This window comes from Pyrgilauda ruficollis, unplaced genomic scaffold, assembly GCF_017590135.1.
Source record: "Pyrgilauda ruficollis isolate IOZ18807 unplaced genomic scaffold, ASM1759013v1 scaffold37, whole genome shotgun sequence".
NCBI classification, from domain to species: domain Eukaryota; kingdom Metazoa; phylum Chordata; class Aves; order Passeriformes; family Passeridae; genus Pyrgilauda; species Pyrgilauda ruficollis.
This window is the reverse complement of record NW_024525156.1, coordinates 3,640,847-3,712,935: the sequence shown is the minus strand read 5'-3', so window position 1 is coordinate 3,712,935 and position 72,089 is coordinate 3,640,847. Positions and strand designations below refer to the sequence as shown.

Here is a 72,089-nt window from a genome sequence, read left to right as displayed (position 1 = left end):
GACACATATTTACCTCTGTAGTCCATATTTGTGCTTGAAAAAACAAATACCTGCAAACCTCATTTTTCAGATATGACAAAGCGGTGAAAGTGGTGTCATGGTTCACCCCGGCCAACAGCCAAAGTTTGTGCAGCCGCTTGCTCACTGCCCCACCAGCAGGATCAGGGAGAGAATCGGAAGCGTAAAAGCTGGAAAACACATGGTTGAGATAAAGACAGTTTAACAGGGAAAGCAAAAGCCACACACAGAAACAAAGTGAAACAAGGAATTAATTCACTGCTTCCCATGGCCAGGCAGGTGTTCAGCCACCTCCAGGAGAGCAGAGCCCCATCACACAGAAAGGCTACTTGGGGTGACAAACACCCTTACTCCAGATGTTCCCGCTTTTTCCTTCTTTCCCCCATCTTTATATACTGAGTGTGATGTCAGATGATCTGGAATATCCATTTGGTCAGCTGGGGTCACCTGTCCTGCCTGTGTCTCCTCCCAGCCTCCCAAGCATCCCCAACTTTCTCACCAGCATGGCGGTGTGAGAAGCAGAAAAGTCCTTGGCTCTGTGTGAGTCCTGCTCAGCAATAACAAAAACATCTCTTTATTATCAACCCTTCAGCACAAATCTAAAACAGGCCCACAACAGCCAGTGTGAAGAAAATAAATTCTACCCCAGCCGAAAGCAGCACAAATGATTTTCACATCTAGCTGATTTTTATACATTAATTACATGGAAAAGAAGTGGAAGAAGATTATAAACTCTATAATACTTATTAAAAACTAAGCAATTTGCAAATACAAAACAAATAGGATTTTAAACAGGAGTCCACTAGTGAATACCAACTTAAACAAGGCACTTGGTGAATGATGATGACAAGCAATGCATTGAGTCAACCACTTAGTAACTCTGAGCATTCTTACAAAAGTAAAGAAGATCAGTGTCAGGAAAAGTATCATGGTACTTCATGTAGCTGTTTGTTTTCTTCGGGTAAGAGCAAAAGTCTTCTGCTCAACATGGTCTCCTAAAGCTGGACAAATAACTGAACCACGTGGATATGTTACATCCTTTGGGAAGAAGTTACCAATGGGTCAGAAGTGGTGGTGTAATTAACCCTGAAAGAAAGACTTCAGGATGTTTTTGCATCAGAGGCTAGATGGCATCATTCGTGACCTTTCACGTACACTAAGAGCTGCTGACTCTAATCCTCTTAACCAACGACCGAATGGGCAGGGAGCTGAAAACTACAGTACAGACTCCTTACATCAGCCCATCTTTATTTGAAATAGGCTTCTTGAGCATTCTGAGTTGATGATGAAAAATTTGTATATATTTTCTACATCATCTATTTCTTAAACCATACTTTTATTCACCTTTTGCACCATTTACATATGGGGGATATGCCCATCAATTGCATTTTAACATGGCCTATATGCAGTAATGTTTTAAATACACTTCTGTAGCTCCTTGTATAAGTCCTACAAGAGAAAATAAAGCTGAAATTTACACTCTGGTAATTATTAAGAAGTAGTGCAAAAATAATACATCAAATTAGAAATCAATGTATGATGCAGAACAAGTGTTCTGAATGAAATATTTTTCTCCTTTTGGCTCATGTTATGCCATTTGACAAAGTCTGCACAGTCACCTGCAGAATGACTTCACTGCAGAATACAAACTCAGCATTGTGCTCTTGGCAGAAAAAAGCAGGATTTGAGCTACTTGGTTATGACTGTCCTGAATCATACCTTGATTTGGCAATGGTAGCCTTTCTTTGGGATGGACCTTTAATTGACAGCATTTGCATTTAGTATGTAAAGATAATTAAGGCCTTCTTCCCTTTTGCAGAGTTAGCGTTTCCCTTGTTACTGTGTTCTGCCTGTCTCAATGTTGACATCACAGTCACTGCTGCACAAACCTCCAGCAGGATTTTCAGTATTTGGTTTGGTTTATCTTTGTTTGTTGAGACTGGCAGGATTCCCTGGATCCCCAGTGGCTGTTACCAGCTCACCAAACATTTTTTGCCCTTGCTATTGATGGAAGGGGCTTTAGAGGTTATGAAATGTGAGAGAGAAGGAGTCCTCTTCAGGTGATTTCAGACCATTGCTGTGCATTAGTACAGGCAGACCAAGATGGCTTCATTAGAAAGAGAAAGCTTTGCAGTTAACTAAATATATTTTCCAACTTTTCTGCCTAGAAAATCCATCATCTTGTGTACCAGAGGAATAATTCTTCTCTTTTTATTGAAGATTATAGGCACATATCTAGCAAATCCTTCAGAATTTTCAGTTTCTTTAAATGTAGGAAGGTGGACTTTTCTTACAAGGGGATAAAAACTTTATTTCTCAGAAGTGCCATCTGCTTGTTATCTATCAGAAAGCATGAAAAACCGAAAGGAATCAGAAGTAAGAACCAGTAGCATGCTTACCCAGCTAATGGAAACTTTCTCTAACTGTTAAATTGTTTTAATCTTTTCACTAATGGAAAACCCCTGTTTCTCTATATTTACTTTGAAAGCATAAAAAACTTAACAAAATACTCCTTACAGTATATTTTACATACCTGCCACATCACAAACCAAAATGGACACATCCTAATCTGTTCTTGTATTCTATAAACTAAATTGTATCTTGCACTTCCTTCTGATTTTTTGGACTGTTTCAGTGTTCTTTGAATAATGCTTTTCCTTTTGAACTTTCAAGTTACTATATGTCTGTAATATAAATAATCACCATACTGTGAGCAAGAGCTGAAGAAAACCAAATTAGAACTGACTATTCAGTATCTAGTCTACTAAAAATAACATGGAAATCAAGCTCTGCAGAATAAAAATATTTCAATAAATTACTACAGCATCTCATATCAAATTTTCTCGTCAGTGAAGACCTAAGAAACATATGACATTTTGTACTGTATTAATCTCACAGCTGCATATTATTTATATATATATATATATATATTTATAAAGCATACAAATTATATTTGAAAGTTTTGATGACATGAAAGTGACTCCATTGCTTATGTTAAGTAAAATTTAAAGGTGGATCACATGGTTATCAAAATATTTAATTAACTCATTCTGAAATAACATTCTTTATTTAACATAAAACAGGATTTTTAAAGTAGAAAAGCATTAAAATTAATACAAAATTATATTAAATAATTTCTCAGATGTTTGTGCTTATCAATTCTGTTTATTCAAGGCTGCTTTATAGAAGCAGAGCACTAAATGGAATTACTAATCAGTCATTAACTCTATGTCTTTAAGACATTGCCTCTACAAAACTGCTCAGTAAAGGGTTGGCCTGAGGCTTATCTAGTACTGGATGAACAAAACTTTGATATGTTTTACCACCTGTGTTTTCTGCCAGAAAGATTTCTCAGTGGATAGGTATAGCATGCAATGACTAATCTGTGTAACACATTTAACTAATTCAGAAAGAGATTTAGACTAGAAAACAGGAGTAGAAGTTGAGACAATAGCCCAATGTTTCCTGCCATGCTAGTAGAAAAGTAGAGGTGGAAAAACAAATCAGGATATTGTTTGATACTGAAGAGCATGAGGCTGATGCATGCAGAAGAAGATGAATGTAAGTTCTGATACAAAGGTTTGGATTGGCAGATGATGCAGTAAGTGAAAGGGGTTTATGCTTTGGGCACAGATTGTGTGATGGCAGTGTGAAATAAATGATGCATTGCACAACAGAGCACTGCAAAACAGTATGCAGGAGCAGAACTACTGAAACACCACGTGAAAAGAGATATTCTAAAAATAATAGAGGAAAGAGAGCAGGTGTAACTGAACATCAAGCTATTTTGCTGTATTAAGAAGTAAAAATAGAACAGCCTTGGTTATGAAACCTGCAGAGGCTATGGATAGGTTTTTTAATTTTTCCATGCTCTTGGGCCTACTCCATAACCTGTTTCATTCTGTCAGATCCTTATGAAGACATGGAAAGAGAAACAGATGCAGTACTCAAAGCTAAATGTACTTTAGAAAGTGTGAGTGACATCTGTTTGCATGTTCCAAAATGGGACTGACCCACAGATGGTAATAGGAGGTTTTCAGTGTGTCTGTGGTGATAGCCTGTGACTGGTAAGAAATGTACTATAAACTTTTCTGAAAAGGGAAAAATAAGAAAATAAGAAATCACAGACCAGCTGATCAGACTTATGTAATATGTAAAGACTTCATGAATTAATGCTGAGAAACATGCAGGTAAGTGTAAAGCAATACAATCTGATGTGGTTTTTAAATTAAGATAAATATGTAATTAATTTGAAGGTGCCCGATACGGCATCACATACAAAAGTAATTAACCAAAGAAAGACAATGTTTAGAATGAAATTTAAAAAAGATTACTGAATGATCCTAAAAGGGAAATGAGAGAGAAATTGCTAGAGGGGTTACTCAGGAGCTTGCATTTAGAGAGGCATGCTAAATATTTCCACTAACAAGATTATCAGAAAAGGTCCCAATTGACAATGCTGACAATAAAAGTGTGAGAAGCCATGAATAAAGACAGTGTGTAAATAGGCAGGAAGGAACAGAAGAATGAGAGTGGCCTGTATATTTGTTTGATTAAAGATGACTGTGGGCACAAAGTCACAATGGAAAGGGGAAGCATGTGCTGTGACATCTTTGGCGAAAGAGGTTCTGTGGACCAAGAGAAAAGAACTAATGATGTACAAGGCACTGGTAAGAGCTCATATGAAATACCACATTACATTCTAGTGACCCCTGTGTAAAGGAATTAAAATCAAACATGGCATGTAGGATACAGGTTTGCATTCCAGTGGTGAGGATGTGCAGTACAGAGTTTTATTTCCCTGGGAGTCCATGCAGCCTTCTGGGGTTTTTAAAGCTTACGGCGAATACACCTCTCAGGTATAACTGAAGCTCATGTCTTGCCTTGAGGTAGAATGATAAGCAGAGGATGATAAAGAATGTGATTTGGATTCTGGGGAAGCAAATTCCTGATTTTACCAAGACACCAACCTAGGAAACAGGTGTATTTTTCAGCATGCTGACACTCAAACTGTGGGACATCCTCAGCCACGAGAAGCAGTAGCAGTCAGGTTTCAGGACTGGCAGTTTCAGATTCTTGGGTTCTTCACATGGGAAATCTTGCCAAAGCCTCTGCCAAAGACGTGTCTGTTGCAGTCCCTGCTGAACAGGAATCAGCTCCTTGGGTTGACGCTGGGCTAGGGCTGTGTAATGTTTCTGTCTAGTGCAGGAGGTAATGGAGCATGGAAGCTAAGAAAACAGTGTTATTTTTTGCTACTTATGTTAAACAGCCACCAGAGCTAATATGCAAGTTGTGTTTTGAAGAAAAAAGAAATGCAAATTAGCTTAGACTCGAGTAAAATATTCTGAGGGAAAACCCAAAACAAAACTGCAGTCCATGCAAGCAAGTGATCCTAAAAAAACCCTGCTTTTCTAGACTTGATTTCAAATTCAGATTTATTTTTCAAATTTATACAGAGCAATTATCGTACCTATTATCCTTATTATACTTAGATTTGGAATGGGGCATTTGAATTTGTAATTAGATGAAAGCATTGCATTATCTTTTAATGCAAGAATAAATTTATTTATTCTTTATAAATTCAAGAATAAAAATAATTATCTTGTTTGTCTCACTGTAAAAGAACCCTTGAAACATACCTTGTCACATTACAGATTTTGTATCCTAATTACAAAAAAACAAATACCATTGCTACTTAGGTTTGAACTCAATCTGATTGCTTTTAATTTGAATCAGGCCATAGAAATTTAGGGTCTGGCATGAAATCTAAATCAACACAGCCAAGTTCTAGCTAAGTATTAACCTGATCTAGTGCTTGTTACCTTGACAGGCTTGTCCCAAAACAGTCTGGCATAATAATCTTATGAAGTTAAATATCAAAGTACTGAGTCCAATCAGAGAGAAAAAAAAAAAAGCATTGCAACATTTAGTACTTCAAATGATAAATTAATTTGGCACTTAAGACAACAGTATGGATGTATTAGATCATTCATTCCATGGATATCCCCTGGATACTCCTGGGACAGTAGCCATCAGCTCCTGCCATTTGCAGAGTGTCTTCAGTGTGGTGTATTACAGGGAATAAATCAGGACTCTCCCTTCTGACTTCAAGCAGTTCCACAATGAAAACATCCCTATACAGTGTTTTGCCTAAATTGAAGCAAAGTTTTTTTCAAAATCTTTGATTTAAAGAGGTCAGAATACAAGAAAAGAAAAAAACATCTAGGTATGAGTTAAGATTAAGAGGTAAAAAGGATGTACCACTGAATCATTGGGCTGTGGCTAAATGGAAACAGGACAAGGAATATTCTTGGATGTGTTTGGTTTAGTTTAGACAAACCTTGATCAATTAGTTCAATGTCTTTGAAAGTGTTCTGGATTATACAAATAGAACTTTCAAAGCTCATCTGTGGCAACCTTGCCCACATTAGAGAGCTGGAGCTCACCCTCAGTAGACTTGGAGCTTTCCATCTGCATAAATGCTATTGTTTATGTCCACTTATATTTCAGAAATACTTTCCATCTTTACTAGCTATTTCGGTTCAATAAAGAAAAATTCCAGAAGTCTCTTGAAGCCAAGTTAAATGAAGATGGTGATGATGTTGATGATGATGATGAAAATGATTAATCAAATATAATCATGGAAGATGAATGCCCTTACTAAAAAATATTTGTACAAATACAGTCTTAGATAGGAAAAACATTAATTTCAATCAGAGTAGGATCTACAGCACAGAATCACAGAAATGTTAGAATGCAAAGGAGCTCTATTCCATCACACTAATTCTGTCTCCCTAGCCAAAGACAATATTTGTTTTTAAAAATGCTTTATTTTCTTTTGAATTTTGGACTATTTTTATACACTATTTTCCATTTAAATATTAAAGGTTTTAAGTCATAGCAGTTATATTTGAAGATGTGACTTTTAACTGGCTAAAATACATGGAATACAGAACAAAAAAAATAATACAACAATATGACAAAAAGTAACATTAAAAGCTGTCAGTGCTTCGTATCCACACAGTGCTTTATTTCTATAAAGGGTCTAGTTATATAGAGAGAAAGCTAAGAGGAAAAATAATTAAAAAAAAAGTCTTTATAATGCTTACAAGGTTCAGTACACCCACAAATTGGCAAAAACAAATTTATTCATGCTCTCTTAACTTCATTCCTTTGTATTGAAAAGTTTCACTTTGGTCCTGAGCTTTCCCTACAGATTTAGACTTTTTTCAGTGGGCAAGATGGAAGCTGCTTAATGACTACAATGTTATTTTAGACTCCCCCACACCTCTGTTGGAATCCCAAAGCACAACAGGTATACAAAAGTATACTTCTTTCTTGCTATTCCCCCATACTTCCCTTCCCCTTTGTACTTTCCCCTCTAAGAATCTTTGAATTATCACTTAACTTGGTAAGCAGGACTCTGGCTTCTGGTTCTTCAGTGCAACAGCCAAATGCCCTCAAGCAGATAAAATTCTGCCCAATCAATAATAAAATCACTTTGAAGTGATGGAAAGGCACTCCCACTGCAGAACAGCATGTTGGTTATTTATAAGATAGTACATGTTCAAAGTTTCCTGGTTGGCTTGCCACTTTTTATGCTCTTAATATAGATTGATAGTGTGATCTGCCTTACCCATAATGGCAATGGAATAGTAGCAATTGTAACTAATAAAATTCTCTATCCACTAGGACTTTTGTATCGATTTATTAATTTACTAAACAAAGGCAGTTTCATTTTTTTAGTGCTGTTATTCTTTATTGTTAGAGTAGCTTATTATGTTAGGTGCTGTTTTATGCTTCCATCTACAGTACCTTGCTTAGCCTCTGAGGTACATCACAAGCGCTCTGCTGACAAAGGCTGATTTTTTTCTCTGTCTAAGGAAGCAACTGTAACAAAACATAATCTGATTATAGAAGAACAAAGTCAATGAAATAATTTTTTTTAATTTACTTGTTTAAGATTTTAGTCAGCTTTGATGAAAGTATTTAGGAAATTTATCCCTCTAATAAATATCAGACATCTACACCTAATTTTCAGTATTCTTAAATATTTCATGGGAACTGTCATTTATTTGCAAATTCTAATGGCAAGGAACTGTATAAGTCTGGACTCTCCCCAGATTTATATAATCAGAATTGCTTAAATAAAATAAATTACTTTCTCTCAACTTCCTTGCTGTTGTGGTTTTATGAAGATTCAGCTTTATAAAACAGTCATACAGGAACAATAACAATTCCAGCTCCTGTCTGTTTCTGTTATGGACTCAAGTTTTCCCTCAAGAACAATCACTCAGGTTAACATCTAGTACATTTAAAGACTTTCACTGCTCCAGTCCCCTACAGAAACATATCAGTTCTTGAGCCTCCTGCACTCAACCCTTTATATTCCCCTGGAATGTCTCTGACACAGGAACAAAGAGAGATTTCAAGTACAGGCTGAAGAAGAAGCATAATTACATTTTAGTAATCCATTTGCGTGGCTCCATGCTCCTTATCAGCTGGCTAGTACCAACATGTTGTGGTCAAGACCTGGGGAATTATTAACTGAGCTGCTGGAGTGCTCTCCAGGACTGACATTAGAGGAAGCTGCCATATTAAGAATGAAATAAACTGTTAGCATTTGAATTTAACTCTTTATATTACAAGCTTTACCTACCTCTGTCACAGAAGTTATTCCAAAATACCAAATGCTATGTGGAAATCAAAAAGTATTTTCTAAGACTTGAAGCTACTGAAGACCATATAGTTTATGACTGGTTCGTATCAAAGTTTACATTAATCGAAATCTCTCACTGAAGAATTTCTCCTACTAACATTCCAATTTTCTATAAAGCCTGCACATTGGCCAAATCTCATTTTGTAGTCTCACAAACCTTAAAATTAACCCTAACTAACTACTCATGAGAGGAAGCAGATTTTTCAGGTGCATCGCCACAAGTGCAGTTTTCAGAGAAACACAACAGACTGAAGATTTCAATGCGTTAATGAAAAAAAGAAAATTAAGCATAATTGGTGCACTGTGTTCAGAAAGACATATTTTCAAATTTTATGTCTTGATACATAGTAACTAATCTAATACAACATAGGGAAACAATGGCCCTTTTAGAACAAAAATAATTAGAAACAGTAGTCCAAGAAACTACTGCAGAAGTTCTAATGTACATTCAGCTCAATGATTGAAAGTAGCACCTCCTTGGGGTTTAGATATCTATTTTCATAACAAAGCACATCAATGAACTGATTGCACATTAGAGCTCTGTTATAGGTGCCTTCAGAACTCAAAGCATAAATGAAACTTTTTTTTCATGTGGCTTCAGTGTTTGGAATGAAGGGTTTAAGAGCAAATCTCAGGGAAAAAAATCTCTTTTGGATTGACATGGCACTGAGATTTCTGACTTCCACACTTAATGCCTTTAGTGAAAATATGGTAATGAAAGTTTTTTATAAAAGCTAATTCATGTTGAAGCAAAAATGTATTTTGAACAACTTTATCAAAGGAGAATAAAAAACTAAGACACTGAAGGGTCTTCATTTATGTATAAACTCATTCATATTCAAACATATAAGTACCTAGATATCAAATATAAAATTTTATAATTATTAAAATATACAATCACACTCAATAAGAGTCCTTAAATATCCTGTAATTTGGTGACATATTCCCAAGACACCTACTCGCTTGCCATAAATCAAGCCAACTCAATATTTCTGGCTAATATTTCTCAATTTTATCCATGTCTCCTTTAGGCTCCTTTTTTTAAAGGAATGCAAAATTATAACATCTCTCTCTTTGACTGGTGCTACTTCAAGAAGGGAAAGTATTTAGGTTCATCTCATTCAACTTAATTCTTGAAAATCAGACATCCAGCCTTAGTCTGTCATTGGGCAGCTGTTTACAAAGACCAAGGTGCATCCATGGAGTGATTTGTGCCCCTGCTGTCCGTGGCCGGATGAAGGCTCTCGGGGCAGTTAAAGAATGTACTGTGTCACTTCCCTTCCTGTGTTACTGTGCAACCAGGGACATTATAATGGTTTATGATAGAAAATTAGAAACATCTTCATCTATCCACAGCTATAAGAAGTTGTAAAGCTATTTGAAATAATGTCAAATATGCACTTTTGAGTAGATCAACTATCCTTTTGCTGTTGACATGAAATTTACATTCAATACTGGGAGGTATTTTACAATCGCGAAACTTTATTATTAAATCTTTACAATATTTTCTGCATGTAAGCAGTAAATACTGTTAAAAATAAAAATTCTAATCATGCTTTTAAAGCGAGGAATATTTTTACCTGAAGATGTAAGATTCTGTAGACCTCCTCTCTGCATTTTTACATGATGGCAAGTTGACTTAATTATGGCCACTCACAAAGTTCAGAAATTACTTTCCTCAGTATCAGAAGCAATACTTCCTCAGAAGTGTTATGGGAATTGTTGCAGGGGGCTGTTTGATACCAGGCTATGAACTCGTGTTAATTTTTATAATCAGAATAAGCTTCAACAAAAAATGTGGAAGATGATGAGGAACAAATATAAAATCAAAAGAAGAAAAGAATTTGCATATTTGAAAATAAAATTTCCAGTTTAAACCCTCAGTGTATAAACAAAACTTATTTTGCATCCATACAGAATTTTAAATTATAAAATAGCATATGCTGGGCCAATTGGAAACATTAAAGAGATTTTTACAATTCAACATTCTTGTTTGCATCCATAAGTAAGTCTTAATCTTTATTATTGTAATTTTTTTTTTTTTTTTTTTTAGTTTTTAAACTAACAGAACATTACAGCAAGAGAATCAGGAATATGAACTCTAAGGTTAAGAAGCACAGAAAATACACTTTATTTAAATATTGTGGCACGATATTTCATCTCATATATTTTGGCCGTTTATACTACATATTTTTAGTCAAGTATCACAAAAGTATTTTCAGGGGCATAAAAACTGAATCCTCTTCCCCAGAGAGCAAGAAGATGAACTAATAGATGAACAGGAAATATGCAGCTGCATATTTCAGATTTTTTTTTGTATATATGTAAACTGTAATTTTTCTGTCAAAACTGTTTCAAAGAAACCTTTTCCTATCCTGTTCTGTCAAGGAAGCCAGGTGCTAAAGTCATGATTTTTCTGTATGAAGGCTACATGACCAAATTTTAAACTTCCTCACAGGTTTACTGAAGTTATTGGGCTGTACTGTGTTTCTAAATGAGCGCTGGTATGCATTGTAAATTAAAGAACAGGTGTAGTTCCTGCTGAAGGCAATAGGAGCTCTTTCCTATATCTCCCCAAGAACAAAATAGCCTTTAAAGAAGAAAATAAGAGCTAGTAATTAATAAATAATGTTGCCTTTACAGTATTTCCTTTTCCTTTATCAAAGACTTTTTTCAATCTGACAGAAGAAAATGTAATCAGAACAGGAAAAAATAAGCTACAAGTATTACATCATTAAATTATATGTTCTTTAAAAACACAATCAGATAATAATCAAGGCATTAACATGTGTGAAATAAATTCATATGTCTGTGCTAAAATTAATCTCCTAAAGAGTAACTGTTAAAATTATAGTACTTTAATGTCATTAAGGATTACTGCCTGTTCAATTTGTTACATTTAATGTTTTATTTTTCTTTTTTTAGTCAAGAGCTGTATCATAAGTTTCTCAGTCAGCCACTGAGCTTCACTTAAGGCTGTGTAAATGGCATTAAATGAACTGCCTGCTAGTGACTAATATTAAAAACTATTTCCCAGGGAAACACAATGTTCCTATCTCTGCATATTAAATTCTTAATAAGCCCATTTATTTTAAATTAGCAAGATATATTTTAAAAAGTAAAACTTCTTCAAGGCAAGACCACCCCACTTACCTGGACTGATAACTCAATATAAGCAAAGTAGTTTATTATGAGGGTTATATCAGGCTTCACTGTTGTTAGTTTATAAATAATGGAAAATGTAAAAATGCAGACTCCACTAAAAAAAAAATTACTGGAAAAAAGGACAAAATGTGTAAATAATCTCTTTATACCTCTGTATAGTCAAACAGACTATCAACCTTGCAGTCTCCAGAACTGCTTTATGAGCTAGCTGCTGGTGATGTTGAACATGCAGTAAACCTCAAAGTTAGCAAGACAGGAAGTTTATGTTAAGCAAGTACTGCACAATGGACCTTCAAAAATTGTGTTTCTATGCCAAAATAATAAATGTATTTAATATTGTAAAATAAGGGGAAGCGATGCATTGCCATGGAGGCCAAAGTCTTAGCACATGTTCTTAGCTCAAGGCAGAGTGGAAGTAGGCTCCACTTCAAAGGACAGATGATGAGTATGGTTCTTAAACTGAGTTTTTCATTTGAAAGAGAAGCACTGTTAAAGGTCTGGGTTGAGCACTGACCATATATGTGGGTCACTTGATGATGGTTGTTGGGTTCTTTCCTCAAAAGTCTTCAGGCAGTAACAATAAAGGGCTTAATAATAATGATATGCAGCCCATCTTGCTGTTGAAAAAGGCCTATATTAGATTATATTGGAGTAAGTTGTAATAGATTTTAAGGTAAAATTATCACTTTCATAAAATATTTTGAGAAAAAATATTTTGTTTCCATTTTCAGACCAACCCCCCACCCCCCCTCAAGACTTTAACAACCTAAATAATTCAGACCTTTTATGTAGACAACACAAGCTCAGACAGTTAGTGTGGTGCAAAAGCAGTGTATTTTTAGACTAAAAAAAAAAATCAATGAAATATCTGTATTACACATATCTTAGGGCTTTTACTTCAGACCAGTCCTAATCTGGTTTTACAGGCTGAGCACATGTTTTTTGAAGCAAGCCCCTTCAATAAGCTTCATCCAAAATTATTCCAGTTTGTGCACTGAAGAAACCAGACAATGATCCAAACAAAATGTGGTTAAGTGGGTAAAATCAAGCAATTCACTTCCAAGTCACACTCCTATTCAAAACAATGTGTTACTGTAGACACATGCTGGTTTTCTTGGTTTGTGATTTTAAGAAAGATATTGAGGAATAAAAATAACACAATTGAAGTACATCTCTTAGAGTACTTTGCAGGAGGATATAGGACAACTTTGTTCCAAAAGAAACTAAGGTTTTAATTCATTTTCTTATACAGAATACAGTGTTTAAAAAAGTTGAAGTTCTAGTTAAAAGGGGCACTATTAAAAAGAAAATGCAAGTTCTTTGGCAAGAATGGTTTGAGATTCCATATTTGCTTAGGTTCTTACAATAATGGTGCACTGTCCTTCATTTTTTGGACGATGGTTTGGTTTTCAGCCTGTGAAATAGACATCATTTTCTCCTGTGTGCTGCAACAGCTAAGAGATAGATTCATATTGTCAGAAAAACTGCACAGTTTTAAGAACTACATGTAGTTCTGGTCTTTGACATACGGAACTGCCCCATGTGGGCCAAAAGCAAGAACACTGTTAGCTGGCTGATGGCTGGAACACCTTTAGGATGTATCAAGGACAGCTTTGCTATGCTTATAACATGTCACTGAACTGCAAAAATGGCAAGAAGTCTGCAAAAGACAAAGCTTGGAAATCCAGTGAAGGGATCAGAAATATTTTTTCAAAGTACATCAGCAGCAAAGGAAAAGTAAAGTGTTCTTCTGATGGACTGAGTCCCTGACTTTATTGTAGAATTTTTATCCTACCTAGAACAGTGAATGCTTCATATACCAAAAAAAGAACAGTATTTCTACATGGGAACCATTAATTATTTTAATGGTATGTCTGAATGTAAGGAATCTCCTTTTGGATCATGTAATTATGAGCCTGTTATATTGTTGGTTTATGTGTTTTTTTCCCCCCCAGTTCTATAAAAGAAAACAGACCTAAAATACCTTACTCCATGGGATTATCCAAATGAATACTACCTACTCAGATGAATTTGTTTCACATACAAACAGTTACTTTTAAAGCAAAATTTTTTAAGTGACTAAGGTATCCATCCTTCCCTGAAATCTAGCATTTTTTTCATGTTACTTCTCTGTAATAGGTTCAGTAAGGTGAGCAGGTTTGTGATGTGAATATTGATTAAATATTAATCAATATGTTTGATGGCAAGTTGACCATAAGTCAGCAGTGCCCTGGCAGCCAGGAGGGCCAGAAGGGTCCTGGGGTGCATCAGGCACAGCATCACAGCCGGGCAAGGGAGGGGATTGTCCTGCTCTGCTCTGCACTGGAGAGGCTTCACCTCAGGTCCTGTGTGCAGTTTTGGGTGCCACAATATAAAAAAGACATTGAGGTATTAGACAGTGTCCAAAGGAGAGGAGCAAAGGTGGTGAAAGGTCTGGAGGCAAAGACATATGAGGAGCAGCTGAGGTCACTTGGTCTGTTCAGTCTGAGTCTGAAGGGAGACCTCATTGCAGTTACAGCTTCCTCATGAGAGGAAGAGGAAGGGCAGACACTGATCTCTGCTCTGTGGTGAATGGCCTGAAGTTGAGTCTGGGGAGATTTAGGCTGGATGCTGGAGAAGAGTTCTTCACCCAGAGGGTGGCTGGGCACAGGAACAGGCTCCCCAGGTAAGTGGTCACAGCCCCAGCCTGAGAGAGTTCAAGAAGCATTTGGGCAATGCTCTCAGGCACAGGGTGTGACTCTTGGGGATGGTGCTGTGCAGAACCAGGAGTCGGACTTGATGACCCTTGAGGGTCAGTTCCAAGTGAGCTTATTCTGTGATCCTGTGATGCTGTTAACTGTAAAACTAAATGAGGGAGTTAAGGAAACAATTTTTCAGCACTTGTTGTGCTACAGAAAAGAGGGGTATACATTGAAAAGTAAACTAGTTTAAAGCAAACCAAACCCCCTGATTTTTAATATTATACATACTTGAATGGTGGGAGGTTTGATTTGTTAATTTGGTTTGTTTGGGTTTTATTGTTTGGTTGTTTTTTTGTTGTTTTGTTTTTGTTAGAGTTTTGTTTTTAAAGAACAGTTAAAAATTATAAAAGTAATGTCAGAGACTATTGTCACAGACTTTGGTTCAGGGTGTCTCTAAACTGCAGACTGCCAAGAGCAAGAGTCAACACCATGAGAACTTTATTCCTTTTTTGGTCTGTTATTATTATATTTTCCCCCTAGCAATCCTGTATATGCCACTGTAAGAGACAGAAAAGCAAAACTAGAAACAGACCTCTGGCAGTTTTCTTAGGTAAACCTGTCTTGCGGATTTTGGGATTACATGTAGCCTCTCATTTGCTGTAGATGTCAGGAAAAGGTTCTTCACCTGGAGAATGGTCAGACACTGGAACAGGCTCCCCTGGGAAGTGGTCACAGCACCAGGCATGACAGAGTGCCAGAAATGTTCAGATAATGCTCTCAGGCACACTGTGTGATTCTTGGGGATGGTTCTGTGCAGGGCCAGAAGCTGGACTTGGTGATCCTTGTGGGTCCCTTCCAACTCAGATTATTCTGTGATTCTGTGATTGTGTGAATATGGCTCTATTACACAGAATGCTTTTCACATGCACCATGGACCAAAAGTAAATACAGAGATTCCCTGGAGTCGGTGGAAATTGGCATGTTTTAAAACTGAAATTCTTTTTAAATAAATGATAAGAGAGGGAGCTACATCATTTCCCAGGACCCTTTGGAATTAGAAGGATGCAAAGCAGAGCTGTTTCTGTGAGAACTCTGTTATGGATTCTAAATCCCACTGAAAATGTATGAATGATGTATCGAGCAAGGTTTATGAATCCCTTAACTGTGTATAATTTTATTTGAAGCAAATGTTCCTATTTTTTAGTTTCTCTGTTTACTTAATTTAAAACCAACAGATTAATTCTTCTTCAGTTCTTTCAGATAAAAAATGAAGTTACTCCCAATCCTTTCACCCCATCTCTTATTCAGACCAGTTTTACAGTAGATCAACTTCTGTATTTTGAAATTATACTATAAGAACAAAATTAAATGATAACAGAATCATGCTGATGGGCTTTTCAGAGTTAGAATTTTCAGACATTTAGAAACAGCTATCAATCCAAACCATAAATTCAGATTAAACTACTGTGCATGCTCCAATTTAAATGATCAATATATAAAGATGTCCGAATTCAGTGATTAATTATTCATATACAGAAACAAAAGGTAACATATATAGTAATACAGGTACATATAAAACTCATATGTGTGTATATATTTATATATGTACTTATGTACATATATATAAACTTGAGTGAACAGAAAAGCTGCTTAGGAATGAAATACACTCTGTTTTGTAGGACTCTGACAGTCTTATCAGGAAATAGCTCATGTACCATTTATTAGGATAAAATGAGTATAGAGACAGACCTATGTACTATAAGCTGCTTCATATTTTTTCTGATTCTCTTTTGTTTCCTATCCACAGAATAACTGTTTTATTTACCAATAGAAGGTTTTAGAATGTCTGGGGTTTAGCTTGTACTTGAGGCTAACTGCAGGTGTTTGATTTCTCAGTTATTCATTTGCTTTCTTTTACAAAATTCTAGGATGCTCTTTTTTTCAGTTCATTCACAATCTTGCCACACATATATTCCTTCTATGCATATATTAGGGGGTGATGTGTATGAAAAGCAGTTACTTTCCTGTAAATCTAAATTCCTAGGTTCATTTTCACCCAATTGGAACAGGCCTATTCCAATGTTTGCATTTGGAAATAAAAATTGAAACATTATCTTTTTCTTTGTTCTATTTCGGCTGCTTAGAACATCAAAAATTCTGGTTAATGCAGTAAAACTCTAAGATCCTGAACCTAAGAAGCAATTATTTTGAAGAGTTTTTTTCCTCCATTCAAAGTGTATTTTAAAAACCTCTTATTCTCAGCCAGCCCAACAGCTGCTCAAAAACTTCAAAGTACGATTTCCAGATCTCAGTACAAAAGAGTCACTATGCCAGCTGAAGAAAAATGGTTTGCTAATTTTAAAGTTTTAGTGATTTTAAATTAAATTTCGTGCAGTATTCAATTTTTCATAACGCTATACGTGGATTGGAACAATCTGTGAACAAAGCTGCTTGTTCAAAAAACAACTGAGTTTTAATGCTACGGAAAGGAAAGTGCTCATTGCACTTTGTGGGCTTTTATTGTAGTCATGATGTTTGAATGCATGTAGCTAGACAGACTTTTGGGGCACAAAACACCTTCTTAGGGAGTGTATGTGTCAAGAGCTAATGTGTCTGAAAGAGAATTTTTCTAACTCTGACAGATAGTGCAATGAAAGATAGGCTCTCTTCCTGCAGACTTTATGCTTAAACAATTGCATTTATTTATTTCAAAGCATCCCAAAAAGAGGTATTTTATTAGTCTTTCCTAAAACTTGATTCATAATTCATAATTTCCATTTTTTCTTTCCTACAACCACAATGAAAATGGAATGATGTATCAAGCAAAGTTTATGAATCCTAATTTCTCACTGTAGTGGAGACTTGCTATGACAGGTATTAGAAGACTCAGTAGCCACACAAAAACCCAGATATTTTCCACTATGTAGAGAGGATTACACCCATTGTTACAGGAGCCCAAATGATCAAATTCTTCTTTTTACACAGCAAACATTTAATGAGCTAGAAAGTTTAAATAGCTTTTTGTCTGCTTATATTTTCTTTGAATAATAATAAAAAAAATGTATCAAAGCTCTAAAATAAGGAGTTGTCTCCATGGTATTTACCATGGTGGTGGCTGAAGTCATTTGATTAACATTTAAAAAAAAATACTTTTTCCCAAACCTAACTCATCCCTATACAAAGTTAAATCAGGGAATCATAAGTTTTCTTCTCTTACAGAAATGGTTTTTGCCCTCCTCCTGCTGACTGCAGTATACCTGAAGTTGCCACAGAGCCAAGGATCCCTGCCACCATAAGTTTTTTTTTTTTGCTGCTGAACCAAGGTTGGCATAGCAACGTGGGATGCTACTCAAGCAATCTGCCCTAAGGGATTTAACCCTGTCATCTGGAAGAAGTCTGAGGTCTCCATGGTTTTCTGTTCTACACAGATGAAACTGCAGTTTGAATAAACAGAAGTCAGAGGAGTGAAACGGGCAAATTTTGTTAATTGTGAATCAGAGATTTTCTTCTGTCAGATCAGATTAGGTTCAGTACTTAGATACATGACAACACTCCTGACTGTGTCTGTCATGCTTCACAGACTGGGCATCAAAATATATCAGTTACAGTGCAGGGCACTCAGATAACCAGAATATATGCATCCAAAGGGAGATTAGCAGCTCAAACTACGAGGACATTGCCCACAGCCTTAAATATAAACAAAACCATTTTGAGGCAAAGAGTGCTAAAAATTCAGAGGGCAAAGTCCATCATCAGATTGAGAGCAAAAACACAGGGCAGTGTTAGATAAAAGTCACATAAATGAGAGATGCTCTACCATGAAGGTTGGCTTGTAGAGGATTAAGAATGAAGAACCACTACGATATAAATGGTGTTTCAGATTGTGTAAGAGGAAAATATCAGACCAAGGACAGAGTTCTGATAGATGCTAGTATGGACTAAGAAGAAAGCAAATAGGATAGGGTTTGCCCTGTAAAAGGATTAATGGTTCACAGTCTAAATTGTAACATTAATAAGAGATTAAACAGGTTTATAATTTAATCACAACATTTTTCTTATTCTTTGTAAAAAATGAAATTACACTAAAGGCTAATTGAGACATACATAGAAGGAAACAAAAAAGAAGAACTTGGGTTCCCTGCCCAGACTTCAAAAGATATTGTTGATGAGCCAGTCATGATCTCTAAGCAATCCTTATTGTTTGAGAAAAATAACAAATATACAAGTAACACAACATACTCCATGTAGAAACAGTGATGTGGGAGGTTTTGTGCCATACTAGATTATTCAGACAATGACATCATTAGAGGCATCTTTCTGAAAAAGAATTTTAATATTGTTATGATCAGGAGGCCATCCTAGCTAATACTCAGATGTTTCACTGTACCATATAATGGTACCACTGTACCATATAATGCAGAAAACAGCATACTACACATTTCCAATTGTACAATACCATGTCACGGAAATAAATGCCACTTACAGGTCCGTTTTTAACCTTGAAGCATGAAAACTACTAGTAATTCTACATGTTAATGCATTTGCCAGTCTGATTATTCATTTTCCAATGCAAATCTTTAATACCTTTTCTCAAAGTTTACTAACCAGCAGGTTTACTAGCAGTTTTTTGGGGCAAAGTTTTGTATGTTGCGCATGTTTCCCTCTTCACATTTTTTTTTATTTCCTCAAAGTCACTTTGTTCTCTCTTGGAGCAATGGAAAAAAAAGCCCTGTGTATCCATAAGTAACAAAATGATTGTGTCATTATCATCATAACCTGCCAAGGTGGTAAATTCTATCATACCACTGTAAATTTCCATGACAGTTTTGTAAGCATGTATCATAGGATACAGAAGGGCATCTGATAGAAAATGAAGGCTGAAAAAAATAACTGCAACATTTTCTTTTTTCCTTTCAAAATAGAGTCTTACTCTTTAATTAAAAAGTTCTTTGCTATAGTTCTTATTTGTTCATATTTTCTCCATCATAAAACTATTTATCTTAGATTACATAGTGTTCCAGAAAAAGAACATTGATGTCAGGTATTTTAAAACTGCAGGATTTAAAAAGTGCAGGATTGTATTTAACCAAATTTTTGTGGGGAAAAAAAAGAAAAAAACACTGTAAAATAAAGATGTTGCCCTTCATCTTAAAAGAACACTGGAGCCAAGCCTAGAATACTCACAGTGGTCTGTCCAGATATAGTGAAAATATTATTTCTTAGTACTAAATTGTTTAGAAAGAGAGTTGGGATAAAACATTTAAATCTCACCTTTTAACTTTCAAATTTCACAAGTAGTAGTCATGTTTACAGTTGTTAAAGTCAGAAGAGAGAAAAAATACACTAATAGGATAAACCTTTATAACACTCAGAGCCATTACTGAACACTAAATAATATTACAAACTTATAAAAGAAATCTTTAAATTATTTCCCAGAATTGTTTCACCTCTAGAGAAAAATTTAACTCTCAGATTTTCCAGTAATTGTTTGGTTTAATGAGAAAATAAAGTGGTAACTTTGTATTCTGAAGTTAGATACATACAACTTAGAAAGCAATACATTCTTAACTCTTCCTTTTTTTTTTTTTTTTTTTTTTTTTAAGATTATAACATAAAATTCAAGCTTCAGGTTCTGTGAACATAACAAGTTAGATGAAGTTGGAATACCTACTGTAGAAGAAAGCAATATTTTGAAGTAAACAGTCCTACAGACAAGTGGAAGAGTAGGGAGAAGGTTGTAATTGTTACAACAATCACAGAAAATCATTATCCTGGTTTCCTGAAAATTATTAACAAAAATCCAAAGAAATATTAAAAAATATTTAAATTCTGCAGGATGACCTAATAAGCATGTATCAGTGAGTCCAGAACTGTAATTAATCAAAACACTTGAAATCATTTAAACCACTCAGTAACAAGGAATTTGATAAAGAAGAGCCTTTTCTTTTAAAAATATTTTCACTGAATTTGTTACTTTATATTTAAAGAAAAACAGTGGAAATAAAACATATCCCACTATTTTTAACCTGTTTTGTCTTGGTGTCACACTTAGAAATCTTTAAGAGTTGAATTTGGAAGACAGAACAACATTAATACAACTACTTAATTTATAGGAAAAAAAGATCAGCATAATTTAGGTTAATCTACACTCTTTAATAGTTTTTTTCTTCAATGGGTATTCAGTTAATAGCTGCTTAATATCTTTACAACCGCGACTCATTGCAGCAACAAAAAACAATGCCAAAGGCCTAGTATCAGAAAAGCACCCTTATTCTAAATATATTTTAAACTAAAGTTTAAATTTAGTTTTAAATATATTCATGTTTTAAGAAAGACTTGTCACATTTTAATTTAAGGCTGTCCATAATGAGGAAAAGGGGAAAAAGCACTGTCCAAATCATGGATAAAATTCAGCTGCCTTGTTACAATACCCTCAGTCAGCAGGTCAATCCATACATACATCAACCCTCAATGAAGCAATGAGCTTGGATTCTGTCATGACTGTGACCTTCTTAATTTCTTCATGAGATGAAATATAAGGTATTTTATTTCTGCTGTAATTTGTGTTCATTTTAAACAAAAATTAAAAAGATCCATAAAGATTGCAGATATTTGCAATATTCTCATGGCTTCTGGAAGAAAGCTGACATTTTGTTCAGGTGGTAAGTCAGATCTGAGGTTATCTGACGGAGTTTTCTGAGGTACAGAACTGAAGCCAGCAGGAAGATAAGGACAGCTTTCAGCGTCCCAGCATTTTGTGTTCTTTGTCTCCACCTTCTGCTTGGAAAGGATGTGAGTAACAGGGAGTTAAGGCATTGTGATTTCTAATTAATTTGGAAAAATCTGGGAAACAAATAACAATGGAGGAGAATCTCTCAAATACAAAAAGGCAACAATAAAATACTGAACATATTAGCAATTATTTTAAGAAGGCAGGCCAAATAGTTATGTGACACCAGATTGGTGCTTGTTGCTGACTTGGATTGAGTAGTCAAAAACTAATAGCAACAATACACAGTCACACGAACTGATTACAGATTGAGATATTTGCTGGGGACAAGAAGAAATATGGGGTCAAATCACAACTTGGGTTTGATTTATCTTGATTTAAACAATAATTTAAGCAATAATGGGTTACCATCAACTCACCCCTTCTATTACAAAAATTGCCATTGCACTTCTCTACGGTGTTGTTATGGAAAACAGAAGCAAGGTAAATTCTCCGGTTCTAAGGACAAGACAATCAGGTTAAGTTAAAAGAACTGCCTGTACTTGTCATGTCAGAATGTCAGCAGAGTATGCCACTGAAGATACCTAGAAAGTAGGAAGATATCAAACTTCACTTGAGAAGGAAAGAAAAAAAAAGACAGAAGATACTGATAAGAGTATCTCGTAGGCGGTGGATTTCTGTGATTAACAGTTTAATTTACTTCACAATATTTTTTTTTTGTTATGTACAACTTTCATAACTTTGAGGAGCAAAATTTTTCTAATAACTTTATTTTCCCCAAAGACTTCATGGAATATTAGAGGCTTTTTATTGAAAAATAAAATGGATTAAATTTTTTCACTGTAATATTTAAGCCTTTTAGAACTGTGCTGCACTGGCAGAAACAAAATTAATGTTTCATTAAAATTCTGCTCCCGAAAGAACTTGAACAGATTCCCCATTGACAAAAATCAGCATATGTTCTCATTTTAATAAAAGCATACTAATTCCTAACAAATAACAAAGCCTACCTGAAAAACAGCCTGTTTTAAAATTCCATCTGCCATTATTTTCTGTCATGGTCCATAAATATTTTATGAACTGTCAAATTGATTTATGTATCATAATTGAAAGCAAAAAACATAATCCACCAAAACCAAGTGAGCTAATGAAAGAAAAACTGAAAACAATTATATTAAAAAGAGAGTGTTCAAAGTTTATCAAAATGCAATGGAGTAACTGTATCTAGCAATGTAAAGCACTGCAAACTGAGAAGATATGAGAAGATGTACATTACATAACTCATAGGAAGTTTTAGTGGTAGTAATTAATGCAAAAAAATTATTTTTTTTTTACAATAACACCTTAAACCCGAAGATGGAGCTCTTGAACTGTTTATTTAAAAAGAACCAGAAAAAGTAAAAGCAATACAGTTACGAAAGGAAGATACTGTAGAACTTCTGGATTTACTTTCTTAGTATCTGCAATGGCATTGCATGCTATGTTGTGAGAAAGTCAGTTTAAATTCTCTTTCATGTGCATACACATTTCACTCGCATAGCACCCATTTTGCTCTGCAAATCTTTCTGTCCACAAATGAATTCCAACTCTCAAACACTCTTTTCCTCACATTTGAGACAGTCTTCCAAAATTTTTTCAAAACTTTTTGTTAAATTTCTTACTGGAATTCCTTTGGAATTGATATGGTACTTGCTGCAGCAGTGTCTAGTACAAATGATTTTTCCCGTTCCTTCTCTCTGTTTAAAGAGTGCATGTGACCAGGTTAAAGACTCCCATTCCACAGGGAAAAAATAAAGTATGAAAAAGTCAGTAAGTCCCACAGAAAGAGCAACAGAAAATGAAGTACAAGGGAACTGCTTTAATCACATTTTAAAGTCATTAAATATATTATTCCATCTCTTCTGTCTGAACCCATCCTTAATAAGCAGTGGGAAAAATCCTTTGTTTCAGTACTCTCATAAAAAATTAATGCATTTCTGAATTAACTCCCTAATAAAGTTTTTTAATCAGACAAATACACTAGAAATACATAGGGTCTGATTCCTCATTGGCTTGTGCTTTTTACAGGCACTATTCAAAGTATGAAAAACAGTTCCTTTTGCAGAAAAATACAAATGAAGAAAAACAGTTTGCATAGTGATCAGACACATAGAAGTTTGGGGCAATTCACTCCCAAGCCCAGGCTAGTTCAAACCTCCCAGCTTTATATGACCATGCCCTCAAAAGGTACATTTGACATATAAAATATCTGTTGTTTGAGGATTCCTTGCTTTAAAATTGGACTGAGTTAATTCAACAGCTTTGCTACTAATTTCTGACATGGAAACAGGCCAAAAGAGCCTGCAGTGAGTTAAATTCAAGTGTAAAATGCTAACATCTTGTTCAATGCATTTAAATTCTACTTGTACAGCAGTACAGACACTATTGAAACACAGGAAATTGAGCTCTTATATTTCTAAGTGGTTCTGCATATTGCAGGAGTCTCAATTCAAGATGAGAAATAGTAGGTGGACCACACAGGAAAACAAACCTTCGTGCTCCACCCTGAGGAGAAAGTTACAACAGCCTCAGGTGAAGAGCGGTCTCTTTCCACTTCTTGCCCAAAGGAGGAACCAGGATATATTAGGCCAAATTAACATTATTCCTATGCCCACTGAGTTGAAAGGAAATGCCGTTCACCCCCTTAAAGTTTCACATCAAGCACTACAGTCAAGTATTGTCAAGTATGAAATACATCAAGTATTTAATAAAATATTTTTTCTGAATCTTTCAGCCTCAGTGTTGGAGTTGCAAAATCAAGTATATTCACAATATTTTATCAGAAAATTAAATTTAGTCTGAATCTTGCATTGGCAGGAAACAGTTTAGAATAAGGCTTAAATAATTAGTCAATTCATTAATTAACAAAGTGTTGTATTATTATAGTGTTCAGTTGGCATTGTTTCAATTCATTTATTTAGAACTCAAAATTCTATAAAGTGATAGGAAAATATTTAAGTCATGGTAACTGCTAAAATTTTATTGAAGTAATTATATTTTGAGATAGTTTTTGTAAAGAGATTTCTGTATTAAAAGATTATATAAATAGCAATTCTACTTACTTAAATTATTTTTCTCAATCATGCTAATAGTCAAGATTGGTTCTCTAGATCCAAGTATTTTAATGACAGCTGGCATTTCTAAACTGTCTGTTCACGGTAAGTGCAGAAACATTACCATTTCTATTACTTATCATTTTAAAGTCATACAGGAGAAATAATTTCAGTTTCTAATCTATCTCATTTAAGTGTAACCCTTTAGACAAAAAGCCCGCAAGATATAAACTGTATTATGTTTTGCAAGTGGGTCTTTATATTTTCTTTCTGACAACTACACCACTCATGTGTTTCCTAAGCTCAAAAAGAAACCTCTTTATCATAGAGCATGCCAAAGTTAAAAATGCAGCATCTTTCCAGTAAGACCAAAACTTCCTTTAGATGGCTCAGAAAACTCAAATTTAACTAAGAAACTTCAATAAACATGCTCTACATTGTCCTCAAAAAGTTTAATTAATCAGTTAGGGTAAAACATAGTGCCAAAACTGTCATTATTAAAAAAAAAAAAAAAAAAAAAAAAAAAAAAAAAAAAAACCACACCAAAATTAAAAGTCTCATGTTCTTTACATCAGTCTGAAGCTCAGCTCAGATTGTACAAATAACATTCCAGGGCAATAAAATGGAAGTGTCTTTTCTGGAGCAGACAATGTCTATGATGCCTACTCAAACCAAAGACAAAATAGAGACTCTGATGTGACTATGGACTGAAATACTGCATGTGGGTTTTCCTTTTTTGTCAGAGAGTAGAACTTTTAATGTCATCTTTGATCACAAGCAGGCCATAGAATAAGATCCAGCACATACATACACTAATTAAATAACCTGGTTAAATGCTACCAGCCAGCTTAAGCAATTTACTGTGTTTGCATTGCAAAGCCTCACTAGGAAGCAGACACTGTTACCCTCACCCTGGCATGCAACTTTGGCACATGGGAAGGCTAAATACCCCTCTCTCCAGCACTCTGCCCATTTCTGTGCGGGAAAGGAATCAAAGTAGATAATCCTTGAGCTTTCCTGCATCCATCTGCAAATTCATACAGGGAAAAGAAGCTCAATCCCACGGGGTGAGTGTAAGTGGGTAAAGCGCTGGCAGGTGTAAAACAAAACCCACAGGAGAAAGCTCCTGCATCATGGAACAGCATGTCCCAGACGGAAACACCAACATAAAACCGGCAGGCTGCGAAGAGGGCGGGCCAGAGGAAGAGGAAAAGGTGGAAGAGGAGAGGGTGGGCCGGGAGGTGGCCGCAGCCCTGCCCGGCCCGGCCCCTCAGGGCGGGCCTTCCCTCCTTCCCTCCTTCCCTCCTTCCCTCCTTCCCTCCTTCCCTGCCCGGGAGCTGCCCGGGCGGAGGTGGCCGTGGGGCTTTCCTGGCCGCAGGGCCCAGCTGTGCCCTCTCCTCTGGCGAAAGCAGGGAAGGGAGGGGAGGGAGCAGAGCAGAGGCTTTCACATCCTCAAACCCCAGGGAAACATCTGCTGCTGCCGCCGCAGGTTTAGCTAACTTATCCCAGCCCGTCCCCGCTCCGGGGCAGCTCCTCTGGAGCAGCAGCCGACTGCGCCCGGCCAGAGGGAAGTCCTGGCTGCTAAAGAACTAAAGAGCTAAAGAACTGAAGTGCTAAACTGGACATTGTCATGGGCATCCACAGCTCTGCTGCTCCGTCTTCTTTGCACTACTACTAAAAGACAATTAAAGTGTCTGGAATTCGAGGGCATTTGCATGCTCCTGAGGCATTCGAGTATTTAGAATCTGTGCTGCAGTAGAGAAGGGATTTTTCTGAAAGATGGAGGCAAGGAAAAGAGGGGAGAAACATGAGGAATTATCTGGGGAGCAAATAATGTCTGAAAGAAAAATATCATTTTAGTGGAATATTTGGTATATTGTTACTTTTCCAGAGAATTAAAGCAGTTCTTTATGTCAAAAAATCAAGAATGATCCACAGGAATCCTGAAGCAAAGTAACAAGGAGATGTAGCAGAGAGGACTTAAGCCTGGACACAAAACCAGTTCATCCATATGCTTCTTTAGGCATGGATCACTTCATAATGTTGACAGTAGAAATAATTCAGCCTTCCTTGGCAAATTCACTTACCAGGATAAACAGAATAGAATCCCTGACAATAAAATCCAAGACAGCTTAAATTGCATTTCATTCTACAAGATGAATGCAACAAAACAAGAGCCACCCTTTGTGATGTCTTACATCCTGTGCCTTACCTGGGTCCCATGTCTTTACCTCTCCTGTCATCTCTTTCTAAATCTTTCCAGGAGGAGGTAAGAAGGTAGGGAGGAAAAAGTCAATCTGCACCACTGAATGTAATTTCTAGTGTGAAACTGATAATATTTGATATGGAAATTACTGATAGTCAGTAAATATAGACACCAGTATGACATTTTAAAGGCTCGTTACTGGTAGAAGTCAAATTTTGGAAGTTTCTTTTCACTCAGGTAACTGTAGAGTTATGATAGAAAGTGGACACAGGATGTACCAGACAGAGTTCTATGTTTTCAGTGTGTTGGCTTAGCCTTACAGTGCCCACACTGCATATAAAACATTCTCAGCTGTCACTACAACTTGTTATGTGTGTCCCCTTGAAGGGCACGCATGCCAGTGGTAGGCATGAACTGTCACACCAGGAGAAATTTCATTAAGAGGTGTTTTCCATCATTACCAAGTAACAGAAAAAATCTAAGCATGCAATGGCCCTTTTCTTTCCTTACCATACTTGATAATCTCTTTTCAGGAAAGAATTCAGTAGTTGAACACTGCCATGCTCTTCTATGCACTGCTTTTTCTGGAGAATGACTTCTGCTTTTACTGTGATTTATTGTCTGGGACTTCAGAATCTTGGAGAAACAGGATCAAATTGCATCTTTTAGGTTTACTGCACACAAGGAAAATAGAAGAGAATAACTGTTTTCTGATGGACCTGAAAGGCAGGAAAATGCCTTTGGAAAGTCCTCAACTGCCTCGCCAGCTGAACCAGTTTACAAGATGATCACCAAGGGTATCCGAGTCAGTTGAAGAAGATGTGTATGTCTGGTATGAGGGGTCTTGAGAGCAATCACGGTTTTGCCAGCTTTGAAGAGAGAACAGTAATTATTTCCTTAAAATCTATCTTTTCACCCCTCCAGCAGGGGCAAATTACCCTTTATTTCCACACCAGGATGTTGTGCCTTTAACAGATCTCTGCTCAGGTTTTGTGAGTCCAGCAGCAGGAGCTGAACAGCAGCCCAGTGTTGGAAGAGCTATTGAATCCCTGGCAGGCTACAGCAATAGGGAACCTCACCAGCATCCCCATCACAGCCTGACCACAGAGACCTCCTGGAGGAAACCAGCCAGGACAGAAGGGGGAAGTCCAGGGTATGACTCAGGCGTAAAGTAAACTACTTTTTTAATCACTGAAGGAACTGGTGGGGCTTAACAAATAAATAAAATGAGTTTCTGAACTCCATTCCCCAGGGTCCTAAAGGAACAATCTTGTAAAATACATTTGTCTTGGATATTTGAACCGAATATAACTGCAGTAAACTGTTTGTATGATTAATTGTTCCTGCTGTAGCAAAGAGGTACCAGTCAGCAAATTCTAATGAGAATTCTATTGCTAAAAATAATCCAATTTTTAAGGTAATTACTGTTTTTTTTAAAAAATCTATTTATGTAAAATGTGAAGTTATTTACCATAGTTCTAATGAACACCTACTTTAAAGCAAACTGAGAAAACCAAATCATTCCAAAGCTAGGAAATCCCCTTGTATCCCCGGGATATTTCTGTATTTTAGTGTATTTTAATATTTCCTGACAAGTTGCAGTGCAGCACGTTTAGACACCTGTTCCAGTGTCTGGTTGATCAGAGAACAGAAGTTTTTGAAGATTGCCATCACATACTGTTTAAAGTACACCATTACCCTCTTATTTCACATTAGTGTCTTAAAGATAAATTTGAGTCTGATTATTTTGTAGTGATTGTAGCACCAAAATGGAAATTCTCTCCTTATAACATCAAGTAAAATTGGCTTGATGGTTTCAGAATTTTCTGATAGAAATTGTGGAAAGCAGAAATACCTGTCCAGGACTTATAAGGATGGACATAATTAACAATAAGCATTATGTTTGAAGTTAGTTTCAGTGACTTTCACAGAGAAATGCTCATTACATGTAGCTAGAACACAATTTTATGGTATCTCACCCGCCATGAGATGAGGGGAGGCACTTCTTAGAACACGGTAGCAAAATGTAAATAAACTCCTAGTTCCATTTTGCTATGAAATAGTGCAGTTACTGCACAGTTAACAATACTTTCTGCACGTTATTGTCCATTGTACCATAAATTCTGGCAGTGGTTTTGGTTCCCGGTTTCTGTTCAAACTTTGCATTTTAAATCACTTCTTGCTTAATGCAACCATATAAAAGAACAGTAAGGAACCCAAGAAACCACAAAGGATAAAAAATAAACAATATAATTTTCCTTTTTTTTTTCTTGCCCATACCATGTAATTTTCACTCTTATTTCTCATTTACTATTTTCTTCAGTTACATATGAAAATTAGACCGCTGACATCAGTCAGAAATGTTCAGCTGTTTTTTTTTTTTTTTTTTTTTTTTTTTGCATCCTCAAAAAAAAAAAAGGGTTTGCAAGCCTCTAAAAAAGTGAAGGGGAAAGAAGATTTGAGATAAGCAATTTTATCTTCCCAATAATTTTTCAATGCAAAGAAAAGTGGGCAGAGAGAGACATACTCTGGCACATAGAGACACATCTGAAATGAACACAGACAAAACCTGAAACTGAATGACATCAAGTCAGTAATCTGGGTTACAGTCAAGAAAGTGCTCTGAAATGGACAGTAGTTCCAGGAAGCAGATAGAAACTGTCCGGTGGCTTTCTGATGTTGTTTTGTTCAGGAAAGTTCACTATTAGACTAAAACGCTGACTCTGCTGAAGTTGTCAGGAAAAGTCAAACTGAACTCAGGGACAAACCTTGAAACAGATATAGTGCAGCATAAATTTCTTAAGGAATTGGTGTAAGTATTCTTCCAAACCTACTATGCATTTACAAGTTCTTTCGTGATGCTGAGCTATTAACTTCGAATGTGTAGATATTAATATAAAAAGTAGATAGGTTTTTAGGTATTATTTTTAATGAGACTGCATAAACAAATTCCAGATTTTAGCTGTATGATTCAGACCCCAACTACCAGCCCCCAGGCATGTGATGTAAGTTGCTAACCTTTCTAGATACCAGTCCCAAGACATTCCACAGCTAAGTCATTTGGGGAAGTTGTGCTGAAAGAGAGATCAGTCAGGCATTTTGTAAGCAAATTCTACAGTCACTTTCTCCACTGTGTCTGGGATGAACATGAAAAAAAGAGAGAGAAGCAGCCTTGCAGCCTTTGAGACAGATGAGCTGTGGTGTATAAAAAATCTGTAGCAGACAGGAGTTCTCTATTGTGAGAAGATGTAGCACTGTGGCTTTGGCCACAACTTCGAACTTCTCTAGCAGTCTTTTGCATCTGCTGAGCAAAACAAACTCTGTGAAGTTCTGTAGTAGCAAAGCAAATGTGAGAAGCTGGGGAAGAAGGTCGTTCTAGGACTGAAGAATCAGAGAAAGGACAACAGCTGAGGAGCTATTCTCCAAGTATTCTCATTCCATATAGGGGAGGAAGACCAGCCTTAGGAGTGTTTCCCCGTGGAGTCCCCTTCTCTCACTCATATGGCAACAGAATTTTCTACCCTTTGCTCTGTGGTCTCAAGTTTTCTTTGCAGTGGTTAGGAGGAGGATGGTCCCAGATTTAACCATACAGGTGTATTTGTACTGAGGACCTGGTGATTAAGTCTTCCTGTCCAGTTTGTAAATATTATTCTATTTGTAGGCTTTAACACAGAGGTTATGGGGACTGCAGAATGGACCAGGTTATCTGACAAGTCTGATAAAAAGCAGAGATGATTTCTTGTATACATTTAACTTATAGATTTGGTAGAGTAAACATTAAAAAAAAAAAAAAAGTAGTTTACTCATGCTGCTACAAGATTTTTGGATTTCTCCAAAAGCCCATGTAGTTCAGCATTTCATCCAAGACTGTGGATGTTTAGTAAAGTTATCATCCTTCCTCCAAATGTTTTGCTATCATGGGATGATTTGTTGAGCAGGGATTGATGGCCAGGAGGTTGTGTGTTTTAGTTAATAGTCATGGATTCAAAGATTTGTCTTCATGAATATATACATTTCCTTTTTGAGCGCATCACTTACATTCCAGCTCCCTACTTATAGCTAATTTGTGAATATGTTAGGCAAAAATGTCCTAAGACCAAATGGATTATCTGGAGGTCTCTCTACAGTGGTCTCTACCCACCTGGAAAACTGATTATTTATCCCTTCCTTCTGTCTGTGATCTACTAACCAATTATTTATCCATGAGATCTTATCTTTCTTCTACTGTATCTTTAACAGGCTCAGTTGGAGAATTTCATGCAGAACTTACTGAAAGAGTTGTGGTGACATTATATTAATTTCTGTGGCCTTTGTATAGGAAGAGTCCCTTTCCCAGTGGTTCATCTGCTGAAGCAGTAATCATTTTCTCCACAGTAATCATTACTCTAGAGAAGTAATCATAACATTGATTGAGAGGTCTCTCAAGGTAGGATTCCAGTTCTTTTCCATTTCAAATATTGATAGAAAATTTCCTTAGGCAGTATTTAGGTACTTAGTAAGCTAAAAGTTTTGACTGCCGGTAGAAATAGAAAGAAGAAAGTTTAATCAGAAATAAAAAAAATGTAAAGTAAAGTGAGAAGAAATGTGCAACTTGAAAAACAACAAATGAGCTATTTATGGACATTCAGACCTTGACAAATTAGAAGTCTGGACAATGACCAGCCAAATTAGGTTCAACAAGGGGAATATTAGGCTGGATGTTAGACAAAGGTTCTTCTTCCAGAGGGTGACTGGGCACTGGAACAGGCTCCCCAGGGAAGTGGTCACAGCACCAGCCTGAGAGCCTTCAGGAAGTATTTGGGCAATGTTCTCAGGCATATGGTGTGACTCTTGGGTATGGTCCTGTACAGGGCCAGGAATTGGACTTGATGATCCTTGAGGGTCCCTTCCAACACAGATTATTTTGTGATTTTGTGAAAAATGGCCTACAGCATACTCAAAAATATCTGTGCTATTAAATACGCATAAAACAATTAAATGTGTAATAGCAAACTGCCTAATAAGCTAATAGGTCATCTGGAAATAATGTAAAAAACTTGAAGTAATCTCTTTAAGGCTGAATGCCATTGAATAAAACAACTGTGGTTGTTCACTAAGGGTTAGATTATTTATCATGCCTACAGTTACATATTTCATTTTGCTTTTGCTTTTCCTTGCCCAATAGCAGAATGATTTCATTGTTGATTCAACAACTCTAAGTCTTTTTTCTGTTGCTTATGTTGCCATGCATGTCCTCTCCAATATAAACTGATGGGATTTATGCTTAGTTAAAAGGAGTTTTCAGGGAGACATTTGTAGCCTTTTCTATCAAAAGACTAAAAGAGAGAGAAGTAATGGCAATAGGTTATCTTTACCTTCTGTATGTAAAGAGAAATAGAATAATTAACCAAAGAATCAAGTGAAAGAATCTAAAAGAGTCATTTGAAAATCTTTTATTTGGCATTATCTGTTGCTGGGCCCACTAATGTTAATACACCTATTTTTAAAATATAAGGGGTCAAAAACAATGCACAGTGTCTACAAGTCATATACTAATACTGAGCTGCCATTTCTTTTTAAAACAGGTTTTGCTTTTGTTTTACTTTGTTTTTTTAATTTACTTTTTGCTACTAAGCACCTTTAGGTAGCAGAATATATAAGACTATAAAAAAAATTTTCTAAGAGTCAGAATTTCTGCTATTTAATGGCATTTAGCGTAGGATTCATCTCATGAACTTTAGTTATCTAGAAGTTTGTATCCAGTCTGCGCCTTTCATCTCCACTTCCCCTGTAGAGAAGTGAAGAGAAACTGTAGTTTCCAAAAGGGCATGCTGCACGTCTCTCTTCAGCGTCTGTCAGGGACATGACGTGCCTGGTGTCCAGTCTCTACTTATGTCTCCTCTCTCTTAACTGATTATTCAAGTTCAGACAAAATAAATCCCTTCACTACTGTAAGCTTATTGGAGGAGAAGCTATCATTTTCACTTAGTGAGTGAGACCATTTTAAAGAAGATGATCATGTGAAAAATCCTGTGCAGTAGCTACTTGTTCCCCAGCAAGCAGCATAAAATCCCAGGCTTTTCATTTCCCATTAAAAAAGAAGTCTATACTTTTGTTGCTTTCTGCATCTACTTCACATAGTCTTTATTATCTATCTACCAGTGTCATTCATTAATGATTACATAGAAACTTTTTCTCTACTTTTTTTTCAATGGTTGATCTAGAGCTTACAAAGGAGTTCCTGGGGATGTTTTCTTCCAAAATACAACCTCCAAAATAAACAGGGGAGATGTTGGATGATCCTGTTTCCCAGTATTTCACAAAAAGAAGATACAATCGCAGACCTAAAATAAGCCAAGTCAGTGAACAATTTCTAACTGTTTTTAGGTTTGCTAATGAAAGGGAACCTAAATTTTGTGTAGGTCATATACATAAACCCACAAAAATATTTTCAAGTAAAAAAAAAATCTCAAATGCGCATTAAAAGTCACCACCACATGCCAGTAACTGCCTCATATTATTTCACATTTCTTATTTTTACCCTGGACCTCTCTGCAAATTGATACAGAAAACATGCGTGCAGAATGTCAAAACAGAGTACAAGGATATTGATGAAAAATTGGTTGATAGGAATGATCTACCTTAACAAATCTCACATTAAGTTAGTTTATGTGTGATTATTAACTTTAACAATTATTATTTTTAATAAACTAAAATTCATTCTTGCAATTGGTTCTGATTGCTGCTTGAAGAAACTATTAAGTCAGATTAATTAGCTAATGTTGCATACAAGAAGCACGTAATTATGGTTTTAGGTTGTCAGAGGCTTCTGAGACAGATTTCAAACAACATCTTTTACCTCTCCACAGAGATCTGGTGGTTTGTAAATTTCAGGTTTTGTGAGTTGTCTGAACAGTCCTTTTATGAAGTCTGTGGACAGTTAATTATCTCAGCAGACTAAAGTCAGCAGCATTCTATAACTAGAGAAGTTAAGATACAGTTAATAACTGTATCGAAAATATTTTCTGCATGCTTCTCCTGTGAGAGAGTTAAATATAAAAAGCAGAACAGAAGAAGCCTGTAAAGGGAATGATTGTCATGATTTCGTATATCTGATGTTTGCATTAAGACATGACATCTATGAAAACACCATGGTAATCATACCCACGCACATACTCAAGGGGGTTTTTGCTGTCTGTCCAAAACAATCACTTCTGCATTAGTGTCTTTTATTTACTCTGTATTTCACCTATTCAAATCCATCTCAGAGTGAAGCATTTTAGATGAGTCCAGTAAAAGGTCAGAGAAGTCTTAAAACGGGTCAAATAAGAGCTAAGTTGAGACAAAGAAAGAAAAATTGGTCAAAGTATGATAGAAAAATGAGAATATATCTCCCTTCCAGACTATGAGCCAGAAGTTTTGCTCAATGGATAGGTGAGTTGCTGGGCAGAGTCAGGCATCGAGTGGGAGAGACAGGTACTTCAGCAGGGTGGAAGAAAAGCATAGATAGATAGATAGATAGATAGACAGATAGATAAATAGACAGATGCTTAAGGTTATCATGGTTTCTTGAGTGACGCTCTTTCAAGGGAATATCGTGGTGGATGGTAAGAGTTGCTTGCAGGGACAGACCAAGAGAGAAATTCAGACCTGATGTTAAATTGTCCTGTGTTCTCAAGAACTCAATGAAATAAGTGTTGCTAGTAGGGAAGTATTTAAATTTTAAAGAAAACTTGCTTATACTGTCCTATGAAATTGACTGTAGTCCTAATATCAGCAAAGGTTAAAATATAAGATTGTGCCTGCTGAGCTGGTTCATTTAGCATATATGCCAAACTAAATATTTGCCACCGTCTTTTACCAAATTCAAATGAGCACTGTGTTATTCCAAGAGCAAAACTTTGATTTGTCACCACCTGTCTTTTGGGACCTCATAAATATTCTATCAGAATGTTCTATCTGGTGAAAAAAAAGTGATTGATCCATTTTGTATTTAAAAGTGTAAGCCAAAGCTCTCAATCCTGTCATATCCCTTTATATATGTAAGTACAGTGTCCCTGGGTTGTTTTAACCTTTGTAATTTTTGATTAAGCCCAAGCAGTCCCTCTCTCATATTCTGAAACAAGAATTGTAGCTGGACTATTATTTAATCTTAAGGCATTTTCTGGTGCCAGAGGAGAGTGTATGCTGAGTCTCCTCTGCTTGTGGGTATCTCCATCTTTTTACCTGTAAACTAGAACTCAGAATCTGTTATGTCCATTCTGTAAGAGTATCCCAGTCTGATGGCAAGAATAGCCAAAAAGACGAGAGATGACACATTTCTATCTTATTTCCATTTTCCCCCAAGCCTCTCTGAACATATGTATTAGAGCTGTCAGTTTTTATGTGCTGCAAGTTCAGCAGATGATTGCTTTCGTCTTGGGATATGCTAAGCACACAGGGCCATTCATTTCTGTGTTCTTTTCTTGTGGACCATTTTAATAAATAACTAGAATTTTGGAGCATGCAGTGTATGGTTCAGCTGCCTCCACCAGCTGTCTTATGAATAATGTACATATCTTCGATTTACTTTCTATCTGCTGTGTTGGTGCAGTAAATTTTGAAGGCATTGCTGGTGTAGTCTTAGTCCTACTTATCCATGTTCAAACTTTGAAACCTCACTACAAAAGCACCGAACACTATGTTTCACTTCTTAGCATGATTTTGACACTGCCTCTTGCATTCTTGTTACTTGGGAAAAGGGAAAAACTGTTAAAAATCTGATCTTGGGAGAAAAGAATGGAAACATTTTGAAACTATACCATACTTTCATACTTCAAATGTTTCCCGTTCTTTAGTATTAATGGTCTGTTGCGTGTTTGATGAGTAGCATGATTTGAATATTGCCACGTCAAAAGCATGCGATTGTTAACTTTAGTCACTAGATGGCCTTTGAGTGTGCAAAAGCTCCCTGAATGCTATTGGAAAACTATACTTTTAGCTAGGTCATTAACTTTGATGGTTTTCACTTTAAGCCATTCCTAAACCTATCTTGAGCTGTCTTGAGCTTGAGCTGATATTAAGTGCTTATTTGCAAGCTTTTGAGAAAGGAAAATTGCAAAAGTAACAGCTTAATTATAAGAATTAAAATAATAAAACAAAAGAGGAACTAGACTGGTTTCTTTTATTTAAACATAATTTCTCTTTTCATCAGCCTTTCCTGTGTGTCCTTGAAATGGTCTTCCCCAGTTCACATTTGTGAGGAAAGTACAGACAGGATACTTCACTGGGTAAAGCAGAGGGTCAGAAGCTGTAGAAATATTGCCCTCCCTGTTCTGAAGAAAAGACGTGATGCTGGGTGTTACTCACGTCAGATCATGTGCTAAACACTCCTGGTTGTTGGGAGCTGCCCTGTGAGTAGCTGGAATTTTTGAGCTACAACTTAGATCTGTTCATTTATGTTTCTTACATCTGTTTCAGGGTGAATGTATACCCTTTTGCAGTGCATCATGTGCTGTTACCTGTGTGGGGAGCAGGACATTATTCTTCATACAGCAGCAGATTCACAGGTAAAGTGAGTTGCTAATCATTGTAAGGTCATCACATTAGATCCATGTTGCTGCAAACAAGCCTATTAATTCCAAATTTTTATGGCATAATGTACCATTCTGATTATTTTACCTTCTGCACAAGTCATCTGATTTCTCAGAGCCTGCATCTAACTTTTCTGCTTGAATTATGACAAAAACAGTTTAAAATGGTTATTCAGGAATGACTGTGCTTTCAAAATGCAGCACATACAGAACACAGCATAGTGCTGAACAGAGATGTCTGGGTTGTGGTGAAGTTACAGAGTCATTAACCCTTAGTTCTGCTAGGTTGTGCTGCTGTTATGGTGGAATTTTGAAGAAGAGAAGCAGATATGTGTACTCTGCTGCAGGCAGACAACCTATCTGGGACTATTTGCATCACATGCTATCATGGAGGATTTGTAAGTCTGAGCAAGTGAATCTGTATTGCCTTCTCTGGAATGCTGCATCTCATTTTTCTGGTTTTCAGTGAGTGAGGCTATGGATTTCATTGATTTCTGCAGCAGGGAGACCAAGATCTCTGAGATTTAAAAGACTGTGGCATCTCAAAGCTCAAAAAAACCTCAGTTGTAATAAACTCAATTCCATCTGGAAAATTTTATTAAGTTTTTTACACTTGTTATCCATCCATGACTGTCAGACATCAAGACTGCTATGATTTGGAGCAGAAGAAAGAAGGAAGTCAGAAGGCGTAAAACTTTGCCTATAATTTGTTTTTCTCACTTTGTGTGTTTGCCAGTAGTTATAGAAAGTTGTGTAAAGGCCGTTAAACTCAACCAAAATTCTTGAAAAGTCAGATATATGCTTTGGATTGAAAAGCCTAAATATGATTTGTAAGTATAAAGTGTAAAGCTCTCTTAGTAAATAGTCACTTTCACTCTCATGGAGTAGCAGCAGCACTTCCTGCTTGCAACACTTGTGCAACAGCATCAGTGCCCAGGCATTACTCCAGAGTGAGACGCTGTTCTTCCCCAAACCATGCAAGAAAGTGGTTGCCATTCAAATTATTAGCAAAGCTGAAAGTAACTAAGAGTCATCTGTCATGTAACTGCAGAGACAAACAGGAAGAGTGGTGAACCTGGGCATGTTTTTTATGTTAGCCTTGCACCCACCCTCTCTTCCTTTTGGCAGAACAGGAAACCATCTTCTGTTTTTATTTTTTTTTTTTCTTAAGGAATTAGAAAAAAGATAAAAGTCTTGATCTGGGCTGTAGTTGAGCCTAAAAGCCCCTGATACAAGGTCAGTGTTGTGATGAGCTGCTGTGCATATATCTAGCACTCTAGATAATATTGTGAAGTGCTTTCCATGCAACGTGGAAGTCTTATAGATGTAAATCTAGGTGCAGCATGATAAAGTCATGCACCAAATTCCCACTGGGAATCTGTAGCACGGTTAGGAATGAAACTTCACATATCCTGAGCCCAAGCATGTGCTATTTTTTTAACTGAACTCTCATATTTAGACTTTTAAAATATTGCTTTGCTCAGACTTGGTTTTTATAATATTAATTAGGACAAAGTGATGGTCATACTTCTTAAAAATTAGGCTGAAATAAAAATGAACATTTAGGAATCATAATCATGTGTTATCCAGATCTTCTCAGTGGTTCAGATATGGAATAACTGTGGGTGCTTTCAGCACATGTAAAAAGCCATGTCATAAATGTTGTGATTCATCTAGAAGTGCTAAATTTTGAATATGAACTTATTAATAACTGTGTGGGTAATCTGATGACAGTCTAGAATAATCAGTGAAAATTGCCCAAAGAGAGCTATGGATGTGCTCTTTGGGTCAGTCTCTTCGTCTTTGCATGTGACCAAAATTCCTGGATCATAATTCGGTTCTTATTCTCTTCCAGGCTTTCATTAAAACCTGCATTTGGGGAAAATCATGAATGGCATAGTCCCTTGAGGTCTGTTCCAGCACTGGAATGTAGCATCATTCTTAATATCCATGGTTTGTATATGCACTCCTGAATTTGCTTTAGAATGAACTTGTTTCTCTTTTTCATCCCCAGATATGCTGCAATGTATGCCTAAAAGTTGGAAACTTCTACTATTTCTTTACCAAGGGTAACATAGAAAAGTTTTTGTTAAAGAAAATGACAGTCAAAAAATTAGGAAGCTGTTGTGGAAGAGCATTCTGAAAATCTCTCTCTGATGCAGTGCTCTTTCACCAAGAGACCTCATAAATTTTTTTATAAAACTTATAATCCCGCTGTACAGCTCAGTGCTACACTGTCAGAACACATGTGGTGTAGGCTTGAAACTTACCTTCTTATCCCAACAATGAATGAGATTCCAAGTTGCATTGATACTTTTTTGTGTTTTCAAGGTGTGTTGCTTGTGTGATTTTTAAGGTACACTGGATAACAGTTGCCCAGTGGTTCAAGTGACTTTTGTGGTATTTAGAAATGCACCATTTTTTTGTGCATACTTTCTTTTTCTTCATTTTTTCCCTACCTTCTCTACTTGTCTGCCAACTGTAAATTCTCTTGTATTTGCATTCTTGTTTTTTCAAACCCATGAAGTGTAAATTCCATTGGAATCAGTGAATTAAATGTATCTGCTTAACAAGATTTCCTGAAGAAGTATAGGATTGAAAATCTGTTCACATATTTCGCAGAACTGAGACCTCTAGGATTTCTTTTACAAGACTTTAAACTCTAAATTGATTGTGCCTGTTTTCCTTGGTTATTTTTGCTTTGTTTCTTAGTAGTTTGATTGCTAATAATTCCCTTATCATATTCATTTCTTTGTGGAAGATGAATACAGCATTTGGTTTTATATGTCACATAACTACCCATATATTAACTATAGGTAAGCAACTGAGTGCTAAATGAGTATGTTTTGTGCAGCTAGCCAGGCTTTCAAAAATAGCTCAGCAACCACACAAGAAAACCAGAATTCTGAAAGAGCTCACATTCTGGGTGCACGTTGATCGCTAAGCTCCTGCGAAAATCTGGCCACAAACACCACAATCTGATCTCCTGTATCTAACTGCTGCTCCAACCCACATATGTACCAAGGAACAGGAGGATAGTCCAAATACTGGAAAAACATCGTGTTTTCAGATGAAATTTTGCAGCAGAGCTGCAGTGACTTCCAGGAAGGCTCAGACTGATAAATTCTTTAAGCACTTTTGAGAGGTGCCATGTTATTGAAAAGTGAAAATAGGTAATGACAAAAATCATTGTTTATTTTTATTAACAACTACTTTGAAATACTGTCTTTCTTATTTAGAAGTGCATTTTGAACTCAACAATTTTGAAAACTGTAGAAAAACTGCTTTTATTGGATCATATGTTTTCCAGCATAATCACCTGCTGTTCTTTTTTTCTTAGAAATATTTATATGCATATTTTATTTTGTATAATTCTATTTCACCTCTAGCCACCAGCTTTTTTCCTCTGTTGACTTCTTCCCCAGTCTGCTACTGAAACAAGGTTATGTACTTTGTGGTATTTTAGATTCTGCAGGTGTTTTAAGGGTCAATGGAAAAAAGCCTCCCACGCTTTGGTGATGGGGATTTCCTCTGTAGCATTCAGGGGCTGGGCTCTGGTCTGATAGGCACAAAAAACTCTTCTCCCTGGTATTTGGAGCTCCCTTACAACCTCCAGTTGAGCTGACAGAACTTAATGTAGTAATAGTGCAGCACATTTAGTGCATTCCAGCATACGTAGCAGGAGTTCATATCAATCCAGGTTTGTTTCATGTACTTGACTTGTGCTTTTCGCTTTAGTGTGTCTTTGTTGTTATAACACAACAGCTTCCTGATTCACTGCAGAGCCTATTGGAATTTGCCTCTTGACATTTGACAAAAGCAGTTAGGACAGTGATTATGTTTTCTTGTTTCACAGTGAAAGCCCCCTCAATTAAGTAAAAAATGGGGCAGTCATCAGCTTTTTAAAACTTTCTTCTCATTCCTCAGCGCTCCTAATCCACAGTAGAGGGCAGTGCTTACACAATGCATGTGCACTCTCGCCAAGTGTTACTTACATAGTAGCACATCATCTAGTGCAGTGCCAGAGCGCTGATAGAACAGGTTACAGTACTGGTTTTTAACAGGTACAGATTGACAAGGCTGAAGTGACCTGTCCAGTGCCAGAGGCGTTTTGTGTGTGAGGAAGACAACAGGATCTGATCAAAAGCACTTGATTGAAATGGGAAACATGCTAGGAAGAAAAATCCCGTGTTTCAAGTCCTGCAGTTCTTGCACGAAGATATTCTCTGAAACTACCCTTTATTCGTGGTTTCTCAAGCACATTGAGCAAAATGCTGCTATCACATCAGTACGTCTTAGTGACTTCGCATATTTCCTCACTGTAGTCATTTTCCAACTGTCTATGTGCATGCATCCCTTGGAAATTCAAGTTATCAGAAATCCCACAGGCCACAATTGTCTGGGAACAGGACCTTCTGCTGTCTTGCACCTTGCACAGTCATTTCCAAGGGCTGCTGTAGAGCTTTCTCACAAAGTATTCTTTCTTCAGAAACCAACAGCTTGTCTACCATACATGCCGGTTTAGTGGTTCTCCAGTTTGACTCATTCAGGGGGTTGTGGAGGCAAGTGTCTGTTGAAATATCCTACTTTGGCATTTTCCAAGTGAGATTTTATTGCTGCCTTGAAATGCTTTATTGTGTCTGAAAAACATTGCCCCATGCTACAAAGGGGGACTGAAAATTTTGAAAGCAGAATAAAATTGTTTGAAATTGTAGAAACAAAGTTTTCCAGTTCAACATGACTCAAAATATTTGGGGGAGTTGCCATTTGATGTTTTTATCTTTTCAGGAACCCCAAACCCATTTTTAAGTACCCATTCCCTATTGTGCTTTGATGGCTGAGGGAAATGGGTGTGAAATAAAACCCAGAATGCTGTTGTTCCTATTCTCTGCTCTGCATTAAAGCACTTTGGTTTGTCTTCACAAGTAATCTTACTTATATTCGTTCACAACACAAAGGCGTGTATGAATTTCCTAACCCAGGATCATGCCTGAGACATTTCTACCAGAGGTTCTCAGTTTGGCAAATAATATCACAGAGGCAAAAAAGATGTAGAAGGGCACAAATGTGTTGCATTTGGAGGAGAATTTGAGGTGGACACCACTTGTGACCTTTGTATACTGTGAGTGAAATCTGTGAGGCCTATTTTATAATAGCAAAAACCAAAAGAGGTATAATGACTTCATATGGTGGTTTAGTTCTATTGCATTTATACAATAAATAAATAAATTTATACAATAAATAAATAATTTGTACAATAAATGCAAAGGAGTGTTTATAAGAAAGAGTAAGATGTTAGGAACTCTTTGCTTGTCAGTGTTAAGGTAAGAATCTACCAGTATATCACTAGACTAGTTCTTTTGCACAAAGAACTTGGATACCTCCATTGTTCTAGCTGAAGTGCTAGATCCAAGGTTTTGAAGAATTTTTTGGGGGAAATCTAGATTTCACTCCCATATAAACCGGCAATGTGGAATTTACATGGCAAACCTGGGCATCCAATACCCTGGAGGTACTCTAGACCATCACTTCCAGCTGCTGCTTCTGAACAATATGTATCCCCCGTGAGCCCTGCATTATAGATAATTTTCTCAGATACCTTAAGGCATCTCAAATAGCTCTAAATATCTGTAGGGAGGGCCTACTGAATTAAGTCTACATTGATCTTCCTGATCCTTGCCAGGAAATAAAAATCTACAAAGATATCCCAAGATGGTAAAGCTTCACCTCAAATCCACTATCCAGTTCCGGGCCCCTCACTAAAAGAGGACACTGAGGTGCTGGAGCATGTCCAGAGAAGGGCAATGAAGCTGGTGAAGGGTCTGGAGCACCAAGACTTATGAGGAGCAGCTGAGGGAGCTGGGGTTGTTTAACCTGGAGAAAAGGAGGCTCAGGGGAAATCTTATCCCTCTTTACAGCTACCCAAAAGCCAGGTGGGGATAAATATCTTCTCCCAGGTAACCAGCGATAGGACAACAAAATAAGCCTGCCCAGGGAAGTGATGGAGTCACCATCCCTGAAGATATTTGAAAGACACGTAGATGTGGTTCTTGGAGACATGGTTTAGGGTGGACTTGGCAGTCCTGGGTTAACAGTGAACTTGATGATCTTAGAGGTCCTTTCCAATCTTAGTGATTCTATGATTCTATGGACAAAAATAGAGGCAGTCAGAATCACTACAATTCACTTGAAAAATCTTAGTGCCTGCACAGATTCAACTGTCAGCACTATATATTTGTTACTGTTGGGACTAAGGGCTGCTAGGATGATAACAAGGAAGTGTATGAACAAGGATGTCATGGTTACAGAAAGAAAGCTTGATGACGGCAGCAAAACCACAGAGGAGTTTTGTGTGTTGCCCAGTGGTAGGCTGGCACTTAGTTGTTTTCTTCAGCAGCAGCAATGGGTTAGCAGCTCATCAGAGAAAGCACACAAGAGCTAGATGTCATGATCCAAAAAAACAAAAACACAAAGGGGTGCTTTTTTAACCTCAGTTTCTTCTGCTTTATCACCTACATAACCGCAGCACAGTTTTGCATCTTCTCTGCAGGTTCCCAGGAGAGCAGCTGCTCTGCTGTAGTGTAGGCTTGCTTACTTTCCTGGTACCTTTTTCTTCTCTCTGTTCAGCTCTCTTCTTTTACAGATCCACATTCATCCCACATATTATGAATGTAGCAACTTCTGTCAAATGTTTCTAGCAGACAGTCTAGAACAAATCTTCATCTTGGGTCATTTCTCAGATTGACTTTTGGGTCATGTTTGCCCATTTATGATGCTTTTATCTTTTCTTCTACTTTTGTAAGTTTCAAAGGTGAGAAGATTTTATCAGTCAGATTCCTCACAGTTATATAGTTTATATTATTATAATTATGATAATATAAATGTATAATACAGTTAATATATTAATATCGAAATATTAGCATATAAAATATAAAAAGTATTCTATATAATATAAAAATATATTTAATATTATAATATGTAAAATTATTAGAATATAACAGCATAATTATTATGTGATTTAACTTAAAATAGACTTCTAAAATGCTGGAAGCTACTATAGGACTTCTTGTTGTCATCTACTTCTCTTTGTGACCCTCGTACACTTCCAAGAAAATCACTGGAATTTCATGACATGTGGCTACGTAGCCCATTACCAGGCTAATAAAACTGGGTTCACAGTTTGACTAATTCCTTCAGAGTGGTATCAGGTATATTTTCAGTTTTGGATGAATTCATGTGCTTACAGTCACAACCCAATATCCATTGTGTCCCTGGTTGGGGATCGTGATATACAGATAAGAGTTTTCTACAGTCACCTAATGTGCACTTAACCTAACAGTTGTCTGCTTTGACATGAAAAAGCAAATTTGAATGCAATCCATTTTGGCCAATTCTGAAAACACATTCTACTACTGTAAAAGGTTTTCAAGCTGCTTGTTGCCTCTGCACAGCTGCTGTCAAGACAGAGCAAATGTGTTCCTTGCCCAGTCAACTACTTAGTGATTCCCTATAGGCAGCACCTTCCCAAGTGCTACAAAACCTCTGTACTGATTCTACAAAGCCATCCTCTCTGGAGAGTCGTAGACTGGAGCATGGCACAGGGAGTGTAGCGGTGCGTGAAGGTGTGGGTTAGTGCAAGGTTTCTCCAAACTGAGATGGAGAATTAGGTGGTCCTTCTGCTAACTATGGGTGCAAGGACTACAACATATACCACCAATGCTCCCGTGCCAAATACAGAGTGCTGTGTTATAACTCTGGTAGGTAGATACAGTTTTTTGTAACTACATCTGCTATTCTGAGGAGGAATTTCAGAGCCAAGTTTCCCACTACAAAAGTCAGAGATACATAAAGTCTGATAAACTGTATCCCTCACACATCCATTTTTGCATCCCATGCTGAACTTAGTTGTAGTAGAAGGAGCTCATCAGCTGCATGATACTAGTAATACATGCATGATACTAGTAACTCTATGCACTTAATAATTAAATAAATTGTTTAATTTTACACAGATTTCAAGGAAAATGAAGAATACTTGAGAAATTATTTGAAAGGAAGCGCTGCTATCAGTTATATGGTGTGAAGACCCACAAATGACTTAACAGAGGTGAGGTGTATAATCCCAAATATTTAGGTGATTCAGCAGATGAAGCAGCTTGTTGTGAGCCTTTACCTGCATGTGTGTGGGCAGTCTGGATGTAAATGTGTAATTCATGTCCTATGCTTAATTGTACAATCCAACAGTGTCCTACTTTGAGATGTCAATACAGAACAATATTGAAGATAGTCTCTGAAAAACTTTGAGTTGCAAAACAAGGTACTATATTGAGGTTTTATATTGTTTTATTTCTAATACTCGTGGATTATCAGAATTCATATTATTACCTATTTTTTCTTTAATTTTGTCCATCTCTGCTTCATCTTGCAACAACTCTTACCAGAATTTTCTTTGTATTGCTTCAGATAAGTAGAGTTTTTTTACTCCACATCTTTAAGGAACTCTGCTTTTCATTTTCACATTAAAACATCATCAGAATTAACAAAAAGCTTTCATTTTCCAAGGTGTGGTGCATACTGCCTCAGTACAGTGGTTCACTCACACTAGAATTTAAGTTGGTGTCTAAGCAGTGTTATTAATACTACATCTTAATAAATTCTAAAAGGAAATTTAGAGAATCTTAGAATAATTTGGGAAATCATTTTTGTTTTAGCCCATGAGAAATCACACCTCTGTTGGCTTAAAATCTGTTATGTAAATTCCATATTTGAAGCTGGAAACTAAACATGAGCTAAATCTGTATCACATTTTAAAGAACATTTCTTGCTTTTTTGTGCTCTATGCAAACTCTCTGATTTAATTTCTTCTTTGTGATTAAACAATGCTTCTAATAATGAATATTATACAGATACTAAACCTAAACAGATTGAAGAAAAAAGAATTTTCTAAAGAGCTCACTTTTACAATGTCTAGCCAGAGATTTTGGCCCAGATCAGCAGCTAGATCATCATAAAGTTGTTTCCCTGACTTTAAAGAAGCTATGACAGTTTATACATTCTAAGCACTTCTCATTTTATTATTAAGAGATTTTACCCCATCCATCTTTGATAAACCCTATCCATTCTAGAACTTATCTATAAGTCATATTTCAAGCCTATAGTCATTTAATTTACCCTTTCTCCACCCCATCCCCCTTTTAACTGTTTCCTTTAGCACTCCAGATATTCCTGGATACACTGGCAAGGTTCATTGGTCAGCAACTCACCCAGAAAATTCTAATCTTCCATCAACAGCCCCATCAGTAATTGCAGGAATGCATGGGTAGGTATGAAGTATATTTTTCAGCTTGTTCAGAAAAATTACTGGGAAAATCATAATTGCATTTATTTAGTTAAAGAACAATTAAATGTTACACATTATATTCTATTGACTTAAAAAATACAGAACAGTCAGAGCTGGATCCCACTAAATTATTGTCATGCATGTCAGAAGTCCTTTTGAGGTCTTAGAATTTTTCTGGAGCATTTTATGTTATGTGTTGGGAAGATTTTTTTTTTTTTTTAATAACAAATGTCTTTGTCTTTTTTCAAAGAGGCCAAGAATGTCAAAGTTATCAATTCCCAAAAGAAAACTGTGTGGAGTTTCTCAGTTGGTCTTGGCAGACTTAAGAAACAGGTATTTGCTATGAAAAAATGGTTGTTAAAAATGGATGGGTTCACTTAAAAGGCAGTGAGAAGCAAAGTCATACCATGCCACCACACTGATGTGGCCTGGGACCCTGTGATTGTGAAATTATCACAGCTCCCCATCACTATCATGGCTGCCCCATCAAGTGAATTAATAAACTTTATTCTCTCTTGCTCTTCCATACAAGGCTGGTTAAAATTGTGGGCCAATATAAGTGTTTATTTGTTGATTTCAAAATATGTGGACACTTCAAAGTCGCTGAAAAATCCTTTTCCTTTTGTTAGCATGAAAAGCTTCAGATGCTGGCAAAGAACTAACTTAGCCTTTCTCCCTAATAACTTAGTAACTATTTGTTTCTCCTCTCTCTTTTATGATTTTGTGCTTTAGATTCTGCTTTCTTGTTATCTGTAGTGATCTAGGATATGGTAACACTTTTCCAAGATTCCATGTTTTCCTGAGAAATATATCTTCTAATTAAATTTTTAATTTGCCTTAGGATTCTGTTCACAGCACATAACACCTTTTTCAGCACTGTCAGTGAAAAGTATCCAGAAAAGGCTCGAGGAGATTTACAGAGCTGCATTGCTTTTAAAGAGTTGCCTTGTCAAGTTTCACCATTTCCATGAATGACCTAACTTACTTTTCTTCTGCACTACATCCAGTCACCTCTGCTCTTTTTCTCTTGTGGTTATACTTGGAAAACAGGCAGTCACCTGTAGTTATGGGCTGCTGTTGACAGGGAATGGAAAGATGCAACAAATTCCTGAGTCTCCATAATATGATAAAGCTGAACTCAAAGGAGTCTCATGCAACTCTAAATTGCTTGTAAATGTCACAAACAAATAGAAAAGGCAAATGCATCTTAGCAAAGATCCTTGAGAGACTTCATTCAGGTACCAGAATTCAAAAGCAAAAATAACATGCACCACTGTGATCTGAAGAAAACACATCAGTTACTTCCTTTTAATTTACACAGATGTAAAGTTTTACTGTGGATGTAGTTCACAGTGGAGGATTTTCCTTCATTTTTAATATATAGCAAGAACAGGGCTCTCATTATATGCTAATTGATACTTTCCAGAACCAGGACAGAATCTGCTGAACTTTTTGAAGTAGGTTGTGTAAGAATAAACTAGAGAACATAATCACATCCAGAGATGGCAGAGCAGGTTTTGCCACCCTTAGTCTGAGCAAATGTACCTATATGGTACATTTCCCTGAGGAGATATTATCCCTAATAGCAAAATTGTGATAGGCGTATGGTCCTACTTGTGGAGTAGGACCATAGTCCTTAGTGTTCCTGAGATAACATGGAACATTCTAATCCTTCGTGCAGCTGTTGTGTAAAGCTATGATGGATGCTGAGAATCTCCCCTCAACATTAGTTACCAATGCCCATAAAAGAAATATGCTTAACATTTGATTCCTTCCCTTTATAAAATAAATTATAAGAATTCCTGCTGATTTCAGGGATCACAGGTCAAGCTAGACTATAGTGGAGAGGTGAAGACCCCCATAATTTGGGGTCAAATAATTTGCTTCCATAGACTTTTGATCAAGGATGTGATCTCATCCTTACCATTTTTAAAATGCTGACCCCTTTCTTTGTCTCTTTGCTCATTCTCAAGCAATGATTGTAATAATTTCTCAGAAGTGATGGCATGTGGTGGCATGTGGTGGATGTTTTATAACTGCTGTCTACAATATATGGTCAGTGTCCTGAAGACAACTATAGGTATCAGTTGGAATCTCTTGTGTACTGCTAACCTGGTCTAATAAGTATTCCTGTCAAAAGTATCAGCAATATCAGACAGACCAGGCAGCATGCAACCATTTCTGCACTGTGTTTCTATTGCATGGTGTTCCCACAGGATGTGCAGCAAAATCCTGTACACCAGTGTCAAGTGTTCTGAAGTCAACAGGGTTGTGTAGGATATGAAACAGTAGAAATATGATTTTCTCATCTTTGAACATGAATAGTGTTTTTATTTGTCAAGATTTATTGATGTAGTTTTAATCTATTTTTATTTCCAGGTAATCCCAAGGTGAAGACAGAAAATTATATTTTAAAGTCCTCTTAGTGCAATTAAATTCTGGCAGAGTTATTTAGCTTTTGCATAGGAAGGAATGCTTTATGTATTTTCTTGTGTCCATTGCTACCTGGAAAATCCAAATCCAATTGCATGTCATGTTGCATGGAAACTCATTGGTTTCACCATAATTAATCTAAGATAGTGTTGGATTTTGGTTGATTATTGAGAGAATAACTTTCTTGATTATTGAGAGGATTGAGAAGCAGTTTTAAGCAAGTTGCTTTGAAGATTTCAAAAGTTATCTCTAGGTCAAAAACATGGTTTTTAATGTGGAAAGTGAGCATAAATGTCTGTGGTCAGTTCTGTGTCAGCCATGAGAACCGGACATCTAAAGCAGATGTGACAATGCCAACAAAGTATTTTTAGAAGGCTTGAAAGCCGAATATCCAGCATGACCTTCAGGCACCACAGGGCCTTATGTGCTTGAGAGCATTTGGCATGGTCATGGAAGGTCTGCACATGTACTGTGCAGGTTAGTTGTGAAACAGCTGCGTGTGTGAGTGTCTGTGTCTCTGTGTGTGTCTTGGCTGTGTGTCTGTGTTCAAGTAAGACTGGGGAAGCTCTTCAGGAAGATTTACCACCAATGATCTTTAGGAGGCTGATTCTACACTATGGAATATTGCAAATTATTAATATTCTGTGTGGCCAATGAGCATAAGTGTTTGTGAAGAAAGCAGTGAGAGAGAAAAAGAGAGAATGTTTAGGAATATGAGAGCTTTTTTTAAAATCCCTTTTTTCCCTGTCTTTATGTGACTGCAGATACCTTGCAAAACATGGAAGTTGACTCAGTAGAAGCACCTAGGACTTTTTTCTCAACTCCAGTTGGTCCTCAGATTTCTTTCAAAGCAGAATAAAAAACTATTACGATTTAGAGAATGCCAATCCTTTTTACCTGGATAACTGAGAGCCTCAGTGTCTGACAGTGAGGAGGAAGGAATTGTATGAAGATGTGCAGACACTTTAAATACAGAACAAAAATAAAATAATATAGAAGTGGGTGTTTGTGGTAATCCTTATTGCATTATTCTCATATTTATGAAAAAAAAATCTTGAAACTTGTCTGTACTAGATTGCCTTGTTAAGTATGGTTGAAAATGATGCTGTAGCTGTTCCATACATTGACATGAACATTTTGTGTATGCACACAGACACAAAAATGTGGACACACATATATGAATGTATTATTAACTATGAAATCATTACAGGGCAGCAGCCCTTCTCAAGCTGTTCTGAGTATGCCTTGCAAAGATGGTTAAATGTCACAGAATGAGATTTTAACCTTTAACTGGCTTTGTGTATGTAATGAATAAAAGGAGGCAAGTTATGTTCCCTGGTTTGGAGGCTAATTAAGAATGTATGCCTTACATCCGTGCTTAAAATCTTTTATGCTTAATCTAAATAGGGAAAATCTAAACATGGAAGATGGAGGACCTCTAGTTAAGCATTTGTCTTGGTACTGTTTATTTTCTGATATCGGTGTAGACAACATGAGGAAGGAGCATGCCAGAGAAAAAGAAGATCAAATGCAAATTTGTCAGTCAGGAAGTTCTACTGTGCTCCAGTGGCCAAAATAGTGCAAACAGTTATTCTAATTCAGACAGCCTTGCAGATTCCTTAGAATTTTTTGTCTTGAGGTGTGTGGTGTCATCTGAATAATCTATATTTATTCTCTATTATCTCTAAGGCTTGTTTTTCTCCAGTACAGGCTTCTCCAGGCTTTTAGGTACGTACATGTGTAAAAACGTTTGTAAGAAGTAGCTTTTTTGCAGCCACTTCAGGTCTTTCAGTGAAGGATTACAAAGTGCACCAATGGTGAGAGACCCTTTCAAGAGTAGACTGAAGACTTATTGGAAATACTGAAAAGTAGGGAGAATAAACCACAGAGCCAAAAGGCACAAAATCTGCACAAGGAACTAACATCCCTTAACAAAGGGATTAGATCCTCAGCAACAATAATGGGAACTAAGCATCCAAATCCCTGATATTGCTGTGCAAATCTCAGTCACAGAGGATATACAACCCCTTAGGGAATGTGAGATGACAGCTAAGACACTAGGGTATACCATTTCCCCTAATAAGATTGTAGAAAGCTGCTTGTCCTGAAGTGGGGCAGAAGGATACCAGTTCTTGAAATGTCAGACTTACACAGAAACTTTTACACTTTCAGCTTTCTGTATTTTCCTTGTGCAAAAATCACCAATCCCAGATTTTTAGAAGAGATGCTTTCATCTAATTACTTTCTCTGTATGCATTAAATGTATACCTAGCATGTACATGTGCAAAATTATAGCAAATGTTGAGGTGGAGGAAGGTTGCAGACTGCTTTTGCCTTTTGCTCTTCTCTGTTTGGAGCTACATATGTATACAAGCCAGTGAATATTTTAGATGAAAACATAGCCTCTTTTGCAAATTTGGCCTGTTATGTCCTATCAAATTATTATATACCATTTAAAAATATTTGCAAATTTGTTACTGGTTACTAAGGATGTGTTGTTCTATGCTTGAGAAGGATTCCAATTAAATCTTTCAGACTCCCCAGTTGTGCAGTGCAAAGATATGACATTAGGTACAAATGTAGGAACTGTCTGTGCAATGCAGTGCAGTATCACTTTCTGTACCTTGAACAGAAACTTAAATTCTATTAAAACTAGCTGATGAAAACAGATTACATTTTAAACCAGCACTGGGCTGAGAACATTGACTGCAAAGAACAGATGCCATTGCTTGAGTAAGTTCAGATTGGTTGCTTTATGTATAAAAACACTTTACACATGGCATAATTAATGCACAATAATCTACGAATATGGGAACTGTATTTAAAAAGGGTGGGTCCTCAGTTGGATAACTCAGCACGGTTTCATCTGATATTATGGATTGATTAAGGGCCAGAACCTCTGGCTCTAATGAGGGGAAGTTGTGTCTTAGAAATCCTCTAGAGAAATCCAAATTGTAAAAAAAATACAAGGATGTTTTACACTTCTTCATATTGATAGGTCAAGGTGAGTACATTTACTAAGAAAAAAACCCCAAAACTAAACAATGAGGAGGAAAAGTATTTTTAAAGTTAGTTTCTACTTACTTTCAGTTTTTCTGAACATTTCTGTAAAAAATAAAAATCTCTAGGTATTAAAGACCAAGTGCAAGGGAAATGCTGGTATCCAAACTATAAAGAAATTCCTCACAAAATAAATTAACTAAAACAACAATAATCATGCTTTCAAATATTTCTTTTCCATTAACAAGTTTTTATGATTATAAAAAAATCTATTTTTTCCCTAAAATTAAAATATAGTATTCTCTGAAATCTCAAGGAGGGAAAATTTTCATGTAGAAAAACTTACAAAAGTAGTAATTAAAAAGGAAGCATGTGACACACTCAATATAAGATCTAGCCCAATTCTACTGGATGCAATAGCATTGCTCATGATAGTAAAGACAGAAGGGGATTCTTGCCATCATGTCCATCCTGTAGCTAATACCACTTCACTTAATCTGAACCCTTCTAGATTAATGATATTCATGGCATCATAATCAGGTTATTGCTATTTTATTATTTTATAACACTTCCATGCTACCCTAAAGAGAATTAACCCACACATCCTCCCCTGCCGTGAATATCCTTTCACTTGATGCAGTAGCATATGATATAAAGTAAAAAAGAAAGCTTATGAAAGACAGTTTTTATTAAATAATCTCTTTTCCCTCAAGTGGAAACCAGTGAACAAATGCTTTAGTTCATGGGGCAACTTTTGCTTTCCAGCTGTTAGATGCCTCGCTGAATCATAGGTGGTGTTAAACCACCTGCATGTGGGGTTCATAAAGCAGTCAAATTTCAAGTCACTAGAAATGATTTTTGGAACTGTTCCTTTGAGAACAGATCCAAAAATCGACAGCTAGATGAACAGGAACAGAGTCGGCTTCCGGTGTGTAGTAAAACCACTGAAAAACAATGCTGCTGTGAGAGAAATGGTTTCCTGGGTAGAATTTAGCTGGTTTTCCTCCTACAGTCATCTAAAGCCTTCTGAAAGCAGTCTTCTGAAGCAGAGGATTTACACCATGCACAAGTCACTGCATTTACATCTTGTTTCACAGAATTTCTCTTTAGAACCAGCAGGCTTTGGAAGTTAAATTGTTTGAAGTAGTTTTGTGTAAAGTAGTTGTTAGTATATTTACCATGCTTTTAATATGATCTCTTCAATGTGCACAGTAAATAATCATGTCATAAACTACTCTATTTCTTTCTAAATATCTCTAAATAGTATCTATATATATTTTGTATGCATAGCTACTAAACCCTTTCAAGTATATTTATGCATTATGCTGAGTGGATTGATCATAAAGAAGCATTTTGATATGGAAAAATAGGCACAATAGAGCAATTATCATAACTCCAGCTAAAGTTCATATTTTTTAGACTTGATTCTTTTTCCTCTTGCTCCTTTCAGAAATACACATTTCAAAAAATTGGTTTCCTTTGGTTTGTTTGTTATTTTATTCCTAATGCTTCTCATCTGCCGTCTAGTAAAGGTCATAGAAATATTAATGTACTTCCAAAGCAAGAGGACCAAAAAGCTTTGCTTTCAACATAGCTTAGAGTATGGGGATGCAAATTGCAAAAAATCAGTGGCCTGTATCTTCTCACAGAATTATTTAGTAATGAATATAGCAAGTGAAAGAGAAATGTCTGTTGGGTAAACAATACACATAAACAACTTCATGGTAGGAAAATTGTATAAGAGGCAGTAGTGATCTTAGCCTGCAATCTTGAAAATGACTGGAGAAAATAAGGTGCTTATAGAGAAGTCAGAAACCAAAAGCATTTAATAACTGGAAACTTTGATTTGTTTTACTGTAGATGGAAGCTTCTCTTACTTTATAAAAAGTTCAGTTAAAACCAGAAAAACATAATGAACAAGTAGACAATTTGTGTTGCTTTCAGAAATGAAGCAACTAAGTATGATTTACTTGGCGAAGTCTGGAAAAGCAGAGGAGAAAAAAGTTGAATTGGGGTATTCCCTTCATCAGTAGCTAAAATCTCCTTGTTTTGGGTCTCAGCATCTCTTAGCCTTTGCTGTCTTTTCTGCCACCCCAGCAATGTGGGGTTCAAGAGGCCTGACTTACACTTTAGAACAGGACTCTGTGTTTTCCCCAGTGTGCAGGAATACAAAGCAGCCCTGCAGTATGTATCAAGCCATCCCAGAGGAGATTGCTCCCAAAACACTGACCTGAGTGCTGAGGCAGGATGGCTGCATATCACCTCCTGCATGTCGAGTTGCACTTAAAACATGTAACTGCTGGCTTTGCACTAAGGATTGAGGTCATCCCTTCTCATGCAAATACCAGTGTGTGACATTTAATGGCAGTAGGTCAAGACTATGCCTCACATCTTCTCTGAAAAAGGGAAGTAAGGGCCCAAACCATCCCTCTTTTACAAAATATGACTTTCATTGGGGGCTTCTCAGAGAAGCAGGAAGACAGCTTAAATGTAATTGCTTATGGAACCAGACAAAACTATTGTTCTGGTTCCGCAGCTGCTCTGTGCTCATTACTTGGTCTAGAAATGAGCATATCTAGTAAGTTTATCACATATAGGCCCTTAAAGGCAAAGGCTTTTAGGCATCCACGTTCCACCGACTAGTAGTTTTGTTTGCCTGCAAGGGCAACTTCGGAGCATGGCTAATTCAGCAGCTGGTCACACTCAAGTGTCATAAAAGGTGCTCCTTCTGCCTATACTGCAAGCCTCTGGCAGTATCTGTCTTATATATAGATAATTTCCAGCCATTAAGAAGATGATAATCAGCTTCCATCTTTAGATAAAAGGCATTGTCTGGCCTCTTGTTGTCATCCTGTATGAAACAAATTTGTATATGTAAATTACATGTACACTTATTATCTTAGGATTTTGTCATGAACTCCAACATTCTCAGAATTTGAATAAATGATGAATGTCTCTCAGCTCATTGCTGGCTCTCAGTTTTAGAGAGCCAGCAATACACCTTACTGAATCTTGTAGTGTAAACCATCTCACTGATGTTTATGACCTCTAAAAACCCATAGAACACTTGTTCTACATCACCTAGGCTAACTGTTTTGTTGCTGGAATGAAATCTAACATTCAAATGCTGCAGTTATTCAATAAAGTAAGAATGCATTTATTAAGTCCATTAATTCCTTCAACGAGAACCCTTGAGTGTTCAGTGAGTCCACTTCTTTTAGGTTAAAAAAAAATTAGACTTTCTCAAAAACTGTACCAAGTTTCTTATAGGACCTTTATATTTTTGAAGAAAGAATGTCCAGGGTATTCTGCATGAAGTAAAGGTAAAGCTCTCGGCTGATAAAAAAAAAAAATTGTTACAGCTTTCTGTCATGTTCAGTTCACCAGTGACAGATAATCAATTCAGAATAAAAAGCCTACCTAAGCTCAGAAAGAAGCCCTGTCCAGTTAACCAGGTACAGACCTAATTTTCAATTTACCTACATCATGCTCTCAGTCCTCTTAATTTTCATTTGCTACACATACTCCTTTAACATGGGATAAGAGAGCCTTACTTTGTAAAAAAGTAAGAAAATCAAGGAGAAAAAGGGATAGACAAGACCTAAGTGTCCCTACTATTTTTTTTAATTGAAATTAAAATGTGAGCTAGTTTATTTTCCTGTAGGCTTCAGGTTACTCTTGCTATTTCTCTGTCTAATTCTAGCCCTAACCTGAAGAGCAATTACTGTGAAATCTCATAGAACTTCCTAGGCTCATTTACATTTTTTTTTTTTCTGACAGCCTTGCATGGAACAATTAAATAATTTGGGTAAGCAGTCACCCCAATCAAAATATTTTCCAGTTAATTAACAGATCAGATATCAGTGAAAAAAAGCATATAATTGTATTAGCCACTATCAGTTTGAAAGAGTAACCATGCTAGTATGTACACATCTCAAATAATGACACAGCCAGCAGGCTGTAGATCAAATTAATTTGCATTTAAAATAATTAAAGAATAAAGGAGAAATGATTGAAATTACTGAAGATTTTGTAGAAGGCAAGCCACAACACAAATGCTAGTGATTAAAAAGAAAAGCTTTAATGACAGTGTCCAATGGCTTCAATGCTATGTAAATCAGGCTGCAGCTTTCCAATGACTAAAAATTCAGTGCATGGAAGGCAATATATGCCTAAACCAGAAATCAGATGGGATTTAATTATTCAAATTAAAAACTGAGGTAATTCTCCTCCCCACAATATACATCAAGCTGCACAACTGCCAGTACATCCTGAAGCTGCCCCTTTGGCTGGAAAGTTGCCTAAACACTGAGGATGTGACCATACTGGTGAATTAAAATACATCGAGAGCCATTTGATGGCACTTGGGTCAAGGAATAATCAATATCCATAATGTTGAGAAGACTCCAAAACAAAGGTGCCACAGATAAGAAGAACTGATAGTTTCTGTGTATTTTAAAATTTATGTCTGAGAAATTTTTGGATATGTGAAGAAGAATGCTATTCAGCATAGAGCAAAAATGTGCTGAACACCAGGCTAAAAATCTAATAGTATAGCTAGTCCTGCTGTATAGCCAGGAACAGTCTCCAGTGGTGTTTAATTAGCTTATATAGACAAAATGGCAGAAATTTTGTTCAGAGCTTGCATAGTCACCTGATAATGCACATACATAAGCCAGATGGAGTTCCACAAATGAACAGCTATGAAAAAACTGTTTCTCCAAGCAGCCTGTCCCCTAAAAATTAGGATATATCCTTAGGAAGAAGAAATATGGATAGAACTGACAACTATGATGGGAATAAGATGGCCATAAGCCCCAGAAAACAATCATGGCATAATAAAAAAAATTTCTTCCAAGAGGGTCAGCTGTATAAACTCCAAATTCACAATGAGACCAGTGGTAAAGACAAAGCGTTTTGCTCAGGGCCTTGCCCAGCTAGATTATGAAAATTCTCCAAGAATGGAAACTCCACAACATCTCTGAACACATGTTCCAGTGCTTCCTAACTCTCCTTTTGAGATTATTTTTCTTGTAGTGCCTTTGTTCCCATTTGTGACCATTGCCTCCTGTCACTTGGCATTGAACCTCACAGAAACCTTTGGCATTGTCTATTCTGTAACCTACTACACCCTCCCATCTCACTCCTTTCCTTTGGGTAAAGTAACCCAATTCCCAAGTCCTTAGATGATGTGATCCAGCCCCAGAAACATCTCTGTGGCCCTCCTCTCAAGACCCCTGTTTGTGGTCAGTGGTCACCTCCCCTTTATGTGGTAACCACATAAAGGAGATTTCAGAAGGGTGGAGGAAAGAAGGGAAAGTAGTTTCCCAGATTATTTTTTAATAGAAAAACACCTTGTAGATTTTTTTTCTATTGTACAAGCTATACTATTATAAATAATAGGGTTTTATACAGACATGGTAAATCTTCTAATGCACATATTTGTGTGTGTGTGTATTTATGTATAGATACGAATGTGTGTATCTCCCACTGTCTAGATTAAAGTGGGCTACACCTCAAGTGCTTCAAACAGCCCAGCTTCAGGTTTTCACCTTCACCTGCCATTCCTGCCTCTCTTTAGGCACTCTTCCCTACATCCCTTTTGTTTAAATTACGGATGTGACTTTCCCTATGAGAGAAGGTTACCTCAAAATTTGACCTTCCGCTACCTTCAAGGCACTTGGGTTCTTTTTCTCTTTTGGTCCCAAGTGACTGCTCATTATAAGAGAATTTACTTACACACTAATTTTTGCACTGCTCTGAGAGCAATATGGTACTTCACAACCCCAAACCTTTCTCAGAGGCAGTTCTGTAGTATGGATGAGGGCTTTTTTAGCACAGACAGGGTGTCAGTTGACTTGCAACAACTAACCTGCCTCCATATAACACTTGCTGGCAGAGTGCTATGAATTTCCTTTATATCAGCTACTCCTCACTCTAATTTACCTTTCAAGTGGGCTAATGAAATGCATTACTACAGTCCATCTGTCTTTAAAAATGAAAAAACCCAACCCACTACCCCAATTCTGCAGCACAGAATAGGAGAGAAAAAGAATCTAATATCACAGAGACAGGTTCCTATCATATTTGTAAAACTTTCCTAGGAAGGAAATCCTGTCAATTTTCAAAAGTTCCTCGTCTATCCAGACATTTCATTTAGACCTGTGTTTTTGTGTATAATAAATTGCTTCTAGTTGGCTGAAAATCATTTTTAGCTCTTATCTCTGTGATCGGTTACCCCTGCTGTTCTTTAATGGCCTTCACCTCATTATGCAACTAGTCATTAAAAGCTTAGTATCCAGTACAATGGTAGCTTATGTAAAGTGATCTATGAGAGCTTTATATAGGCTTACCAGCCGCAGCCTTAATTTTACTCATTCGTCTTAATTTTTTGTAATCATTTTTTGTAAAAAGGGTATAATGTCAGGCATGCTTCCCTGCGACTGACAGATCCAATCTAGCAGATAATTACCATAAGGAAATTGATGTTTTAGTGTGCAGGGGAGAATTTAATTTACTCAGACATCCTACAGTACAATGCATTCCAAAAGATATGAGGATTTAAGTTTTTAAGAAATTAAATTTCACTATTTAACATGATTACTTATGTTGAACATCATTAACTAGCTTTTTTTTTAACTGTTTGATATAATTACAAGAGCAGTTATGTGGTCTAAAATCCAAAGTCGTCTTTAAATAAGGGTTAAGGATCCATGAAGTACAGAAAAGAAGGCTGCATTCTTTCTCTCTCCCTCTCCAACACCAGCCTTCCAGCAGCAGCATTAAAAAATCTATAGAGATTAACTGAGCCAATATATGAACTATAGAGCTTTTTCCAATGATGTTTTAATAGATACTTTATTATCAGCCCATTCCACCTCAACTCCAGCAGTCAGGAAACTCTTTAGTTCTATTCAAAAATACAAATTGCTTATAATGTTTCAAAATGATAGAACCACGAAAGAGTTGTGGATATCCCAATTAAACAAGGTGATTAATTTATGTTTAATTTGGGGCATTTGATTATTTTAATTGAAACTCCTCTGATTTAGAATTAGATTAATTAAATTAATCTCTCTTAAACTGTTTGCTCTTCATGAGAAAGCATTATTTCTAACATACTGCTTGTGTACCTTGCAAGCAGAACACACAAAGCACAACCAGGAAGGCCCAAATGGTTGAGTCTTCTGAAAGATAATTCTTTTTAATCTTGAAAATCCTTCTCATATGAAGTCCAGAAGCTTTGCTTGTTCACTAAACTTCCATATTAGTAATACTTGAACCAGAGAATTAGAGCAATGGAATTTTATAAGCCTTCTCTTTTTTCTTACTTGTTTGTTTGAAGTTTTGCTAAATATTTTGAGACAACTTTTCTGTGTTCCATTTTGTCATGAGGTTGTACAGTCAGAGAACAAAAAATACAAAACTGTCAAGAGTGTGTGACAAATACCTGTAAGATGCCAGATCTGCCAATAGAATTTGAATAGCATGTGCACAACAGTTGTACAAACAGAGCTAATGCTGATTTAAAATATTCTCTTATGACACTCTTTTCATTCTGGATTGAAGTGCCCTCTCCAAAGACAGGAAGCTCCTACCACATGATGTTGTAGGGATTATGCTGGTCAGAACCTTGACTGACACCCTACTAGGGACACAGTCAGGACACAGGATCTTTCCTTCCTCCTGAAACTGGAGAAGACTCATGGGCTCCTAACCACCCTTGATCTGATGGCATGGAACTTCTGCTCAGATAGCATTTTCTCCTATTCCTTGTTATTTAAGTAAAAGACACTACAGACAAAGAAAGAATTGTTTTAGTATGGATAGACTAAGACTAATTGTTGGCACTTCACATAATCTACTTGAAAATGAATTCTGTCTGTCTTTTCTTGAAACAGCTTTGTCAAAGGCATGCTTTTTTGTATTTGCAGAAGAGAAGCTAAGAAACTTCAAACAGAAGGAGGAAATTATATGACTCAGTATAATTTCTAAAATTAAATGTAAAACTGTGCCATTTTTAGTTTACAACCAGAAATACGCGACGTTAAATGGAAAGAGCATAATGTCAGTAATGACATCAGTCCTAACTTCAAGTTAGTTGTTTTTAGGAAGAACTGTGTTCATAAGAATGCCCCAGAATGCAGAGAAGAGCCAGTCAATAACACCAGAAGCAGAGCATGTATGATGACTCTGAAGGGACTCCATGCCAGTGAAGTCAGCATCTCTCCAGGCTTACCTGAGGGTGACAGCAAGGAAGCAAGAGGGAGCAGCAGTGGCTATAGCAGACATTGCCTGCTGGCATGCTGTCTTGAGCAATTTCTTTTCCAAGTGATTTTTTACATTTACAACATAAAATATTTTCTCAGTTTTTAACCATGATCAAGTTTCTGCTGGCAAAATCCTTCTACAGAATTTCTTAGGAAATTAAAACAGAAAAACAATAGTTTAAAAGGAATTATTTCCCTTTCTGAAGCTTGCCAAAGATTCACCAGCTTGTATAAAAATTCCTTCCTCTGAGAAAAGAAAGAAAAGATCTTGCCTGGTAGATATTTGCCTGAGTTTGGCTTGCCTGTGATTAAGGCGGGGCCTTGGCATCTGAGGAGATAAGCAGCAGGGGAAGCTACATTTATCATCTGTGCCAACACAAGGCCTTCCTCTCATAGGTGTTTGCAGTCTTTAAGAAATCACAGCCCTAAAACTTTCAAAATAAATAGAGGAAAAATTATAAAATTCAATGGGCCCTCAGTCAGTGACCCTGCCAGCACTTTCTGAGCCATTGCCTACCTTAAGCAGTCTAGACAGGAACTCGACTGGTGCGTGACACATCCCAGCTGTGCCTTAGCCAGGCACTGCATCTCCTCCCCTCAAAAACCCTGATTTGCAGTAGGTACTTTGCAAACTTGCATATACAGTATGTGTACGGACAACAGTGCACACATAATCATGCACATTTCCATTATATGTATGTGTAAACATGTATATAAAAGGATACATAGTGTCAAAAGTATGTACTTTGTACATTACATATATGCAACAGCATATAAAGCCACATTTCAGCTGTTTACTGTAGCATGCAGATGCATGGTGCTCTCAAGTCCAACCCAGTGAGCTTTGAGCTTAGGCAAAATTCTGCTCTTTTACAAGACTCTGATTTTTTATATGATCCCCAGAGCTGTGAAAAAACAGTGAAATTAATTTTTATTCTGTTTTGGGGTGAGATTTGTTTGGGTTTTTTTGGTTTTTTTTTTTTTTTGTTTGTTTGTTTTTGTTTGTTTGGTTGGTTTTTTTTTTTAATTCAGAGAAATGTGTTTTCCTTTTCTCTTATTCTCAGAAGACACTTTTACCTCATAATTCCAAAAAAAGTTGCTTCATGCAGAGGTCAGGCATGGAAATTTTTACCCTGAAGGGTAAAATTTGCACGAGCCGTTTAGGTGGGTGACTGAGAAAAGTGGTTTAGAGTGGAAATTATTACACAACATTGACAGAGACACGTAGGGGGTACCACTTCATAAAGTGGTTTATTAATGAGAGCATGTAGCAGGACATGCCGTATCCTTTTGGCATTTAATAAAAACCCTAACTTCCATTGAAACATCATCAGAGACCATTTTTTAAACTGGTATGTGCTCTTGATATATTTTCTTCCTTTTTATTTGTTTTTGGGTTTTTTATGAATGAGCAGTTTGATGTCACTATTTTTAGTCAGAGAAGGAAAGATGACATCCCCTACACCTGTGCAGAGCTGGGACCAGACCACCAGGGATTTCCCCGGGAGATCTGGCCCTCACTTCTCAGGTCTTTGAAGACCCTGAGGTGTTTCGAAGACATCAGGATATAGTTCACAAAGCATTTCCACAAAATAAAAGCATGGTCCAGGATACTCTTTGGCTAGAGCTGCATGTGACTGAGCCTGTCACTGCACACTGAGGGCAGCCATGGACATGTCTGAAGGGAGCACTCTTTTGCATGAAAAATGGAGTTTAAATGCAGTTTTGGAAACTTGGAGAGAGTTATCTCCCACTCAGGAGAGAAGGGCAGGCAGCATCCCATCGTGCTTCTTTATAAGGAGATAACAAACATGCTCTAGGATAAACTCCTGGAAATGGCAGGCCCCCCTCCTGCCATGCCACAGCCACACATCCCACCCACCGTACCATGGCTCCTGGGAGGTGTTGGGACAAGCATGCAGCCCTGACAGTGACACATCCCCACCACTGGGCCAGCACCCAGCTGGGCACTGCGGCCTTGCCTGGGCTCTCCCACTCTCCTGGGGGCAGCCATTTTGCAGCGGTGACCAACCCTCTGCTGATAAATCCTTTCCCTCATCAGGGAGTTCCTGTAAAATGATGTCAGACCACTGATGGCTCTTTAAGGGCTTTGCCCATCCCTGCACTCGCAGGCCAGGGCTCTGCTGTAGGCCCCCAGGCAGCGCGGCCGCCATCAGGCCCTCGCGGCCTTGCCCTGTGGGGCAGCAGCGAGCCCCGGCTGCTCCGTGCTGAGGTGCGGTGCCTCTGGAAAGCAGCGGGCCACAGGCTCCGTCCCAAGCAGCACAGCTCTCCCAGCTGCTCAAAGGTACGTGCTTTAAATTGTTTTGGTTTGGTGCTTTTTTAAATCATAGGCTTGTGGAAAGCTTGCTTGAAAGTTTCTATTAAGTTAGTCTTAAAAAATATTACCCTGTAACGGATTCTTCCTTAAGGCTTTCTCCGAGTGATACTCATTTCGATTCTGGTTTTCTTGTCATTAAGTAAACGAGTTTGATTTAATAATTATGTTTTATTATAGCTGAAGATGTCTATTACAGTAGAGGGTGGACTGAGTTTTCTCTTTGGCTGTGAACCGAGTTTGTTCCCTGGAGCCTCCCACAGCAGTCTTGACCAGGAAGGGTTGGGCAGCGCCGCCATTTTCCAGAGGGGCCACAGTCGCTGGGCCTTGTCCTGTGAATAGTTTTACAAGCACTTAACCTCATCACACTAGATGATTAATTTCTGTTAATTGCTTTTCCCAGTAAATATGTACATAAGAAGGGCTACCATATGGCTAGACAATCTATTTTCCAGGTATTTTAACTTTGCTGGAGAGAAAGAGGTCAGGGAGAGGGGTGGCCTCAATGAGGCTGCAGGGCGGCCTAAGGGAAGGAAGCTTTCCCGAGTGCTGGGAAAGCTCAAGACTGGGGCATTTTGCTGCTTTCCTTCACGACGTTATCACCACAGCCAGGCTGACAAGCCTTTCCTTGCCATATTGTCGTAGTTGAGACAGAGACAATACAAAGCAACACACTCCAATTTCAGAAGGCTTCAAACCGTTTTGATTATAGCATGCATGTGTTTTATACATTCTTACAAAACTCATAAGTTTACACTTTACTCCTTGGTCACGAAAGACAAACAAAGTGCTTATTGGAATAGACAGTCACAGGTTTCTCTTATTTATCCTTCTTTCTTTCTTGGTTTCTATGTTAATGACTTTGGTAGAAAATTCCCTCAGGGGTAAACAGGGATCCTCTTATCAAACTTCTCTCTAGCTCACAGAAGTCGCTGTAAAACCTCTTCCACACCATACCATTGAAGTAGTAAGGGACGATCAAGGTTTGGAGAAGTGCAGGAAATGAGTATGCTGACAGTAAGAGAAAGAGTGCAACTAAAATTCACAACTTTGAGAAAGAGGGAGATGTGGCTGGAAAATACAATGACTGGGAGAAGTGGAGCTGAGGGTAAAATGTCTGGTGACAGCAAGAAGGTAAAAGGAAGGGATGTAGACATGAATGTGAGTTAATGGGCAGACCACAAATATCACTTTGTCAAAGAAAAAAGCAAGTGTCTGGGTGTGTAAACAGCTAGGAAAGGATACGGGTATAGGCATAGTGTGTAAAAGTTTCTACTAAGGGCAAAGGCAAAATTCCCATGGCTTTATGATCCGATGGGCTTGGGTTTGCAGAAAACCAGGAAAATCTATGGAGAAATGTTGCTACTACTGAATTAATTTATAACCAGTGATTGCAGAGTCAAGCAAATACTGACCACCTGAAAATCCCCCACACATCATGTAGTGACAGCTCTAGTGAAAATGCTGAGTGTTGTCCATCCCCCTGATCCCCAAACTAAAAGAGAAAAGGAAAAAGAAAACAGCCCCAACCTCACTAAGCCGTCTGAAATGCTATGAAGCTAGACACAGGAACTGGTTTGGAGTTTTGGTTTTTGTTTCTGCTTTGGACATTAGCTTCAAGAGGTGGAGGAAAATGATATCATACATATGAGGACCAAAACTGGAAGAGAATGCATCTGCCCCAGTGACAACCATACTGTTTGGTGTCAACATCTGGAGTAACTTGAGTGTTTACTGTGCTCTGAACTCTAGCAGCTGGAATGAGCAGTAGGTTGAATACTACCTTGCTATTTTTAAGTGTTCTTTTATTCTTTTTCATGGAAGTCTATAAGGAGTTGAGTTTCTTTCAGGTGTGTACTGTAGTTAGGAATAATAATTGTTCAGATAACCCGTGTGACTAATGCAACGCTCACTTGGATGTAAGGTAGACTTACAATGCTGTGACCTAAAGCCCGACATCTTCTTTCAAAGACATGACTTTTACCTTAAAATGACAACAAAAAAAAACCTCCTCAAGAAATATCTGTCTTAATTTAGCATTCTTACATGCCATTAAATATTCGGATTTCTTTGTGTTAGAACTTTCTTTAATTGTGATGTGGCCAAGCAGCAGAAAGGCTGTTCCTGACTTCTGTGGGCTTGGAACAGGTCGTTTTGCTGGCAGATAGATCATGTACTTGAACCATGTCTGCACTGAAAACAGAGCCAAAGGTATAATATCACAATATGATACCAATTGATAAAGAAGACTGCTGAGCTGGTTTCTCACTAAAGTCACAGAATTCAGGCAGTGAAATCCCTGGAGCATTCAGTCTGCTGCAAGCTGTGCAAGTAAGTGAAAAAAGAATCAAACTAGTGGATTTGTAGCTAGATGCTAGAAAGTAGATAGATAACTGCTTAGGAAAGTTATTCCATTGAAAATTAGTTATTTTTAAAGTAAATCCATCCTTGCAACCAAATAAAGGAAAATATTTAAAAAATTACTGAAATCCTCTTTCCTTTCTATTTCTGCTACCACTTCGCTTTTATATGGCAATTCACTCACACTTAGACTAACTTTCTTCTGCTTACAGCAGAAATGTGACATACCGGTGATTATCTGCTATAATTTCAAAGAAGTTTCCCACAAGTGAAGAAATAAAAATGCATTGTCATAGTCTTCAGTTTGAAGATGTCTAATAGCACATGAAAATATTTCTGCTGTGAAATCAAGTGGATATTTTAGAGCTTGATAGGAGAAGATCTAGTAGATATATACTTAGATATTTAATATTTAGCAGCCACTGAGATTTCTCTCCAGTTTGAAAGCAGAGGGTCCAAGTTTGGGAGACATCTTTTGACCCACATGTATTTCTCTAACCCATTAAAAATAGAACGTGGAATTAAGACTGATTTATATACAAATTGTCTGATCAGGTAGTTTTTGGAGTGATCCTGATTCCTGCTGCATGCTTTCAAGCAGGAACTAGACTATGGATGTAGGACAAATATCCCAGACAGTGACTGATTCTAGTTTGGTACACTACGAGGAATAGTACACAGTTTTAAATATCAGTCCTTTATGTCTAGTAATGAGCATTTCTCGTTTCAAGATGACTAGCATAAAGGCATCTGTGTTTCATTTTATGGCAAAGAGAATCCAAGAAATATAAAAGGACAAGAAAAAACCCGTATATTTAGTGATAACTAATTGTGTGCCTTTGCCTGTGAAATAATTATATATTTATGCCAAGCACAAAAGTCCAGGGCTACCCAGCTTCACAGTTGATCTAAATTTCTAAACAGGGCTTCCCATAAAGGTGTTTCAACAAGCACCTTGCCTTATGGGATGCAGGAAGGGATCACATGGAATCGAGTTTTCATCCCTGCATACCAGACTGCCAAAGAAAGCCTGCCTCTCAGCAGCTCCCTTTACATCAGAGGAGTCCTAGGTTGAATTGAAGCCAGTATAGCAGCTCTGTTGTGCTGTCTGGTGAAAGAGGGGCCATGGCCAGAGATGTGCATTATAAAGAAGATTCTCCCTGGCAGCAGAATCAGTCGAGCCCAGAGCAAGCTGTATGGACTGTGTGCGCAGCAGCTGGGACATGCTGTTCATGACCACAGCTCCAGCTCTTGATTCAGTCAAGCTCAGGTACCCAGTGCCACTGTGACCAAGTCAGCAAAACGTCAGTCGCTGTGGGCTCTATGGATCTGCCCGGAGCCCCAGGGGCAGCCAGAGCAAGCCTGCGCTGGAGTCTCTGCTGTTCCTGCAGCACTGCCAGCCTGAAGCTGTCTTGGCTAAGTCAGTCCGTGCTAGAGGGCTCTCTCTCCATATACAAATGCAAACAGGACCTGTGAGTTGTTACAGGGGCTCCATCCTACCAGCAATTCTGAGTAGATATCAGCTGTTGCTCCCAGCCATACTCTCACACAATCTGACAAATACCACTGCAAAATCTCAGGTGTGCTGGGAACATTGATATATCCAAAAGTGTACTCTTTGTGTTTTCTTCTTTTATTATTTTCTTTATTATCTCAAGTCCTGTGTGGAAGAAATCTAAAATTTCTGTTTCATCTCTGAGATTTGGCTTTCTTTTTTGTCAGTGTGTTTTGTTTTGGCAAATTATAGGCAAATAGAGGCTCTTGATGATGAACTTGTCCTTCCTAGCTTTAAACACAAGTTTCTCCGAACTGCCTGTCTTTTTAAGATTAACTTGACATAAGTTCAGAGCTCATACTGAACCGTGCAGTGTTTTCTCTCTGTTGAAGAAGAGACAATTAATGAGGAAAGGCATAGCTAAAAGGCTCACTGGAACCCTATCAAAATTTATCGGAACGCTGTCTAAATTTTAATAGCAGAAATCACTAAAAATTCTGCAACTTATTGAGAGTCTCGCTGCTTCTCTTTTTCAAACAGGCTGATATATTTCTGGAAAAATCTTTCCCACCATATTTTTCACATATACTTCCTATTCCAAACTGAAAAGAACGCAGCACAGATTTCTTCTTGATAAGTGTGTGCACAGGCAAGTTCCTTAGACTCCCCTTTCAGGGAAATCTCTGCCTTTGTTTAAAAGCACATGTTCTCTGAGCAGATAGTAATTTACATTTTTGGGATGCCATCTGCACATTATCTTGTAATTCTAGGATGGGATGAAGTACACTTAAGTGTTGGTGTTAAACTTTCAAAACTTTAACTTAAAAGAGTGTCAGGCTGTTCTGTCAGTGAAAATTTGAGATTTTTCAACTTACAGGAACTGATTGAACTGCATTTTGTCCTAGGGATTTGTAATCAGTTTGATTTTCTTTGATCATGCAGATAAGTATTAATGATAACCAGCAGCAGAATCAACAAATAAGTAGATTCATGTCTATTCTTAGAGTACTTGATCTGAAACTAGCAGATTCAAACCTTGTGGACTTATATTTCATCCATAGCTGCTTGGCACTCTGTATTTATGATGGCAGGGTGATGAGAACCTCTGCCTCGGGACACTTACCTACCTCTTCAAAGCATCTGGGTAAAGTAGTTTCTTTCACAGCCCATGATTTGGGGAGGGGTGAAGGGACAGAGAATGGAAACTCATCAATTGAGAATTTGATTTATTTTACTGAGAGAAGGCTTTGCTATTGTTATATATATATAAATATGTGTATATGTACATATACAGAAATGCAATTTCACAACACTTTGGACAATGGCATGGATTGGCTTTAATGTATTTAAAAATGTGAGTTTGTTCAGAGGAGATTTCTGTTTATTAAATGAAATAATATTTCCGTCTTCTGTCTGCTTTAGCATTCACCCTTTCCATCATAGAAACAGTTTTCAGTGTTGTGATTCTTCTATTGCTAACTCTCTCCCTGAAGAAAAAAACTAGTGTGAGAGAATTCTTACCATAAAACAGAGGTTTCCCAGCAAGATCACATTTGAGAATTAGGCATGCCTATAAAGTGAGTGTCTTTTAGTGGTCTGATGATCATTATTGCTGCAATGGAGGAAATTACTATATTCCTTACTCAAAACATTCCTACAAAGTCAAACACGACTATCAACGGTACATTTATTCGTGAAAAGAAGCCTAAAAAAATGTAGGTGTTCCTCTTACATCAGCTTATATCCTGTTGACAACTCAAATGACACTAGGCCCACTTATTAGTTTCTAGTGGTTTAACTGACAACTTTTGGTCTCATAAAATGTACTATAAATACTATCTGCAGCACAGCCTTGCTGCTCAGTGGTACACCAAGTGTTCAGATGGCTGAGAATGCTGTTTCCCAATGGGAAATGTGGCATTTGGCAATCGTTTATTCTGATTTCCTCTGAGGATATAAAGGAAAGATTTTACCAAAGTAATCCCTGAGTAAAAAGCAAACAACAAAATGATTAATACCAAATCACTGGACTATAGAATGCATGCTAAAGTGCAGACATTATTATATCTTTAAACTAGATGGGGTGATCACATAGTTTTACCTCTATAGGGAAATACGTTTGTGCTTTCCACACATGAGCTTGTGGGAAAATTGCATGGGATTGATTTCATGAGTTTGGAAATGAGCCCTGGTGTTGAGAACAACTTCACAGCCCCAACTCTGAACTCACTTGGCAGCATGGATGTCTTTCTCCCAGTGAAGTCACTCCTGCCAGTGGTTGCAACACAAAGAGGGTTTGGCTCATAAAGGACAAACTGTGGTATAATTAAGCCCCACCATAGGGTGAAAAAACCCTGGATTTTTTTTCATCTGGAACAGGACAGTTTGTAGAGAGGGAGGAAAAATCCAGCCCAAGCACTTCTTGCTTTTTTTTTTCCTGTGGAGTGATGCTGCCCCTGTCTTGTCAGGAACATCAGGGAAATGATGAGAGACTGTGAAGCGCAGGTTTAGCCTGCATAAGATTAACACATTTGCTGAACTTTAATCTCATTTTTCTAGTTTACCATCTTTACCTAAGTTTACCGTGTTCCTCATTGCAGTGAGTTTATTGTCAATCTTTCTTTATTCTTGACCTCCTTCATAAGAACATGAAGGATATGGGGCTGTGCTCCTACACCACCTTAGGCAGCAGGCAAACTGGTTCATGACTTTCAGCTAAAGTGGATGTGTGGTAGGGATTACAAGATATAATAAGTTCCTAACAGACCTTTTAGGGAATTCATATCTGTATGTAGAAAAGAGTTAGAACTGAGAGAAAACAGAGGGTGACCTGTGCCTCAACTAATGGCAGAGGGCAGGTGACCAGGAAACCTGTGTTTATTGCCAGGCTGCCAAGAAGCGTCATCCAGAGGCAGCCACTGAGTACACTGCCTCTGTCAGCTAAGTGTGCAAAGGATGTGGGAAGAGAGGAAGAAGTGGGGAGAGTGACAGAGAGACACACGGGAAAGTCAAGGGGGCATAGGAGGGACTGGGTTTTGCAAGAGTGGAACATTTGAAGGATGGGAAATTTCATTTCAGAAGAAATAATGCTTCATGTTCAAATAATTATTGATTTTTTAATATATATTCAACATTCTGTTTCTTTTTCACAGTTCCTTTTTTCCCTCCCCACACTCATTAACAAAGCTTGTGATAACACAGAGTGGGCTGTACATTTACCTCTGGAAAATTTTAGCCATCACTTAGAAGAATATATTAAAACTCTCAAGAGAAGATGTAGATGCATTGCACTGAAACAGTTAAATGCTGATCTCAGAATAAGACATGAGACCTCAACCCCTTTTTTCAGTCTCAGAATAATAGCCTCCCTGCTGAAGCAAACAGAAAATGTGTTGCCTGCGCAGATAAGAGAACCTTAGAGTACCTTGAAACTGTGATTCAGCACACTTGAGGTTACTACTGTTTTACAAGAAGGTGCTGACTCATTTACTAACTGCATGCAAAACAGTCTAGAAGTGTCACTCTTTTTCTCCAGAAAAAAATTATACATACAGTAGCAATCACAGTTCACAGAATGGGTCACAGGATGGAATGGACTGCATCTGGTCCAACCTCCCTGCCCAAGCAAAGTCATCCCAGAGCATGTGGCATAGGATTGCCATCACAGTCATGAGAAAAGGATGGCCAGAAATGGCTTTTGGAAAGGCAAATGATTCTACACTTGCCATAGCTGATCAGCCCATGTTGGGAATTATCAACAACTTTCAGGAACAGATCTGATCACTGGTCACAAGAGACGTTCTTGTTCACCTCTGGTTCTAGAAGCTTGTTCTCTTGTGGTGTGATGAGGTAGGAAAGGGATTGATCATACTTTGACTGTTGTCAAAGAAACTGATAGTGACAGTGAGAAGGCCCTCAGAAACAGGTGCAAAGTTATTCTTTCTGCTGTTTCATGCTTTTTAAAGCAAGGTTAGGTGAACGACCAGATTTTTCTTCCTTTTTTATTTCTTCACAGCAGCAAGGAGATAAAGACTGTTCCTGCAAAAAATTTGTTAAATGCATAACAATTTATTTGGTAAGGTTTTTATTGTGAGGCTTTTTTCATAAATAATAACATGCTCTCTGAAAGTTAATTTTGTTCAGGTTTCCTAACATCAAATGCCCTAAAAATCTAGGAAATTCTAGTTAAGCAGTCATTAGTACCTGGATAGTCAATCCCAAAAGATGTAGCATTCAGCACTGCTCTCTGATTTTATCCAGCAGAAGTGATATTGCCCTCATGCAGCATATGACCACCCATATTGCAAACATCCAGTTTCTTCCACACATGTCCAAATTTGCTCCAGCTCCAGTAATGTGAGATGTCATATGGAAAAATACCGCACTGAGTGAGCACACAACATTCCTAGAAGTTTTGAGCTGCATTCAAGTAGAAAAGCAGTGCTATGGAGTCCTCCGTCACCTGTGCCTTGCTTCCTGATTTCACACCTTTCACATATTAAATAACTTTTCAGTGATTTTGAAGTCCTCATGCAGTCTACCTGTCTTTTACTAGGGAATTTACTGAAATGGATGCCAAAGCAGCACAATAGCAAAGACCCAAGTCAAACTAGTATTGATATAACCTTCTCAAATCTCTCCAGATGGAAACAGTTTGTGAAACTATCCCATGCTCTTTCTTCAAGAGTTTAATAAAATCACTTCTCTTCTTGTAAGTTAAACCATGGTAAGGCAGGTATGGAAACCATGAGCAATGATCAGTTTGTAAATGTCACTCTTATTCTTCCTCTAGATCACACCCAGGGAAACTGTCTCCTCAGCAATGGATTCAAAGTGCTTGCTCTGCATCTCTCAGGGTAGGATCTAAACTTGCATTTCCTATATTTTAGCTGAGCAATTTATTCAATTTATTCAATGTGTAAAATGAGCCTACTACTGCCATTTGTGCTTTTGCATAGGACTGGCTGTATTAAAAGCTGCTGACATAAAGTAATATGAATCCCACCACGGATTGGCGGGAATGAAGTGCATAGTTGCTCGGAGGGATCTGGACTCTAGCAGTTGTAAGATGTGCCTGGGGATCAGGGGTTTGCCTGGAAGAAGCAAAAGTATCAGTAGGGTTAGAGTTTGGTGTTGAGTGGAAAGGATACCAGTAGCACATACATGCTGGAACTGTGTGCCCTGGTGCCTCTTGTGAATCTAGCCCAAAGCTTTCTTGTACTGCCGAACCAAAGTTCCTCAAGTCTGTCCAGCTGGGAGATGAGAAGCTGGGCCACTTCTTATGCTTTTTTCTTACAGTTCCCTGAAGGGTTAATTAGTACATAGCAATAAAAATAATTACTTGTTCTTTTTACAGGGCTTTTCATCCATAGTGCCTAACCTTAGTTTTAGAGAAATTAAGGCAAAAAAGCAGATATTTGCCCAAATTCACACATCTAGTGAGGCTTAACACTAAAGGCAGCTTAGTACAAAACTAAAAGTATTGACTTTTCTTTGCACATGCCCCTAAAGTCTGACTTGCAACTGAAGAATTAAAATTAGCCTGCATTGCACATTCCTGAAGACTTGTACCGCTAGAAATGAGAAATACGACAAAATATTGCATTAAGAAATATCTCCATTGAAACTGGAAGAAACTTGGACAGCAAATTCATTGGAGCAGGATTTAAATCCAAGAAAAAAAGTGCATACTCTCCCATGAGTGTGTATAGGAGATATAATTGTAGTATAACCTTATGACACTACGTGACACTACAGGAAATACACAGGCACAGGACAGTCTCCACTGGAAGAGTTTCAGAGTCGAGTATTTGGTAATACAGATAGAGTGGTGCACCCAGTCTCCTCTGCATTTGGTTTTCATGAGGTTTACAAGAGACAAGACAATGGGGAATCATAGCCCTCCTCTCCATACTCAGGAGAGACACAAAAATATGAATCTAGTTTAAATGTATAGCATAGTAATTCAATATCTGGGTGTTTTTACAGGAGGGGAGTAAGATTGATTTTTAGGTACATCCATGTCCTCTTGCTATAATTTATTTTGAGAAAAATTATTCAGCACCAATTTTCAAATCTAACCTGTAGCTAATTTCTCAGGTGTATGACTATAATGGAGTTTATTGCACTATGTCTTTTGTCTTCTCTTCTTATGGAAAATTTATTTATTATGTTCTTTGCCCATTATGAAGCATTTCAGTATTATCCCTTTAAATATGTGAGTCTGTTGAAGTTCTTGCAGTGCTTCTAATTCTGCTAACTGCCAGAAACTGCTCTAAACATCAGCTAAAGCCTGAGGTTTTTAAATTTTTTTTCTTGTGTGTCTATGCCTTGAAAACTGTTACAGCTACGTGGCTTCTGAACTTTGTTTTTATCATCTAAAGGCCTAGAGATAGAGTGTATTTTCTCCTCTAGTGATCTGCTACTTGGTCTTTTCATTCTCTCATCCCTTGAAAAGCTTCTGCTTCTGCTTCCTCCTAAAGATGCTTCCTCCCCACCTCTCTGGTCTATAATTTCCCACTACACCTTGTAGCATTCAATTCAGTGCAGGAGGTATTAAAGCTGCTCTAGAAACAGGAAAAGCTGCTACCAGCTCCCCAGCTGTGGAGGATCCCTATGAAGAGGGGAATTCTCTGAGTCAAAAAATAGGAGATGGAGCTCTTGTGGCTCCACCTATGCTGCACAAGCAGAATCAAA

At 37.3% G+C, this 72,089-nt stretch overlaps 1 protein-coding gene across 1 annotated transcript; it reads left to right on the top strand.

Moving 5' to 3' along the window:
• Nucleotides 1-25,538: 25,538 nt before the first annotated feature.
• SPATA48 (spermatogenesis associated 48) lies at nt 25,539-48,837 on the top strand. Its single transcript, XM_041475874.1, is given in 13 exon segments — nt 25,539-25,634; nt 26,297-26,358; nt 27,338-27,393; nt 27,396-27,488; nt 27,491-27,777; nt 27,964-27,970; nt 32,815-32,948; nt 33,406-33,473; nt 34,591-34,629; nt 35,164-35,340; nt 45,371-45,478; nt 48,697-48,716; nt 48,719-48,837. Coding segments are annotated over 13 exon segments (1,266 nt in total).
• The last annotated feature ends 23,252 nt before the right edge of the window (nt 48,838-72,089 follow it).